This window comes from Nannobrachium achirus, assembly GCF_963921795.1.
Source record: "Nannobrachium achirus genome assembly, chromosome: 4".
Taxonomy (NCBI): domain Eukaryota; kingdom Metazoa; phylum Chordata; class Actinopteri; order Myctophiformes; family Myctophidae; genus Nannobrachium; species Nannobrachium achirus.
Genome location: NC_137813.1, coordinates 55613389 through 55685477, shown reverse-complemented (window position 1 = coordinate 55685477; position 72089 = coordinate 55613389). Strand labels below are relative to the sequence as shown.

Genomic DNA, 72089 nt, shown 5'->3' with positions numbered 1-72089 from the left:
ATTTTGTAGAATCAGCATTAGGTATGCAATGAGATAATAGAGACTTTTACCAAACTATACCAAACTATACCAACTTCACCAGAATGTTGTGATTAACTTTTAAACTGTGTGTGTCTTTGCAGGACTACAGTGCTAGCAGCTGGGAGGACGTGAGAGTCACTCTCCTCACACACCTCCTGAGACTGGACCTGTTCGCTGCTACCATCTGATCTGACACACCACACCCTAGATGTGTGTGTGTGTGTGTGTGTGTGTGTGTGTGTGTGTGTGTGTGTGTGTGTGTGTGTGTGCGTGCGTGCGTGCGTGCGTGCATGCGTGTGCGCACACGTGGGTGCGTGATTGTGTGAGAGAGATTGACAGATAATTTATTTATGCTTTATTTATTGGTCAAGTTTATTTATTGAGGATCACATTGTTGCCTTATTTTTTCATACAGCAGCTACTGTAATATTGCATGTGTATCTTTTTTATAAGTCTATTTATTGTGTATTGTTACATATTTGTAAATCTATTTATTATGGATTCTAATATATTTGTAAGTCTCTTTATTCTATTTATCATGGATTCTAATATATTTTAAGTCTATTTATTATGGAATTTGTATACATTTTCTTATTTCGTTATTTGTATTGCCTTGTAAAATAAACAGTGCAAATTATTATATATTTTATTTTTGATGGATCTGTCATTTTTAAACACATGTCTTTAAAATGTGAACTTACTCTTACACATATCAAATTAATAGATAAATATGTCATCTGCAAAAGTTTTTAAATTATTAGTTTTCTTTTTCTTCAAGAAGAAAAACAAAATGATATATTCAAATGGGCAAGGCTTCTTTGTCCATTTGAGAAGCTTCCAAGAAGTGTTGGTGTATCGTAGCTGTTAGCTACACCATCTCTCAACATGCCTCCCCCATGTGTATTTGAAACAGTGCAACATGTCCTGGAGTTGTCCACGTGTGTTCGTTGCATGGTGGTATACCCTACATGTGTTCATAACAAGCCCAATCTGCTGGACTTATTGCGATGCTCTGAGAAGATTGAGGTAAAGGGAGGACTGTTATCAGTTAGTACAGGTTCTCAACCTTTTCAGGCAGTGATCCTCCAGAATAATCTTAATTTGTAGTGAACTGGGGACGCCCCCACCCTGAAAAGCACATGGAATGTAGGAGTTTAGGCATTCAATTTAGTTTGACTCGGTTCCACAAAATAGTTTTTTTTTTGTTATTATTTGCCAATTTGGCCAATGTTTGACCATATTGAGCTATTACAAATGTGGTTAAAATTAAATGGTCACTTCACTGTCATCATGTGGGGTCCCGACCCACAGGTTGAGAACCACTGAGTTAGAAGTTCAAAGGTGCAATCAACAGTCAGATCCCATGGTGACCCTTGAACTTCACACAGTGGAGAGTCTTTTTAAATGTCTTCACCAAGCTGTGTATTGTAATGAAAGAGGTGTTTCTTATTCTGCATCTTTATGCGGGTGTCTGCGCGCGCGTGTGTGTGTGTGTGCGTGTGCGTGTGCGTGTGTGTGTGCGTGTGTGTGTGTGTGTGTGTGTGTGTACGTTCACATTTAGTGTCCTGTGTTTGGTGTTTGTGTGATTAACTGAATTTGTGGTTCACTTGCAGCCATGAGAGATGTGACATATTATGTGTTGGTCAAAGCACACATTCTGATTGGTTGATGTTTGATATAATTACCATTTGGGCCGAACAACCATACAGAACGTGTAATGAATGTCATACAGTATCAGAGTTGCACAAGTGACTAAATGTGACTTGGCCTTCTCTTCATTCATAAACTGATACAACAGCGCCCTCCTGTGTTTGAAGTCAATATCATGGTCAGTATCATGGTCAGTATCATGTCAGCATCATGTCAGTCATGGTCAGTGTCATGTCAGTATCATGGTTAGTATCATGGTTAGTATCATGTCAGTAAACATGGTCAGTATCATGTCAGTATTATGGTTAGTATCATGTCAGTATCATGGTTAGTATTATGTCAATATCATGTCAGTATCATGATTAGTATCATGTCAGTATCATGTCAGTATCATGGTCAGTATCATGGTTAGTATCATGTCAGTATCATGTCAGTATCATGGTCAGTATCATGGTCAGTAGCATGGTCAGTATCATGTCAGTATCATGGTCAGTATCATGTCAGTATCATGGTCAGTATCATGTCAGTATCATGGTCAGTATCATGGTCAGTATCATGTCAGTATCATGTCAGTATCATGGTTAGTATTATGTCAGTATCATGGTCAGTATCATGTCAGTATTGTGGTCAGTATCATGTCAGTATCATGGTCAGTATCATGTCAGTATCATGGTCAGTATCATGTCAGTATAATGGTTAGTATCATGTCAGTATCATGGTCAGTATCATGGTCAGTATCATGTCAGTATCATGGTCAGTATCATGTCAGTATCATGGTCAGTATAATGGTCAGTATCATGTCAGTATCATGTCAGTATCATGGTTAGTATTATGTCAGTATCATGGTCAGTATCATGTCAGTATTGTGGTCAGTATCATGTCAGTATCATGGTCATTATCATGTCAGTATCATGTCAGTATTGTGGTCAGTATCATGTCAGTATCATGTCAGTTTCATGGTTAGTATTATGTCAGTATCATGGTCAGTATCATGTCAGTATCGTGGTCAGTATCATGGGGACTGCCCCATAGGTCGAACTCCCGTTGGGTCGACCAGCGTCGGCAGGTTAGATAATCACCCGCGAGCGTAAGTGTCCCTGAGCAAGAAAACTGAAGTTCCCTGTGGGATGTAGCCTCGCGTAGCCAGGCTTACTCATCTGCGAAGAGAAAAGCCTGGTCAAGACCATAGGCTGAAACGGCATGAAACGGTGCTACTTCCGCCGGGAGAATTTCACCGGATGTTATTGTTTTTTCATATTCGCCGCTGACGAAAAAAACTGTCCTACTTCTCCCGACCCATTCGGTTGCGCTCGTAATAAACAATATCCAAACAAAGACATGGATTCTGACCAAAGGACACCTATTAAGAGTGAGTTAATAGCTACAATCTTTATGTAAATGGACTGCAACGCATGACGTAACTTCCGTTAACCGCAGCACTTCCGCCACTTCCGGTGTCTGTAGGTTCATGCCGTTTTCATCGGCTATTCTGACCAGGGTGTGTGGGATGTAGCCTGATTTCAGACTCAGCTGAAGCTTGAGTCTGACATTGTGCCCTGTTTGAGCGATTTCTGGAGGGGAGGGACTTTGACGGCACCGATTGGTTATTTGTTAAACACCCCCACCCCCTGCGCTAATTGGAGGAGCCGTCATTTCGGCTCCAGAAATCACTTATTATGAACAAAATTCCAGACCAGAGAAACAGTCCACTCTGAGAGTGGGCGTGTCTATGGGCTGGAACCAGGCCATGTGGGATGTGATAGGTATCTGAAAGAATCATGCTCAGTATCATCGTGATACTGACATGATAAAGGCCACCATGCTACGGCATTACTTTGGATGATTGGATCAGTCATTACAGGCATTCCCTTTTTTCTAATATGCCAGATTCTTCTCAAATGTGAGGAGTTGTGAGCTTGTAGATTGGCTACTTTCACAATATGTATCTGTGGAACTGAGTAAAGCAAAATGTGATGTTGTTTTATGCGCTCGTAATAAACAATATCCAAACAAAGACATGGATTCTGACCAAAGGACACCTATTAAGAGTGAGTTAATAGCTACAATCTTTATGTAAATGGACTGCAACGCATGACGTAACTTCCGTTAACCGCAGCACTTCCGCCACTTCCGGTGTCTGTAGGTTCATGCCGTTTTCATCGGCTATTCTGACCAGGGTGTGTGGGATGTAGCCTGATTTCAGACTCAGCTGAAGCTTGAGTCTGACATTGTGCCCTGTTTGAGCGATTTCTGGAGGGGAGGGACTTTGACGGCACCGATTGGTTATTTGTTAAACACCCCCACCCCCTGCGCTAATTGGAGGAGCTGTCATTTCGGCTCCAGAAATCACTTATTATGAACAAAATTCCAGACCAGAGAAACAGTCCACTCTGAGAGTGGGCGTGTCTATGGGCTGGAACCAGGCCATGTGGGATGTGATAGGTATCTGAAAGAATCATGCTCAGTATCATCGTGATACTGACATGATAAAGGCCACCATGCTACGGCATTACTTTGGATGATTGGATCAGTCATTACAGGCATTCCCTTTTTTCTAATATGCCAGATTCTTCTCAAATGTGAGGAGTTGTGAGCTTGTAGATTGGCTACTTTCACAATATGTATCTGTGGAACTGAGTAAAGCAAAATGTGATGTTGTTTTATGCTTTGAACCAGTGATCTTTGCCGTCTTTTTTATCTGTTGCTTTATTTTGAAAATAAATACTTAATATTTGAAACAAATATGATTATTTGGGGAGTCATGGCCTGAAAAGGTTGAGAACCACTGCTGTACTGTACTGTATATTGTTGCTTATGTAGCTGTTGGTGTTGTAAAACAATCTGATGATGACATATCGATAGAGGGACATTATGATGCAATTTACAACCCACCCTGGGAAAGCATGAAGGAGAGAGAGAAAGTGAATGCGGGGGAGGATAAGACATTAAGATAAGATGTTTTAAACATGCTTGGAAACACCAAACTATAACACTTCTGATTTGTTTGTATGAATGTAAATGCTTAAAAAAAATGACTTTAAACTGCAAATTCTCAATAAAGTTTATTTAAAAAGCAACATGACTGGGGTCAAGACACCAGTCATGTTGCCATACCTTAGCTTTTGCCGAACTGACGCCACTGCTCTCAAGTGGAAATGGCACTGTGGTTCAGACCATAGATCTGAAATGGTAATGTCATGTGGTCTGCTCTGCCACTGCATAGTCCTGTGCAGTGACCACACCAGGCCTGTTTCTTCAGAAGAGGAAAGCTGAAATGTCAACCTGTGTGAGAAATGTGTAGAATACAATTAATTCCAAATAGCTAAATCGTGAACCAAAAGAAAGTAAGAAAAAGAAAAAGAAAAAGAAAGAAAAACTCAAACGATTCAATTAATTAATTAAAATAAATAATTAAATAGGCTATGATCTGCCAAATAACATATAACAGTAAAACAATTACATTTTGTAGTTTTGTTTATCAATAGTAATGTCTTAGTTGTTTGTCTAGGACAAATCAAATGGGAAGATCACACATGTATAGCCTATTTCTGGCCTATGTTTTTTTTTTAGAGATGAGAGACAGAGTAGCCTTGTGAAGAAAATAAATATATTAACCAATGATTGGTTATATTTTCCAAAAATGTTAAATAAATGTATATTTTGAAAATGCTCAAGAATACATGAAGCTTGAACATTAATGTTTCTACAATTGCTACAAATTGCTATACAAAACCTATAATATTTTTGGGCATGAACAAGGAGATGAAGGATAGGCCTGATAGGTCTGAAAATGATGTAATGCATGGTCAAATAAATCATGCAGCTCTACTTTACATATAGGCTATAACCTATAGGTAGGTGTTTATTTTATTTTTTATATTTTAAAAAATGTAATAAAAAAACATGATTCTGTCTCTTTTGAATAGCTTCTATACATTATTATTGTGCAATTGGCAGATTGTTAGTGATAGATTGATAGTATTGACAAATGGTTCTCAGTTATTTAAGGTATGTTAATAAATGGAGGAGGTACGGCCACTTGTACATGCTTAAAATAAAAGCATAAATATATGAATCTAAATAGCATAGTATTGAATGCACAAAAACATGGTATGTTTATACACATGAAACACAATTTTATACACAATATGTAGCCCCACCCCCACCCTACGAGGTAGGGGGGCACTGCTCCATTTCCACATCAGTTTGAGGGTCCCTGGCCTGAAAACGTTGAAGACCCCTGGCCTACTGTATTATTTTAGGAAATAAATAACCAATTGTTATGGCCACTCTTCTTGTATCGCTCAGTCTACATTTCTGTATATTTTGATTATGATGAACATTATCTGAATACACAGGACCACAATGGAAACAAACCCTGGACTTTTTAATCATTTGAGCATTACGTCTGTGCTATTTTGCAAACTGTTAACAAAGTAATCAATCAATCAATCAATCAATCAATCAATCAATCAATCAATCAATCTAGTAATAAAGGCCAGAAGTTAAATGTAACCACGGCTGTGTAGAAACAATGTAATTCTCCTTTACTGTAATATCCTACAAACGTTTGATTCCAAGACATGTGATTCATTAATTTTAAATCATAGGCCCTACACACAGCTGCATTCAATTATCAAAATGGCACAGTAAAATGTGGCTGTGTATGTAATAGTCTTACATATACTCAATAGGATTAATTAAATAGGTCTACACTTGTATTTTCACTAGCCTACACCAATGTATTAACCAAATCTATCAATATTTTGACATTGAAATCCTGAACTGTTGTGAATTTAACCAGTTTGGGCTTGTCTTTGTGTTTTAAAATGTAGCCTAGGCCTAGTAAAGTCTCGTGTTTTGTTCATGTTTTAAATTAGTCATAGCCTAACCTATTGCATGTGTGTTTTTGCGTTCATTTTACTCTCACCTGTCCATCCATCCATCATGCCCACTCGGCCACTTTCTTACCTGCGGCTTCATCCAGGTAAATGAAAAGCAGCGGGGCTTTCCCTATTTCACTTTTCAACTCGCTTTAGTTTTCTCCATCTATTTAAACTCGGGTTTACAGGTGATAATGGCACACAACGAATCGGCACTTAACCGAACAAGAGCCTTGTTGCAACTCTTCATACCTTCGCCAGAAAAACGAAGAACTGCTGAAAAAAGGACTATTAACATATTTATACACTTACTTGCTTCACTGGGATACCTTAGCCTACTGGTAAAACAGCGATCTCAGTGGTCATTTAGAGGTATTGCAATTGAATTTAAAACATGTCTAAGCCCATGATGATGATGATGATGATGATGATGATGATGATGATGATGATGATGATGATGCTCGTGGCCGTGGTCGAGGCTGAGAGCGCGTGCAAGTGGCTGAGGAAGCAGGAGGATCACACTGGGTTCAAAAGCTCCAAGTTCCAGGAGTATAACAACTATACTATCTCCATGCTCAGGAAGATGGTAAGTTTGTTTGACTATGTATTTACCTTTACTATTTTAATAATATTTGAAGGCATACTTTTTTCGCCATTTATTAAGTGCTATATTTAAGTATAAAAAAAGTACAAGTGTGCTGAAATTATCATCTGAGGAGGATTCAAACCCATCATGATATTATTATACCATGTCCATAAAGTCATTAGGTTTCTGCAAACTGATTGAAACATGGGACACCATTTAATGTATGTAACATTATAAACTATTTGCAGAAAGGAAGCCGATCTGCAAGTTCACAACTTGTTGCATTGTGATTTGTGAACTTAGATTCATTGCTATTTTCAGGCAAATGCCCCTCCCTAATAATAATATCTCTCTCTCTCTCTCTCTCTCTCTCTCTCTCTCTCTCTCTCTCTCTCTCTCCAGGGTAACAGTAACAACAGTTCAGGTGAACTCCTCCACTTCCCTGAGAAACAGTACAGCCACGCCTCCAAGCTCACGGTAGGCCTATTGCATTAATATGTTGTTCTATTCTATTCTATTCTTATTGTGTCATTATTATGTTTCATACAAGCAGTAGGCTATAGAAGTAGGCTATAGTTCTACAAGTAAGTAGAGGTAGTAACAATTTAGAACTAGCATACAACACATCTATTTTTGCCTAATTTCTTCTTGGAATTTAGATAGGCCTACATATTATATAATAAGCATCAGTAATGTTGGTCTTTGATAGATTGATTGAATACTTTATTAACAGTTGCAAATAGTACAGTGGTACGATATTACAATGAAAAAACTAAAAAACAAAACAAAAACAAAAACAAAAGAGAGGCTTGTTTCCATTGTGTTCCTGTGTTGTCCTGTCTAATATCCATCTCTCTCTCTCTCTCTCTCTCTCTCTCTCTCTCTCAGGTTGATGAGAAGCTGGTGTTCCTGGTGGACACCCTGGAGGAGGTGTCGCGAGTGTTGGACAGCGAGAGCCTCAACGACACCGACTGGGACCAGAAGGACGTGGACACGTTCAGCAGCCAGCTGTTCCGTCAGACCACCGAACTGCAGCACTGTGTACGAATTAACCATAACATGGCAATGAGAGGGAGAGAGGGTGTGTGTGTGTGTGTGTGTGTGTGTGTGTGTGTGTGTGTGTGTGCGTGTGTGCGTGTGTGCGTGTGTGCGTGCGTGCGTGAGTGCGTGCGTGTGTGCCTGTGTGGCTGTGTCTGTGTGTCCATGCGTGCAGGAGGGGAGAGAGAGAGACTCTAATGTGTTCTAATCTGTCTCTTCCAGGTGGAGGTAATGGGAGTGGCTCCATCTCACCATGTCACCAAACTGACACACAGGACCAAACTCCACTTCAAAGCCCTGGAGAGAACTCTGAAAGAGAAGGTCAGTCAGCATGTCACTATTGTTTTGTTTTTTTACTCTGAGGAAGATGTGTTAAGCATCGGAACGTCAGTCACCCCTGCAAATAAAGTAACGTGCACTGCAGACCAGTCGAGTGCTCCATTATTTTATTTGGGTAGTCATTTATAAAGTGCCCAGATATTATTCTCTTTGATTATTGAAACCTGTCTGTCAAAAATGGCAGAAATAAGGTCGCAGCACATACGTTTTTGTGCAGGGCTGCAAGCAGGTATAGATCTGCTATATACATTTTTGAAAAATCTTGAATAATTTTGAATTACGGAAACGTTTGAAAAACATTTTTTGGGGGGAATTTTGTAGAATCAGCATTAGGTATGCAATGAGATAATAGAGACTTTTACCAAACTATACCAACTTCACCAGAATGTTGTGATTAACTTTTAAACTGTGTGTGTCTTTGCAGGACTACAGTGCTAGCAGCTGGGAGGACGTGAGAGTCACTCTCCTCACACACCTCCTGAGACTGGACCTGTTCGCTGCTACCATCTGATCTGACACACCACACACCCTAGATGTGTGTGTGTGTGTGTGTGTGTGTGTGTGTGTGTGTGTGCGTGCGTGCGTGCGTGCGTGCATGCGTGTGCGCACACGTGGGTGCGTGATTGTGTGAGAGAGATTGACAGATAATTTATTTATGCTTTATTTATTGGTCAAGTTTATTTATTGAGGATCACATTGTTGCCTTATTTTTTTCATACAGCAGCTACTGTAATATTGTATGTGTACATCTATTTATTGTGTATTGTTACATATTTGTAAATCTATTTATTATGGATTCTAATATATTTGTAAGTCTCTTTATTCTATTTATCATGGATTCTAATATATATTTAAGTCTATTTATTATGGAATTTGTATACATTTTCTTATTTCGTTATTTGTATTGCCTTGTAAAATAAACAGTGCAAATTATTATATATTTTATTTTTGATGGATCTGTCATTTTTAAACACATGTCTTTAAAATGTGAACTTACTCTTACACATATCAAATTAATAGATGCAAATATGTCATCTGCAAAAGTTTTTAAATTATTAGTTTTCTTTTTCTTCAAGAAGAAAAAAAAAAAGATATATTCAAATGGGCAAGGCTTCTTTGTCCATTTGAGAAGCTTCCAAGAAGTGTTGGTGTATCGTAGCTGTTAGCTACACCATCTCTCAACATGCCTCCCCATATTTGAAACAGTGCAACATACATGTCCTGGAGTTGTCCACGTGTGTTCGTTGCATGGTGGTATACCGTACGTGTGTTCATAACAAGCCCAATCTGCTGGACTTATTGCGATGCTCTGAGAAGATTGAGGTAAAGGGAGGACTGTTATCAGTTAGTACAGGTTCTCAACCTTTTCAGGCAGTGATCCTCCAGAATAATCTTAATTTGTAGTGAACTGGGGACGCCCCCACCCTGAAAAGCACATGGAATGTAGGAGTTTAGGCATTCAATTTAGTTTGACTCGGTTCCACAAAATAGTTTTTTTTTTTGTTATTATTTGCCAATTTGGCCAATGTTTGACCATATTGAGGTATTACAAATGTGATTAAAGGCCTTAAATGTTCACTTCACTGTCATCATGTGGGGTCCCGACCCACAGGTTGAGAACCACTGAGTTAGAAGTTCAAAGGTGCAATCAACAGTCAGATCCCATGGTGACCCTTGACCTTCACACAGTGGAGAGTCTTTTTAAATGTCTTCACCAAGCTGTGTATTGTAATGAAAGAGGTGTTTCTTATTCTGCATCTGTATGCGGGTGTCTGTGTGTGTGTGTGTGTGTGTGTGTGTGTGTGTGTGTGTGTGTGTGTGTGTGTGTGTGCTTGTGCGTGTGCGTGTGTGTGTGTGTTTCGTGTGTGTGTGTGTGTGTGTGTGTGTGTGTGTGTGTGTGTGTGTGTGGGTGTGTGTGTGTGTGTGTGTGTGTGTGTGTGTGTGTGTGTGTGTGCGCGCGTGCGCGCGTGTGGTGTGTGTGCGTGCGTGTGTGTGTGTGTATGTGTGTGTGTGTGTGTGTGATACCCTCACAAATGTGAAGTAAACTTTTATTTTGTCATAAAATGGTTGTGCACTTTATTTGTTAAAAGATTGTCCAGTACATTTATTTTGTATTATTCTAATGGTCACAAACCAAATAATATCAGTAGTGATCCACTATTAGTGCACTTAGATGGAGAGCCGGAACCTTTGTCTGTAGCAGGTGTTTCCTTGAGTTCCTCCTTTAAGGTGTAGGTGCGTTCCCCTCCCCCTTCAGATCAGCTTTGGGAAACACCAAGAGATGCTTCAGTGTCTTCATCCCTGTGTACATTTCCTCTGTTTTTCAGAGACCACGACCATTGAGGCATTGAACCCAATACTTTCAATATTGTAGTGTGGTACCCGGCCCAGCTTGGGACCCGTTACAAGTGCGTGCGTGTGTGTACGTTCACATTTAGTGTCCTGTGTTTGGTGTTCGTGTGATTAACTGAATTTATGGTTTACTTGCAGCGATGAGAGATGTGACATATTATGTGTTGTTCAAAGCACACATTCTGATTGGTTGATGCTTGATATAATTACCATATGGGCCAAACAACCATACAGAACGTGCAATGAATGTCCTACAGTATCAGAGTTGCACAAGTGGTTAAATGTGACTTGGCATTCTCTTCATTCGTAAACTGATACAACAGCGCCCTCCTGTGTTTGAAGTCAGTATCATGGTCAGTATCATGGTCAGTATCATGGTCAGTATCATGTCAGCATCATGCCAGTAGCATGGCCAGTATCAAGGTCAGTATCATGTCAGTATCATGGTCAGTATCATGTCAGTATCATGTCAGTATCATGGTTAGTATCATGTCAGTATCATGGTCAGATCATATCAATATCATGTAAGTATCATGGTCAGTATCATGTCAGTATCTTGGTCAGTATCATGTCAGTATCATGGTCAGTATCATATCAGTATCATGTCAGTATCATGGTTAGTATTATGTCAGTATCATGGTCAGTATCATGTCAGTATTGTGGTCAGTATCATGTCAGTTTCATGGTTAGTATTATGTCAGTGTCAAGGTCAGTATCATGTCAGTATCGTGGTCAGTATCATGGGGACTGCCCCGGCCATAGGTCGAACTCCTGTTGGGTCGAACAGCGTCGGCAGGTTAGATAATCACTCGCGAGCGTCGGCAGGTTAAATAACCTGGGCTGGAACCAGGCCATGTGGGATGTGATAGGTATCTGAAAGTATCATGCTCAGTATCATCGTGATACTGACATGATAAAGGCCACCATGCTACGGCATTACTTTGGATGATTGGATCAGTCATTACAGGCATTCCCTTTTTTCCAATATGCCAGATCTCTTCTCAAATGTGAGGAGTTGTGAACTTATAGATTGGCTACTTTCACAATATGTATCTGTGGAACTGAGTAAAGCAAAATGTGATGTTGTTTTATGCTTTGAACCAGTGATCTTTGCCGTCTTTTGTATCTGTGCTTTATTTTGAAAATAAATACTTAATATTTGAAACAAATATGATTATTTGGGGAGTGCCCAGTTCAAATATTATTATCTTTTGGGCGTCATGGCCTGAAAAGGTTGAGAACCACTGCTGTACTGTACTGTATATTGTTGCGTATACGTAGCTGTTGGTGTTGTAAAACAATCTGATGATGACATATCGATAGAGGGACATTATGATGCAATTTACAACCCACACTGGGAAAGCATGAAGGAGAGAGAGAAAGTGAATGCGGGGGAGGATAAGACATTAAAGGAGTAGTTCATCCCCAAAATGACTTTTTTTCTATTGATTAGTCATGCCATGGAGACTAGAGTTCAATAATATTTTTTGTTTTTTGTCACATTCCTAAGACAAAAATTTGATCCGAGTAAATTTACCCCCATTGATTCCGGATGGTGACCCGTTTCGAAACGGGTCACCATCCGGAATGAATGGGGGTAAATTTATTGTTATCACATTTTTGTCTTAGGAATGTGACAAAAAACAAAAAAAATTATTGAACTCTAGTCTCCATGGCATGACTAATCAATAGAAAAAAAGTCATTTTGGGGGTGAACTACTCCTTTAAGATAAGATGTTTTAAACATGCTTGGAAACACCAAACTATGACATGAAACCAGTCTAACCTGTCTGAAGAGAGATATGGGTCACAGACATGAAAGAGACTGGAGGAAACCCAAATAGCAAATACAGATCTTTTTTTTAAACATCACAAACATTATTATTATTATTATTATTATTACCCATATTATTATTACCCATATTAGTATTATTAATATTATTATTACCCTATTACTTGATAGATTATGAAGAGATATACAAGTACAAAGCATCCACTGACATAACATATAGGCTAAATACAATAAAGTCAGAGACCTACAGTATTTCCATTGTGATGTTTGGTCTTGGTCTAAAAAAACTAAGAAATTCCATATGAAACAAATGTTTAAGAAGCAGTGAAAATAGCAGATCTACAAGCTCACAACGCGTCTATTTTCACTATGGCTTAGATCCTGGGGAGTCACCAAACTTTTTGTTCTCAAGTTAAAAAGGATTGGGAACCATACGGGTTAGACAGCTCTTGCTGTAATGACAGTAGCCTATACTACTTTCTCTGCGTCAATCAAACCACAGACAGACAGACAGAGCTGCTTCCTCTTCCTCTTCCTCTCAAGTGGAAATGGCACTGTGGTCTTGTCAGACCACAGATCTGACATGGTAATGTCATGGTCTGCATGCTCTCCCTCTGCACTAGTCAAGTAAAGAGCCCATGACCACAGCAGGCCTGTTTCTTCAGAAGAGGAAAGACGAAATCACAATGGAAGCTGTGGTGGTGACTGGTGGTGACCCATCAAGAAAACGTGTGTGAACAATCTGTAGGCTACAATTAATTCCAAATAGCTAAATCCTGAAGGAAACAAAATAAAAACTTAAATGGTTAAATGAATGAATGAATTAAAAATAAACAACTAAATAGGCTATGATCTGCCAAAAAATAAATAACAGTAAAACAATTAAATTATGTCATTTCTTTGTTATTTGTACTAGGACAAATCAAATGGGCAAATACGAAATCTGTAGCCTATTGCTGGCCTAAAGAAATTGAGAGAAGAGGGACAGAGTAACCTTGCGAAGAAAATAAATATATCAATCATTATATATGTTTTAATCTGTTCTATAAAATTGCTTTGTTGATCAGTTCATCCAGAATAGATAAAGTTAAGTGTAGGTAACATACAGGAATGTAGTGGGCATCTCCATGTTAAATTGGCTATATTTTCCAAAAATGAAATTTATATTTTGAAAATGGTTTTAAGTAAAGATGAAGGCCAGCTGATGGCCGAAACGTCGTCTAACATTATGTTTTAAATAAACACTGTGGAGCATTGAGCTGTGTGCGGACCTCTATTCTTTTTAATCTCACGTCGACCTGAGCCCAGCACCAGCACTTGGAAAGGATGTGCGCATCATCTTGTTCTTTTAAGTAAAGAATACACAAAGCTTGAACATTAGACAATTATGGTGTAATATTTCTACAATTTCTACAAATTGCTACACACCTAATAATTTTGGGCATACAAGAAGATGAAGGATAGGCCTACATTTAGGTCTGATAATGATGTAATGCATCGTCAAATAAACCTTGGGCTCTACTTTACACAGGCTATATAGCCTACTGTATTATTTTAGGAAATAAATAACGAATTCTTTATCGAGGTAGCCACTCTTGTCTTATTGCTCAGTCTACATTTCTGTATATTTTGATTATGATGAACATTATCTGAATACACAGGACCAACAATGTAATCAAACCCTTTAATAGGACTTTTTTTTTATTAATCATTTGAGCATTTCTTCTGTGCTATTTTGCAAACGGTTAGCAAAGTAATCAATCAATCAATCAATCAATCAATCAATCAATCAATCAATCAATCAATCAATCAATCTAGTAATAAAGGCAGAAGTTAAATGTAGCCATGACTGTGTTTTCTCCTTTACTGCCTACACGTGTTTGATTACAGGATATGTGATTAATTCCTTTTAAATCAGACACACAGCTGCATTCAATTGTCAAAAAATGGCACATTAAAATGCATTAACAGTGTGGCTTATTAGCCTAATTATAGGCCGCTGTGTATGTATTACATGGGCCTAGTCAATTGGGATGAATTAAATACACTTGTATTAATTTTGGAAATGCTTGATGAAATCCTGAACTGTTGTGAATTTAAGCAGTTTGAGTTTGTCTTTGTGTTTTAAGATTGACTTTTGTTGTTTTGTTCATGTTTTAAATAGCCTAACCTATTGTGTGTTTTGCGTTCATTTCACTCTCAACTGTCCATGATCCATCGATGCCCACGTTCTTACCTGCGGCTTCATCCAGGTAAATGAAAAGCAGCGGGGCTTTCCCTATTTCACTTTTCAACTCGCTTTAGTTTTCTCCATCTATTTAAACTCGGGTTTACAGGTGAGAATGGCACACAACGAATCAGCACTCAACCGAACAAGAGCCTTGTTGCAACTCTTCATACCTTCGCCAGAAAAACAAAGAACTGCTGAAAAAGTACTACATTTAAATATACTTGCTTCACTGGGATATACTGTAGCCTACTGCATTTGGTAAAACAGCGATCTTTGTGGTCATTTAGAGCTATTGCAACTGAATAAAAAAAATGTCTAAGCCCATGATGATGATGATGATGATGATGATGATGCTCGTGGCTGTGGTCGAGGCTGAGAGCGCGTGCAAGTGGCTGAGGAAGCAGGAGGATCACACTGGGTTCAAAAGCTCCAAGTTCCAGGAGTATAACAACTATACTATCTCCATGCTCAGGAAGATGGTAAGTTTGTTTAACTATGTATTTACCTTTACTATTTTAATATTATTTGAAGGCATACTTTTTTCGCCATTTATTAGCCTAGTAGGCTATTGTATAAGTGCCATATTTAAGTATGAGATTAAAAAAGTACAAGTGTGCTGAAAATAAACAAACATTTTGATGATTAAATGATTTGACATGCAGGTCATCTGAGGAGTATTCAAACCCATCATGATATTATTATACCATGCATGTGTCCATAAAGTCATTAGGTTTCTGCTAACTGATTGAAACACCGGGACACCATTTAATTTGTAACTCTCTCTCTCTCTCTCTCTCTCTCTCTCTCTCTCTCTCTCTCTCTCTCTCTCTCTCTCTCTCTCTCTCCAGGGTAACAGTAACAACAGTTCAGGTGAACTCCTCCACTTCCCTGAGAAACAGTACAGCCACGCCTCCAAGCTCACGGTAGGCCTATTGTATTAATATGTTGTTCTATTCTATTCTATTCTATTCTTCTTATTGTATCATTATTATGATTCATAGTAGGCTAATAGAAGTAGGCTATATTCTAAGTAAGCATTAGCAGAGGTAGTAACAATTTGGAACTAACTGATCTACACCAAATCTATTTTTGTCTAATGTTCTCCTCGGAATTTAGATATGCCTACATATTATATAATAAGCAGCAGTAAAGTTGGTTGAATACTTCATTAACAGTTGCAAATAGTACAGTGCGATTACAATGACTGCAAAAAAAAGAAAAAAAGAAAAAACGAACAAAAAAGATTGTGTTCCGTCTAATATCTCTCTCTCTCTCTCTCTCTCTCTCTCTCTCTCTCTCTCTCTCTCTCAGGTTGATGAGAAGCTGGTGTTCCTGGTGGACACCCTGGAGGAGGTGTCGCGAGTGTTGGACAGCGAGAGCCTCAACGACACCGACTGGGACCAGAAGGACGTGGACACGTTCAGCAGCCAGCTGTTCCGTCAGACCACCGAACTGCAGCACTGTGTACGAAGTATAACCATAACATGGCAATGAGAGAGAGAGAGGGTGTGTGTGTGTGTGTGTGTGTGTGTGTGTGTGTGTGTGTGTGTGTGTGTGTGTGTGTGTGTGTGTGCGCGCGTGCGTGCGTGCGTGCGTGCGTGTGTGTGTCCGTGCGTGCAGGAGGGGAGAGAGAGAGACACTAATTTGTTCTAATGTCTCTTCCAGGTGGAGGTAATGGGAGTGGCTCCATCTCACCATGTCACCAAACTGACACACAGGACCAAACTCCACTTCAAAGCCCTGGAGAGAACTCTGAAAGAGAAGGTCAGTCTGCATGTCACTATAGTTTTTTTTTTCCTTTTTACTCTGAGGAAGATGTGTTAAGCATCGAAACATCAGTCTGCAATAAAGTAACATGCAGACCAGTCGAGTGCTCCATTATTTTATAGTATTCTTTTGATTATTGAAACCTGTCTGTCAAAAATGGCAGATATATAAGCTCGCAGCACATATTTTTTTATTTTGCCGCGCTGCAAGCATGTACAGTATAGATCTGCTATCTGTAAACATTTTCAAAAAATCTTGAATAATTTTTAATTGGGCCTACGGAAAGGTTTTTGAGGAATTTTGTAGAATCAGCATTAGGTATGCAATGAGATAATAGAGACTTTTACCAAACTATACCAAACTATTAGACTTCACCAGAATGTTGTGATTAACTTTTAAACTGTGTGTGTCTTTGCAGGACTACAGTGCTAGCAGCTGGGAGGACGTGAGAGTCACTCTCCTCACACACCTCCTGAGACTGGACCTGTTCGCTGCTACCATCTGATCTGACACACCACACCCCCTAGATGTGTGTGTGTGTGTGTTTGTGTGTGCGTGCGTGCGTGCGTGCGTGCGTGCATACGTGCGTGCGTGCGCGCGCGCCTGCGTGCGTGCGTGCATGATTGTGTGAGAGACAGATTGACAGATAATGTATTTATGCTTTATTTATTGGTCAAGTTTATTTATTGAGGATTACATTGTTGCCTTATTTTTTCATACAGCAGCTACTGTAATAGTGTATGTGTATCTTTTTTATATTATTAAGTCTATTTAATGTGTATTATTATATATTTGTAAATATATTTATTATGGATTCTAATACATTTTTAAGTCTATTTATTATGGATTCTAGTATATTTGTAAGTCTATTTATTCTATTTATTATGGATTCTAATATATTTGTTAAGTCTATTTATTATGGATTCTAATACATTTAAATTCTATATATTATGACATTTTTATATATTTTCTTATTTGTATTGCATAATAAACTGAGCAATTCATCCGCATCAACTTTTGTTCCGGCGGCTCTCTTTCAGGGGAAAATGTTGGAGGCTTTTCAAAGAGCATTTTGAAATGTTGATTTTGGCACTGTTGAATGGAAGAAAACAGAGAGAGAAAATAGCTTGTGCTTCAATGGATCTAACGTAGTTACAAGCTTTTGTAGATACTTTTCATTGGTTACAATACCCACACACAGACGTAAGGTTATTTATTCTAGTGGGGGGAAATACTTATTATACTCCTGACTTTTATTCACTTTTATTGATACTCTGCCTTCAATAACTCTGCGAAGGTGTACCCTGTTAGAAAGAAATACCCTGCTTAGTAAAAGTCTGGAATTCAACATACAAAAGTATTCACATTAAAGTTTTGGCTACTGAAAGTAAAAGTAGGCCTACTCATTATGCAGAATGTCCTATTTCAAGTTTCCAAATGTATAAAAGTGCTTTGAACATAACCAAAGTATATAGGGCTGAAGTCGTTAATATATTGTAATAACTAATTAATTCAAGTTTTGTCTCTGAAATGTAGTGGAATAGAAAACTAAAAAAGAACTTTACTTAAATCAACACAGTGTTCCTATTTTGGGCATGATGACATGACATTATCAGGCAAAACCATTCAGTTATTCAGAATGGTTGGAAAACAAGCATAAACGCACTGCAGTGACCAATACAGCCCAGTAGAGGGCGGAATCATTCCACAACAAAAAGAAAAGAAAGAAGAGGATAAAAACAAACACATTAACATAATGGGTGAAATGATAGTGCTTCGTGACAAAAATAATTTCCATCTTTTGAAATATAAATTTTATTTGTTGTAGGAAAAGAAAATTGGTATTTTAATCGAGTCGTGAACCCATAAAAATGTGTCTGTGACTGTGACCTACAAATGGGTCGCGAGCCAGTGTTTGGGAAACAGTGCTCTACAAAGTACGGTCTCCTATCGCCTTTTGAGTTTTGAGCCAGCAGAGTTGCCGTTCCGTCAACACATTCGACCTTAGCAACCAGGAAGCAGCAGCATGCTGTATGGCTGCAGCAGCTGCAACCTGGCTGCAACACAACCACAGCCGACTTCAACATTTTATAGTTCATAAACAGCGGTGAGTTTGTTATTCATAATTTCAACACACCACACATTCATATTTGGCTCAGACGTGGACGAAAGCTAAAACGGAGAAGATGACTGCGTAATTCCTTACGAATACGCTTAGTAAATTACTATTCCCACTGAAGGATGTGCCGTTAAATGGAGATTCAAGCCAGGCCAACTTGACTAACTAAAGACGGTTAAGTCGCCTACTAGTTAGTTTTCAACCCTTGTCATATCAAGGTCTATTATTTATTTGGCATTTGAGCCACGGACCATCGTATGATGAAATCTAGCCTCTCAGACTATCCCAAACTTTAGAACAGGGGTCTTCAACGTTTTTAGGCCAAGGACACCTTAGTTGAGAGAGAGATGAAGCAGAGACCCCATAACTTGTTCATAGATTCCATATAGTTTCATTTGACAGCACAATCATCAGTGTATTTTGGTTTTATGTCAATTTGTGTTATCAGACATTGGTTTAACCACTTGAACCGTCAATACTTAATAAACTTGACCTTTCATTCTGTACTTAATCTGCTCTTTTCCCCCTCTACACCAAACATCTTTAGCTGAAAATAGCTGATCTGCGAGTGCGAGGCATTGTGAGCTTGTAGATCTGCTATTTTTGGCTAAAGTTATCAGAATATGGATGCTAGGGTTTAAGTGGTTAATATAAAAATCACTCAAAGATTTGGAGGACCCCCTGTAGTAGCTCTGAGGACTCCCTAGCCTAGGGGTCCCGGACCCCCTGTTGAAGACCCCTGCATTAAAACATTTTGTTGTCGTTGGATAGGATTTTGTCCACAATTCCATGCTGTATTGATGTGGTGCCATAGGAGAGATAACAGGCAACAATTCTTCTGCATTCTCTTTTGTAAATTGAATAATGCAGATGTTTGTCAATAATGTAACATTCATTTACAAGGGTCCATTTGGTTAACAATACTCCATCATTTAGCTGGGGACCACCATGAACCCCCCCCCCCCCCCCTCCCAAGGACCGCTGGTGGTCCCCTGGACCACTGGTTTTGAACCAGTTAACTATACCTCAAGCAAATGCAATAGTATCTGACAAGGTTTTTTTGTTCACTTTAAAACACACGCATGACTAAACTGGTCATTTTGACCTATTTTGAGATTTAGACATTTAACAATTCTGCTCAGGAAACACTCAACAATATTTATTTCATATTTACAAAACGTCTCAGATAGTAGGAAAAAAAACAAGACTGGCTTGTATGTTTAGGAAAAGTCACGAAAGGGCACATTTCTGAGAGTTTCCCGAGCACACCCATTCCAGCTCCAAATCTCAAAATCAGGCTCAGTCATGCGACTTTTAAAAGGGTGATGGTTGTCTGGTTTGAAGTGTCTTGCACTAAACTGATATTTCTGCATAGATTCGGTCTTTATAGCAGAACGGCAGACAGAGGCCAGAACATTCACTCAGCCATGGACTCCAGGCTAATTCAGCATATACAGAATATACATTTATTTACTGTAAATGTGGCACCAGTACGCTTGCTGCTAATATTAAACTCTCTGAGAGCATTAAGCTAGGCTACTTGCTGCTGTTTCTTTGCTACTATGAATGGAGTTTGCCTGGTGTTGTATTCTTTACATGTTTGTGTTCATCAACATCACCACATGCCCTTTGTAAAGAGGAAAGTACTTTGCAATTCGTAAAGTTGCAAAAGTGGCATTTGTTTTTATCTATTTGTTTATGAAAAGGTTGACAACCAGAGTAGAACGATGGAGACTCGACAAGTCCTGTCTGCTGTATAGCCATTTGGAATCAGCACTAAACAAATGTTAATGTTTCCCTACATAACATTACCATCTGTTGGTGCAGTTTGGGAAAGCATGAAAACCTTTCTGCATGGCTCTGATAATTCACAAGCTTGGTGGTGACTGAGACGAGTGATGATGGGTTTGTAGTTAGTTTCAAATAATGTAAGACTTTAGTCATAATGTATGCTATGGCTAATATACCGATAACTTAAATCGGTTCATTGGTCTGCTTAAGCTACCTGCGTGTGACCAATAACCCCGTCACAATTATTACATAACCGCATAATCACAATTATTTGTGATAATCACAATATTCTTTCGCATAATTGTCATACTAATCATCATACTCATTTCCATGTTGAAAAATGTTAATATATTTTTAAACATTTTCAAAAATAGTGGAAATGGCTTGTAGATCAGCTATTTCCACTATTCACATACACACAATATGAAGTAAAGTTATCAAATGATGATGTGTCATATCTGCCCTGTGCACCATTTTTACGAAGCCAAACATGTTCAATGACATGGAGATTTCTGCTGTATCTGTCCCGTCTTTGCCCACTCTCTTTTGTGGCCATATTATATGGAGATCCCTGATGTCATCCGTATATATGGATGCCCATATATAGGGGTAATGCGTATGTTACAATATGTTGTATGCCAAATCATATATGATCATTTTGCTGGTTCTCTACATGTAGGATCTCCATATATGCCTGTGATTGAAGTTGATCGGTCTGTAGGGCTGTCACAATTATTACATTATTATAATCTTCTAGTCGCAATTATTTGACATAATCGAGAATATTTTTCATAATCTTCATAATCATTTCCATGTTGAAAAATGTTCATATATATATTTTCATTCCACTGTTTGACCTTTTTAAAGTCAAATAGATTTACAAGATCTACAAGCTCACAACGCATCGCATCGCGACGCGTTGTGAGCTTGTAGGTCGGCTATTTGATCCAGCTTGTAGATCCGGCTATCGACAGATCAGATAGGCACACAAACGTGCACGCAGGCAGAGATTTGTGTAATTATGTGCGCCAGCAGAGTGTGCAAGTACTGCGTTCGGCTGCATATGCACGTATGTACGTATGTATGTATGTATGTATGTCTGTGTCTGCCCGTTGCCCAATCAGGGACCAGCATTTCTGGCAACGTCATCATTAACAGCCAGTGAGGGACCAACATTCCTGGTGATGTCAGTGGTGATGTCACTGGCATCGCCAGTGGTGATGCTAGTGGTGAGCGCCGCTCTGCTGGCGCACAAGTAGGCCATATATGGCCTACTGGTGCACAAGTGGCAAGTTGGCACCTCGACAGAGTGCGCTTCTAGTTTATGCTTAGATTCTTTGTTGTTAATCATATACTATGAATTATGAAATACTGAAAAAGGACATACAGCTTGCGATTCTGAACCAGAAATTAATACATTAACGGAAGCACAGACATGCCATAATTCTTCATAATATAATGTGATTATATTCTTTGCTCAAATGAAATAGACCTTTTTAAAACCCTTCTCGTTTGCCTTTTTTAGACGGAGCCCTATGTCTGCCTGGGAGCCCTGTCGACGCGTGGCCAGGCTGCGGCGTCTCTTCCCGCTGGGCAAAGATCTCCTCCGGGCGCGACCTCTGCACCGGCTGCATGGCAGAGCCGAGGCCCTGGGCCGTGAGCAGCAGCAGGAGGACGACGAGGAGGAGAGGGAGGAGGCAGCCGTCCCAGGTAGCTACAGGCTGCAGTACAACCCCCTGTCCTACCCTCAGCTCACACGGGAGAGCAGATCGTCCAGGAGCAAGAGCCGGCGGTCGTCCAGGAGCGAGGCGGAGAGTGAGGACGACGCGCGGTCTCTGTCCACCCTGGCCGGCGCCTTCAGGCAGCAGAGCAACCACTACAGCGTGAGCTCCTCGCGGTGGCTTTCCAGCACCAAAAACACCTTGGTGGACCTGGCCTTCGGTAAGGCCTCCGAGGAAGAGCCGCCGCCGCCGTCGTCGTACTCGTCCGACGCCCCGGAGCCGGACGTCAAGTTTGACCCGCGTGCCTTCCAGCGGTGCCGGCCAGAGTACGCCCCCATGACCCTCGACCTGAGCTGCCGCCCGCACCCCATCGCTGCCAAAGAGGCCTTCCTCCTCCTCCACAAAGTGTCCGTTCTGAAGGGCGGCATGGACGCGGCGACGGTCACCGAGATCCTCCAGGAGCTCGGCCACCTGCACACCGTCCAGACACCTCTGGTCAGGGGAGACACGCGCTTCATCATGCTCCTCCGCTACGCCGTGGAGAACCTGCAGCACTTCACACACACCCAGCTCCTGCAGGTGCTGCGGGCGTTCGTGTGGCTGGGGCTGCCCTCCACACACAGCATGCTGGGGCTCTACGAGGCAGAGCTGAGCTCCAGGGCCAGGCGGATGGGCCTCCACGAGCTGCTGCTGGCTGCGGACCTGTGGCGTTGCCTGGGGAGACAAGTGCCCGAGTTCCTCAAGAGCCTGTATGACTCTGTTAGCTTGCATTTGGGACAGGTTGGCATCCCAGAGCTGATCCAGTTGCTATATGTCATAGGAGAAGGTAGGCAGTGCCCAGCACACTTGGTCCGTCCCATAGAGGAGCTCCTGTTGCAGCACCTGGATGCATTACAGCCTGAGGAGGTTGGCACTGTGTGCCTAGGGCTCTTTAAATCCCAGATATCACTCTCCGAAGCGGCAGTGCACCGCCTCGTGGACAAGGCCCATTCTGTGGTGGCGGACATGAGTGACTTTGCCATGGTCAATGTGATGAAACTGCTGCGTTTTAGCTGGCTTGATCACATGCCGTGGCTAGAGGCCATGGCACAAGAAGTGCCCCGGCGGGCCCCCGAGATGGGCGTCCAAGGGCTGATGCACGTGGCGCTGGCCTCCTCTGCGCTGCACTACCACGATGACCGGGTTCTGAACGCCGTGGCGCAGAGGTTGCCCTCGCTAGCGTCGCACTGCAGGAGCAAAGACTCTGGGAAGCTGCTGTGGGCCTTTGGCACGATGGGAGTCCCCCCCAGCCAACACCCAGCCCTCTACTCCAGCCTCACACAGGCCATGAGGCAGAGGAAAGCCGAGTTCCAGCGTCACCCAGAGCATCTTCTCACCGGACTCCTTGGCCTGGCCTTCGTCTCTGAGCTCCCAGAGGACCTGCTGGCGTTGGCCCTGAGCCCTGAATTCATCACTCTGGCGACGCAATTCTCAAAGCTGGACCTGAGGAAAGACCTGTTCACTTTGGATGGAACTGTGGGTCTGGAGCTCCCTCACTGGACGGGCCCTCGGCTCGGCCACCAGCTGAGGGAAGAGGTGGCGGCGACGCTGTGGAAGTTCGCCCAGTCTGACGTGTGCCTGAAGCCAGAGGTCCAAGAGGCCGAATGTGCGCTGCAGGATCTCCTGGGAGGCGCGGAGTTTGTGTCTAAACGGATGATCCTCCCGCACACCCGCTCCATCGACCTGGAAGTTCATCTGGACCCTGCCGGACGGCCCGTGCCAATGACGACTCCGTCCCCGGACAAGAGCTTCCGGTCGCCTGGTCCTTCTCATCGGGGCTGGGAGAAAACCAACGCGGGCGTTGTGCTCACCGAGGAGCTACTGACACAGCTGACAAAATCCAGAAATGGCACCCACCGGTCAGGCAACCCTCCCGCCGTTCAACGACCTCCGCCTCCACCTCTTTGCAGGATAGACCCTGCGGAGGGAGGAGGGGGGCTAGTCGGGGTGGGAGCGGCGGACTTGGCCGAAAGCCCTTTCCCGGGGAAGCTGGCCATTCAGGTGTCCAACCGGACCCATTACTGCTACCGCTCCCACCAGCTTCTGGGCCTCCATGCTATGAAGAGGAGACAGCTGCAGCTGGCCGGCTACAGGGTGGTGGAGCTGCACCACTGGGAGTGGTTCCCCCTCCTGAAGAAAACCCGGGCCAAGAGACTAGCGTACCTGAACTGTAAGATCTACGGCGGTCTGGGGTGACGGCCGTAACTGTGTGTGCCTCTTATTGTCGCTGTTGCTGATTGTCGTCAGTGACGCGTAACATCATGAATGGGAATGGTGACTCGCAAACATATTGAATCGTAAACTCTGTATCAGATTTGGGTTTATCGGAGTCGTATGTGATTTCTGTTGAAATCCTGTTTATTTTATGTGCGGCAAACTATCCCAAATTAACGGAAAGCCTGTCATCTGTTTATACACTAGTAAATGTTTCACCGCTATTCATGTTGTCTCACTTACAGTTACAATACACTTTGTAAGCCTAATGCCTCATTCACATACAGAAAAGCCAAGCTAATGGTTTGCTTGGTAATTCAATGTATTCTCTATGCAAACAGCTTTTAAAATTTCCAAGCTGGAAAAAAAGCTTTTTTTAAGCTGGTTTGCATAGAGAATACATTGAATTACCAAGCAAACCATTAGCTTGGCTTCTCTCAGTGTGAATGCAGCATCACACCTGGAATTTAGTTCGCTGTGGGGTTCCTTGATGCATTTTCAATGCTTTATTGCCGTTTTGGTTTATGTTTAAAGCAACACAAAACATCTGTAGTTAGAACTACCTTAGTTTCCACATAGGGAATCATATCCCCGGATGCTGTAGTCATGATCATTAAGTAAAACAATTTACACCTCATGAATCATCATGTTGTTTTGATATTTGGTAAACAACACAGCATAGATCACATTTATTTCAATGCATGTAGCAGGAGAAACGCAACCCACTGGACTAAAGTGTTATGATTCTGCCGTCGTCTGTATTGTGACGACTTTAGATAAAAACCTGTTGAGAAAGGATTAATAAGTTCCCTTCCAGTGCCAGTATCAGATAGAAGCACTAGGAATGGATTATGGGCAAATCAAATGTTTTTGTATTTATCCTGTTTGTTTTGAGACCGTAGGAAAAGGTTGGGGGGCAAAACTGGTGGGATTCAGTTGGGGTTGGGATCCGGAATAGGCGGAATCGGATCCAATTGAGGAACCGTTAATTATTATTTTATTATCACATAGTTGGAGCTGTTATGTGGACATCACATGTCTGCTATACAATTTCAATACAGATGGTTCTGTCTATGGTTATGCTTTTAATTTCAAGGACCACCATACCTCTTGAGAGTGTACAAATGTAACCAAATGGACCCACAAGGGCCCATTTGTTTCGGTGTGTACATTTAGGGCTGTCACGATATGACATTTTACATGACGATTAATTGTCACTCAAATAATTGTCGATTAACGATTTAATTGTGTTTTTGTCGTTGATAATTACATTTCTGTTTGGCTTTTAGGCTTTGAAGTTGTACACGGTAGATATGACACATAACCTAAATATACAAAGAAATTACTGACATATTTGACAACTTACTACTTAAAAAATAACTTTGATAGTGGAAACAGCCGATCTACAAGCTCACAACGCGCGTTGTGAGCTTGTAGATCTGCTATTTCCACTATTTCGGACATTTTTCAACATTCACGATTATGACGATTATGACAAAATAATTGCGATAAGGTCAAATAATCACGATTAGACGATTATGTAATAATTGTGACAGCCCGATGTACATTCTTCAAGAGTTTGCAGTCCTTTATTCCCTTCTTTATTCCCTATAGGAATCGTTAAAGGGAACCGTTAAGGAATGGGACCATTAAGATGGAATCTTTAAAATCCTGAAGGATCCCAACCCTAGATTCAGTCCTAGACCAGTGTGGGTACAGTACTTGCGCTAGAGATACACAATCTCTGCTTACCTGAGAAGGATGTGCCTTGTGCCATCTCACTGCTCGACATACCAAGTATGTTTGTATTTTACCAAGTTGTCCAATAAATGTGTCATAACTTTCATGGTCGTTTCCTCATAATATTCGTAAGGACTGTAATGCATTCACAGAAAAGAAGTAATTTTTAACTTTCAATGACAAACCTCTGGTGTGCAAGGCAAGCAAATGGTTTTCCTTGACCTGGGTTTAAGTGACATTTCAATTCAAGTCAAACTAAAATTAAATGATACAGCAAAATTACATGTATTATTACATTTAAGTAAAGCTATGCTTCATACCAGTGGTTAGAGTTTTCTCCCTGAGACTGGGAGGTGGGGGTTCGATCCACGGCAGGGTCATAAAATACTCATAATTGGGCTCTCCCGGCTTGGCACTCAGCAAGGGTTGGATTGAGGGTAAATCCCTGTGCTGAGACATACCCTTGTCATGTCCAGGGGGTGCAGTACATCAAGCTGCCTCACCCTACAGAAACATGAGATGGGCTCCTGCTCTATTAGTGGGAGAAATATGTAACAAAAAAAGGCAAATGTGTTCACTTCCGGCAGAAAGCGTGAAAATTTGCACCTAGGGGTATTTTTGTGCGCTGAATCCAAAAATTGACGGTCCCAAGCACTTTTCCCATGGGATCTGGTGGCTCTCATTCACTTACCATACTAGGGGAAAAAGACCCCCCAAAAAATCTTCTTCAAGTAGCATGTGAGGGGTCAAACTAGGTGTTTTTCGGGATTCTGAATCCATTGCAAGCATTTGTTTTGCACGAAAAACATTCCTTTCCGAGAAATGGACACAACAAAACTTTGAAAAGTGATGACTCATCACTAAACCATAGTTTGTGGGGTCCATTTCTTGCCCAAGGAATGTTTTTTGTGCAAAACAAATGCTTGGAATGGATTCAGAATCATGAAAACCCCCTAGATAGACCCCTCACATGCTACATATAGAAGATTTTTGGGGGGTCATTTTTTCCTAACCCTAACCCTATGGTAAGTGAATGAGAGAAAAGTTAATTTGAGAAAAGTGCTTGGGACCGTCAATTTTTGAATTCAGCGCACAAAAATACCCCTAGGTGCAAATTTTCACGCTTTCTGCCGGAAGTGAACACCTTTTTCACATATTTCTCCCACTATATGGGCCTCACGGCAAGGCCTACTGTACTTAAACATATGCTTCTATGAGCTGGCAGCAATATAACACTGGGTAATTCATTGTGATTAGTTAGCCTATATGCAAGGGTCCTCCTTATTTACTCAAACTAGCTCCTTATTCTGGGGGCGAACATACACCATGAATAGATCTAGAAGATCTTGTGTCTCGAGTTTGATAAGAAGTGAGCTTGTAGATTGGCTATTTTTTGTTAAGGATCCTGTATAGAGGGAAATACTATCAGACCTAGTATAGAGCCCTGGGCGAGACTGATCAATGAAGTGTAAAGGGTTTAAGTGATTAATTATATCACCCCTTCTACAACCTCTCAAGTGTTTCTCTTTTATTGTATAACAAAGCATGCATCCTTTAGAAATAATGGTGTTCAATTAAAATGTATTCAGAATGGGCAGAGTTCTCTGTAAATTCTCCATACCATTTAAAATTAATTTGATGTTCTCTTCCTGGAGGTGCTAATGTCCGGAACCACAAAGCTGCTATGAAAGAGGTCCCATGAATCAGATGGATGTAGTGAATCATAGAGAGAATCATGTTTTCAGACAAGAAGGGGCTTAAACACCTGTTGGACTCCAGCCACTGTCGGCATAAAGTCCAGTGAATGGCCACTCAAATGCATCAGTATGCTTATCTCAAAGCACAGTAGCACACTTTAATTTTCCTAATGATCCATTCCAGATGGTACTTTCATTTGACACACCAACACCTGTCCTCTTAAGCTGCACTACAGCTGTCTTCCATGTCCCTTGGCCATGAGAGATCTGATAAATGCATCCCAAATGCCAAACCATAATCCATAAGGCTTCCATAAGGCTCCACTTGTCTGATGTTCTTAAGAGGCTTTTCTACGTCACACACTGTTGCATTGTCAGCTACTCTTAATAAAACATGAATGCTAACTTTGCTAATATGGGAAGTAAGTCTTGCCGCCACAATACTTAGCTTCACCACACTGAGGATCAGGGCTAACTGGAAACAGGAGTGAGCAGCAGGGCCAGGGACAGACACAGTTGTCATAGATCTAACATAATATAAATCTAAAATAAGTATAACATTTGATTAATATGATTCCAATTGTATATAAACAACTGCACAATTCACCATCTTTGGCATTTCAGTCTTTTATACTATACATGCACGTCATCTACCCCCGTTATTAATATGAGATTGTGCACATCTATGTGAACGTGTGGCCCCTTAAAGACACTGGGATTACAGTACACTGTGGGAGGAATGATATATGATATACAGTTAACAACTTAAACCCTATATTTAATCATATGACAAATAGCAAACATAGCCAATCAAACATTTCTGTTATCACAATTGTTGGTGGGAAAAAAAGTATAAAATATTGTTTTGGAAATGTTCACCTACATGCCTGAAACGGGGCCCCCAGGGTTAATTTTGTTAAAGTTGTATCAAATCATTCACTGCTGACTTGCACTAACAGTCTAGCGGAGCCCTGTCTTGATTCCAGCACAGCGAGGGTGTTCTGCTGTGTGCCAGAACATAAAGACCCAGATGCTCAGCCAGGCTGTTCCCTGCCCTCATCCAGCTAATCAGCTTTACAGAGGAGGAGGTGTGACTATGAGCAACCAGGTGGACTTGAGCTGCCTGAGGGGAAGGCAAGTAGATCTCGTACACACTTCACAGAGGAAGGAGATAACGGATTCTGGAAGAAAGAAAATGACAATAATAATGCCTGTTGGACACTGATGCTTTTCTTATTCTGTCAGCAGATACACTCCATTCAGTTGCATTCACCTGACAATCTTCACCTGAGCGACCTTTGATGGAAGAGCTGCGGAAGGGTCAGTGTCGTGCTCAAGGACACCTCGGTGGGACGCGAGGAACCAAGAGGAAACGACTGCACAAATCTTTTAGGTAGGACGTCACACTGCTTGGCTGTGTCATTATATTGTCGTCGTTGTCGGGTGGAAACCTTGTATGTCCTAAACCGTTTATTTTGTATTTATCATTTAAAAAATGAACTAAACTAGTGACTACAGCCGATCTCCAAGTGCGAGGCGTTGTGTGCTTGTAGATCTGGTGTTTTCACTACTTTTGTGCAACAGCCTTGTATGATGAAGCAGGGCTTTACTTTGCGAGAAGAAAAAAAACATACAAATTTGAAACTTGGCGATACGAGGTTTCTGCCTGACAGTGACGATGCACAAGCTCACAACGTGTCATGGTGTGATTCGTTGTGATCTTGTAGAACTTTTCTTTTAATTTTCAAAATAAGGCATGGGTGTCTCAATGAGTCTTTCTTTCTTCTGTTTCTCGCCACTGCATATCTTTTCTGATCCACATTGAGCACATGAACTTCAACTGAGCCAAGCGGCTCCAAAACAATCACCGCAGTAACATCTGTTTAACGTTAGTCGTCTTGTTGTTTTGGTGTGCAGCTTTTTAAAAGTGGCGTGGAAGTGAAGTGCATAGATAATGAATTAATGGTTTATTTTGGTGCTTTACCATAACTTATAGATCTTTAACTCTTTAGAATACAGAGGTGGCTCTGGAAAGATGTAACCGGGGGCTTATTATGCCTACCCTATTAAGTTTGACAAAACTGAAAGCAATTATTACATCAACAAAGAAATACACAATCATACATACACAAAGCAATCTTGCATGCATTTAAAATGTAATACTGTATGGCAGTGACTATTCACGCACGCACGCACACACGCACGCACGCACACACGCACACGCACGCACACACACACACACACATACACATTTCAACTTGCATACATACATACACACCACTGGGCCATTCACACGGAGCACTATAACTATAGCCTATAACTATAAAAGTATAGTTTTAAAAGTCAAGTGGATGGCAGTGTTCACACCGACTATAAAACAATACAACGGTGAATGAAGAATGGCCTCTGGGATGTCTCAACTCGCTGGCTGGATGTTTGAAATATTTCCTACCTGGGCAGTGTTGGTTTTGTCGACTAAACTTTGACGAAAAATGTCTTGTCGACTACCATTTTTCTCTCACGAAAACGAAATTAAAACCAAGCTTGACTAAAATGTTTTGGAGGGACAAGTGGAGAAGAGATCCAGTAGAACTAAGATGAGTCATCATGGGTGTGCGCGAGTGTCGCATACCGAAAATAGACGATCTACAAGCTCACAACGTGTCAACGTGTTGTGAGCTTGTAGAGCAGCTATTTTCGCCATTACGGCCTGCCAAACAAATCTTTGAGTGTACTAAATCAATTGTAGATTTATTTGACTAAGATCTTATGATATTTAGTCAACTAAAACTAGATTAAAAGTAAAACATTTCAGGTGATTAAATATGACTAAAACTAAACATAATTTCATTCAAAACACAGGTGGAGAGGGCAGCAGTGGGTCCCCCCGACATAAAACTTTTAAGATGCATTTGTTGCAACTGGTCATTAGCATTGTGCAGATTTAAGCATAAGTCAGTGTAGTAGGCCTACTATGTTTACCATTCTCTCCTTGTCTCACAAAGATGGAATGTAAAGAGGCTGTTTATCTAGACATGGGAGCCTTTGAAGCACTACATTGTTTTCATTGTTGTACTTGTGACCATTTACGCTGTTCTTTGTTGACTAGGGTTCAAGCCATTCACTCTGATTTAAGTCCCACTGGATAAGAGTGTCAGCGAAAATGCTTTCTAAATACCTACAGTAAATTGAAACCATTACACATGTGCTTGTCTGTGATAGGTATTCTATAGTCTTTCTTCCTTTCAGTCCCATATCTAGAAGCTTATTTAAACAATGATAACATTAATGTATTATTGCCCAGTTAAACAGAAACTTTACGATACTTCCTTTCACAGCAAACTTTTATTTCAGTCGGACAGTGAGTTCACACGCTTCGAAGAACCTGCTAAAACCAGACTACTTGTACTACTACTACTACTATCATTATAATTATGGATTTTTTTTATGCTAGCTAGTTTGATATCAAAACAGCTGTTTCACTGATAGTGTGGTGTTGTTGCTTACAGCCTGAAACTATACCAAATTATAAGCAGCTTAAGCAGTGTTATTTTATTTTATGTATTTATTTGTAATTTGTATTATTTCATAAAAAATAAGCAGATGTACAAGCTCACCGCGCTGCAAGCTTGAAAGTTAGAGATCTACTGATTTAGAAGGCATTTTCTTTAATCAGTCTCAGTTGTGAAAGGAGTACTTCACCCCCAACATTTGTATTGAACTCAACTCTCCATGGCGTGAGTAATCAATAGGAGAAAAAAACTACTCATTCATTTTGGGGATGAATGGGTTGAATCAGTGGTTTTCAACCAGTGGTCCATGGGGAGGTTCCAGTTGGTCCCCAGCTAAATGATGGTTGGTAACCAAATGGAACCTTATAGATCTTTAACTCTTGAGAATGTAAAATGAATCCAAATGGACCCATTTTACGCTCTCAAGAGTACAATTATTGTTAAACATCTGCATTACTCAATTCACAAGAACAAGAAGTACACACAAGTAGAGCATGTAGAAGAATTGTTCTTTTTTATCAAGGTTTGTTATCTCTCCTATGGTACCACATCCATACAGCACAGAACTGAGGACAAAATCTTATCCAATGACTACAGACTATTCTAAGTTTGGGGTCTGAGAGGCAGAGGCTAAATCTCGTCAAATGGCTTAAATGCTGAATAAATAAGGGGCCTTGACATGATTGAAAACTACTGGGTTAAATGGAAACCGGGAGTGGTCTCTATGACTAGGAACCACAGCTACAGATTGTTGCATCTGAAGGTGGGTGTAGTGTAGTAGCCTATGTACGCCCCCATACACACACATACTGTACACAGTACACACGCGTTGGCACTAATCTTTTAAGGACCCTCATTGATTACAACCATTCCCTAAGCCCTGCCTCGGACTGACGCAGGTGAAGGTGAAATCCCTTCTTACAAACGGGACAGGACAGATAACACAGGAGATTATAACACTCTACTGATGTCAGTTGTAATATGACCCAACGATTACGCTGTCACTGTGGTAGAATGGGATAGATTAGAATAGAGGCCACACACACATGTAAATTATCCATTCATTGAAAATAAATACATGTAGCTTAGGACTATTTGTTTCTAACAAATGTCGTTCTCTCATCATCAATATTTCCCTTAGTTTGTTTGTTAGTTAGTTTCTAGACATTGATGTTACATTCTAGTACAAAACTTGAATTTATAGTTTTTCTAAACGTGTATATTTTGCAATAAATCAAGGTATACATTGGGCACTTATTTAAGGGGACACATTTCTTTTTTCAACAGAATGTACCAATTTCACACCACCTTCTACACTTCCCATCCTCTCTGGTGTCTCTCTCTAGCTTAGATGTGGGCAGCAGCAGCAGCAGGCCATCTCCACGTCCTCCTCCGCCCCTCCTGGGAGCCTCAGGCCTGGCCGTGCAGGCCAGCCTCCACCACAGCCAGCGGAGGGAGTCCTTCCTCTACCGCTCACACAGCGAGTATGACCTCTCACCCATGATCAGGACAAGGAACACCTCTACTGGCAGTGACATGTAAGTTAACTAGCGCCGTCTTCTAGGGCAGCAGGGGTTGACACTAAGGTCTCAGAGGCACTTGCCCATCGGGCAAGTACAGGTCATGTTCTACTTGCCCGAAGGTCTTGCCCACTTGCCTGAAAAGTAAATCGTCCATTATAAAATGATAGGTACAATTTTAATTACCGCTCAATTTAACACTTATTTCTTTACTTTCTGGGGCTGTGCGATAAAATGTCATACCTCAATACCTCCAAATCCAAATACCAAATACTTTAGCTATAATTGAATATGTCTATGGTTTCACACTTGTTATTTTATATTTTTAAATGTAGCAACAGTAAAAACAGCACATTATAGGTAAATAGTGCTCTTATTTTACATTCCACAGACCAGAAGACACAGCGCACTGGCCACGTTCAGGTGTTTAGACAGATATCTGGTGTTGTGTTTATAGACATTTGTGTTCCCTCTCAAATGAGCACTTGCCCGGTCGGGCAACCTGAAAGCCAACTTCACCTGCCCTGACGTTTTATTTACCTGCCGGGGGCAGGTGGGCAAGCCTTAGTGTCAATGCCTGCGCAGTGTTTCTCAAACTTTCACATTTCAAGGTCTCCTCTTAACTCTGACAGTGTACAAATGGAACCAAATGAACCCATTAGGGTTCATTTGGTTCCATTTGTACACTGCCAGAGTTACAGAGTTGTATGGGTCAATTTAGACCCCCTAAAGCAGTGGAAGGCAATGTTAGGCACAGGTGCCAACTAGGGATGGACATCGGTATCGGCCAATATCAGAAATCGGCAGGTATCATATCAAACCGGCCAAATCGGTGATCGGCAGGTCACTGACATAAATATGCCAAAATCGGCCAATTGTATCTCTTGCACTGCACAGCATGATGCTCGGTCCTGTGACGTAAACATTAGCAAGTAGCAGCCAGTCTACTTAGTGGCAGCCTACAGAATACAGATGGTGCTGATTACCTTTGCAATGTAAGGATATATTCCATAATCCTGTGTCAATGTCGTCTCCAAAAAGAAGGGGGGAAAAAAGCATGCGTCACCTGCTTTCCTCCTGCCTAGTCCAGACGGTCATATTAGACTGGATATTGTCTGTGATTTTGGATATTGTACTATTGTGATTGATTTGGCATTAGTGTTCTTCTAGCTTATTGGTACTCAAATTGAAGTATGTCTTGTAGGCCTACTTGGCCTGAAACAAAAGGGTATTGGAGCAACCCTATTTCCTAGTTCTTAGCTAAAGAAATCGGTATCGGAAAAATCGGTTTTGGCAGGTCAGACCTTCATAAAACCGGTGGATCGGTATCGGCCAAGAATTTTGCAATCGGTCCATCTCTAGTGCCAACATCGACACAGGGGATGTTGATCAGCTGTGTGAAAGAGAGGAATTTTATTTTAAAATCTAAGTCAATTAAATGAAGTCACCTAATTTACAGCAAACATACATCCTGCACTTAAGTCTAATGATCATTATAACAATGTCCTGCCAATTTAAAATATGTCAGAATGTTTGATGGGATGTCATTATTAAATGTAAGTTGACATGGCACACTGAAAATTTGAAAATAAAAGCATGGCACGAGTCCATTGAGAACCACTGTTCTAGGGTTCAGGTACGTAGTTTTTTTTGGGTCACACTCGATCACAGAGTTAAAGTAATATAAATAATACAAATAAAAAATAAATGATTGAGCCCGAGGCCCGGCCCGGCCCAACCAATTAGCATAAATTTTAGGCCCTTCCCTACCCTAAATGTCGGGACGGGTCAGGTATGGGCTCGGGCTCGGACACACACACACACACACACACACACACACACACACACACACACACACACACACACACACACACACACACGGTTGATTAACTAAGTACTTTTTAATTAAAGAGTCCTTTTATTTAAATGACAGCCACATTCTGAAGAAGAAAAAAAAAAGAAGAAAAAAAAGGAAAATAACTGTTGTTGACCACCAAATACAATAACACAAATCTACATGTATATTGTATAATGCAAAGGTCACATGTTATCTCAGGTCTGTGATCCAGACCGGGAAATGAGTCTTGTGATATTTTGCTAGGCCAGGTCTGCTGTCAAGAAGGTGTGAAGGTGGAAGGTGAGTGATGATGATGATGATGATGATGAAGCTGCAAGGCTGGCTAGTCTATTTAGATTGACATTCAAGCACATCCTTTACCCGCAATGCAACACATTGTGTCAGGTTTCATCAGCCAAGTGCCCCCCAAAAAGCTGACAGCTAAACAGTGAAATAAAACTGATGGTCATAGTAGAGGACGTGTGCATTGGGCCATTGGCACTAACCACACAGGTTAAATTCACCTAATCTGTGTTCCCGGAACATTTTGGCCTCTCGCATACGATTCACCAGGAAACGATTCTGTTCGATGATGAATCTAATAGAAACATATTTTTCTATATTACTGTACGACATGGCACATTTTTTATCAGTCAATACAACAAGCAGCCAGATATACTGAACAACATATTTTATTTCTGCAGTGTAATCACTCTACTGTCTCTCCTGACATAAGTCAATGTTTTAATGAAACATTAAATTAAATTAAATTGGAAATTAAAATACATAAATGTTACAGGCTATTTAGGATAAGACATTTTTCAAATCTCCACAAATTGGGTAATTGAAACTTCACAACTTTATTGTCCACCCGAGGCCCGAAAATAAAGAATAAATAAAAACGTCTGTTGCATCAATTCAGAATTGTGCACGGCCGAATCGCGATGCGTCGCCGAATCGATTATTTTTTACACCAAAAAGGTCATAGTAGGCTGTAAGCTTAGTAGACTGGTTTAATGCGTATTTTGATGCATGGCAGCTAGTTTACTAGTGTGTAAATAGCGCTGGCTAAAACATGCTTTAGTAAATAAGGACAATTGACATGATATACTCTACACAAGAACAAACACATACTGTATTTAAACATCATTTGGTTTAAGAACAAACATCTCACGGAACATCATAGAAATCATGACATGGGGGCTTTTAAGCCGTGACATCATTTTGTAGGCAGAGGAGAACTCTGCCCCCAGAGCATTTTCTGTCCCTCGCTATTTCAACAGATCCGAGACAAAAATAACGACTAAAGTATAATTCTAACACTTTCCTTTCAACAACAAAGAGAAGAAAAATGTGTAAATAGTAAAAATAGTAAAAAGATTCACGGAAACTGGGGGCAGAAATTCTCCTCTGCCTACAAAATGATGTCATACTTAACAGCCCCTATGGTTGAAATCTAACATTCTACATGTTTTAGTTGGACATTGCAAAGGCCATCGCACAAGGGTCAATCTATTGTGACATCTGCAGTGCACATGTTACAAGACATGTTTTTCTTCAAAGCTTGGTGTTTGGTAAAAGTCAGTATGTGTTTCAAAATATAAAATATACCGTACATATTATTGGAAGGTTAATACTCTCTCCTGTGTTTTACAGCTACACGGGGGATCTAATAGTTACACCATTTGCACAGGTGAGTTTTGCTGCATGCACGGCTGGGGCTTATAGGTATGTGTAATAATTCAGTTCTGCAGGCTCTACAGGAAGAATGCAGTACATGCACACATAGGCACTGATTGATGTACACTTTTTGGTACAAATCTGTAATGAAAAGTGTTTGCAGCACCCCACACCATTTTCAGTAGCAGCAGCTCTAGCAGTTATCAGAACTGCCATTTGGCTGTCCTTTCTTTTAGTTTTTTTGTTTTCGTTGGCCCCCCTATTTAAGGTACGTAGTTACGGGTCAAAATTTCGCTCCTTTTTTTCTCTTGTTTTAATACGCAGATTGATATTTCATATAGTCTCGCGTGGCCAGACTGTTGACTCTGCGATTTGCAAACGCTCCCGTCATACAGTCTGGGAGACGGAAGTTCTTATGATGAGTGCCCGGTTAAAGCGGAAATGAAGCCTCCTCCCCACTTCCGTTTCATGTTTAACATTGCGCACATTTATCCTAATATAAATACAAATCATCTAAGCATATTTAGCTTGCTGCTTAGCTGAAATTACATTTTAAAATATATTTTCTTGAACGGAAATGCCAGCTTCCATTACTCGCCGTTCAGGAGTTGTAGTTTCAGACTCTATATAGCATTCGGAGATTGTGGAATAATTGTCTGGCTACGCGAGACTATATTTCATATGACAACAGCACAGTACAAAGCCCCACTTTGTCAGTACCATATTATTACACACAACCAAAAATAGCAGCCAGTTGCACAAATCTTTTATTTTTTCATGTGAAGTAGTATTGCGGAATCACAGCTTATGGCATGCCCACAAATACCACAAAAATACCACAATTCCTTTTTTTTTATTAAAATAAACTAAAACCTAAACTAAAATACAGATAAACCATGTTTGCCAAGTTGATAGATATAGCCTATTTAAATTAATAACGCTTTAAGCTCCTTGGTATAAGAAGGCCCTGCATGGTCACAAATACAAATACAGTGTTGCATCTCTCTGTACAGGTACTTGCTAGCCTGAGAACAGCTCGCAGCAGTTTTGCTGCATTGGCCAACTTACAACAAGACAGAGGCTCAAACAAGTATGTATCTCTCTACTCTCTCATGCTAGGATGCCTCTCTGAAGCCATTAAATTCATCAAAAACTAAAGTCGTACTGTGAACCGCTTAAACCATATATTGTATACAGTACTTAGTTGACCAGTGCCCCCACAGCGTTATACTAGATCTTCTAGAATTTCTAGTAACGAAGGTGATCCGGGCACGCAGGATTAAAAGGAGGAACACGTTTTGATTTATTTAAAAAGGCAACCTTTTTTTTACCTCTTGCGAGCACCTGTTTTTCTTTCTTTCTTTTTCTTTTTTTCCCCCATGAAAACTTACAGTTCACCACAGAATTGGGACGCTAGGGTTCAAGTGGTTAACCCAGTGGTTCCCAAACATTTCATCTCGTGAGCCAAAAGACACATTTGATGTCTCCCTGGGACCCAAACTAGTGAAGATAGCCGTTCTACAAGCTCACAACAAACGATTGTATTTTTCACTACTTCTTAATAATTATTTTTCCTCCTAATAATTAAAAACAAACTATAGTAAACAAAAAAATATATATAGGAGGTGTTTTCGTACCACCCATAAAGATTGGTCTGCGACCCACATATGGGTCACCACCCACTGTTTGGGAAACAGTGGGTTAAACTATGATTAGATATTTTCAGATCCTTTCTCTCGGTCTGAACCACATCTCATTTTCTTTGCTCACAGACGGACCCCCATGTCTCACCAACCGTCTGCCATCAAGGCTCCTGTCCCAGGTGAGACAAAACAGACACAATGACCCGACATAACATGTCATCACACTGGATGCAAATGGTTGACCCCCCACACCCACACATTTTCAGATTAAATGTTTCGATGAATTGAGTACAAAGGACCCCATATGGAAACAAACCATAGGCTGTACTATTCTGGGCTTTCTTTTTGCAAACTGCTAATGAAATAATAATGACCTAAGCAGGCATGGTTTGTGATTATAGCATTACAACTTAACCCTAGTGTCCCTATTCTGGGTCTGGAGTGAACATTTGGTGAAAATGGATCTACAAGCTTGGCTATTTTCTGCAAATATATGTGGTGTGCAGAGGGGAAAGGGTGGGCCTAGTATAGACCCCTTGGGGACTCGGGACACTGACTTAACCTCTGTACACGTATACTTATAGTGACGGTGCCATGGCATTGGCTGAAGGTTCATTAGTCCGAAGGTTCATTAGTCCGAATTTGTTAAGAATACTATGCCTAACTCTAACCCTAAACCTAACCTTAACTTCAGTAACCCTAACTAAATTCGGACTAATGAACCTTCGGACTTATGGGCAGTCCCCATAGTGACACCAAATAGTGACATGTAAGTTTAAAAACATTTAAGTGGTTACGTTTCAGATTATGTGACTTGGACTCACAAAGAAAGTGTTTTAATTGCCAAAACGTCACAGAGTTCCATGAAAAGGGTAAAAAAATCAACACATCAGGTTCACACCCAATCTGCTCTGGCTGCAGAACTCTGATTGCTTCTCTGCGTCCCTCTCTCTCTCTCCCTGTGCTCTGTGTTTCAGAGGAGTCCCAGCAGAAGCTGGCCCTGGAGACGCTGGAGGAGCTGGACTGGTGTCTGGACCAGCTGGAGACTCTACAGACCAGGCACTCTGTCAGTGAGATGGCCTCCAATAAGGTACCGTTGTCATTTTACACCTTTAAGTCCAGCCCCCATTCCTAAACTGCACAATGCATATCCAGTAGAAGAGTAGGAGGATGTTTAAATACCAATAGTATAAAGATGGGGGCATGTAGAACTGTCAACAAGATCACAACAAGCTTGCAACGCACCACGTTGCGACGTGTTATGAGCTTGTCGATCTGCTATTTTCAGCATTTTAAGTTTTCCCCAGAATATGGATGCTGGGGATTAAGTGGTTAGTACCTTACTGCAAATAGGATTTAAAGGACAACTTTGTTTTTTTACAACAAGGGTTCATATTTTAGATTGTAATTAGAGAAAAGAAAAAGTGAGTGTTAAAATGTTTTCATTTGCTTCGCTCTATTGTTTTATCGCGTTTACCGTGCTAACATATGGGGCATGCATACATATGGGGGCATGCGTACAAGTGGCTAAATATGTCTTTTTAGACACAATAAGCCAGCAGTTTCTTGCTATTTACAGTAACACTTCTAGCCCCCATAAGTCACATCCAACCATGAAAGGTTGCGTTGTATCTTGGGAATGGGCTTATTCTGTGTAAAATGACATATTTAGCCACTTGTACGCATGCCCCCAACCACTGAAATAAGAATCTCTAAAACAATAGAAAGAAGTAAATGAAATCAATGTAACACTCATCTTTTATATCCTTTAATTACAATCTAAAATATGAACTTTTGTTGTAAATATCTGTGCTGCTCCAGTGTCCTCTTCTTCTTCTTCGGAGCTGCCTTGTCCTGTCTGAGGCAGGGTGGTATTCCTCTTCTTAACAAATAGGACTTGTCTTTGTGTTTGTCTGCGCAGTTCAAGAGGATGCTGAACAGGGAACTGTCTCACCTTTCAGGTCGCTCAGGGATGCAGGTCTCTGAGTTCATATCCAACACATTCTTAGGTAATAAATGAAACAAAATAAGTTCTTACAGTTTTCTGCCCCGACAGAGACAATATCTAACAAGTTTATTTCAACTAGGGATGGGACTATACGCAATATTATCGTTTATCGTGATAAAAAACACTCATGGTAATTGTATCGTGGAGATTTAATTTATCGTCCTCCATCATGCTCTAGGATCAATTCACCTTTTATTTGCCGAGATGCATATCCGGCACCACTTAAACCCTCTATTGGTAAAAGGTACTTATAATATAGGTACTTGATACAGTCTTTTTTTCACTCTCTATCAAATGTCAAAAAATAGCCGATCTACAAGCTCACAGCGCGTTGTGACGCGTTGTGAGCTTGTAGATCTGCAATTTTTTTGGCAAATGTTCCACCACCAAGATAATGGATTTTGATTATTGTGATAATATCGTAAATCGCGATTTCTTTTGTGACAATAAACCCTAATTTCAACAGATGATTACCCCTCTCTCTCCTCTGTATCTTTGGCGTCCCCACTCCCCAGACAGTATTGAACCTCTCTCTCTCTCTCTCTCTCTCTCTCTCTCTCTCTCTCTCTCTCTCTCTTGCTCTCTCTCTCTCTCTCTCTCTCTCTCTCTGTCGTTCCCATGGCTCCCCAGACAGGCAGCAGGATGTGGAGATGCCCGGTCTCCTCTTGGAGGAGGAGGAGAGGAGGAACAGGCGTATGTGTGAGATCAGTGGCGTCATGAAGTCCTGCCACAGCGCCGACCTCACCGACCCCAACATCCTCCGCTTCGGGGTCAAGGCCCACACGGAGGACGCTCTCGCCAAGGTGAAGCCTACCGTTTTAATTTCCCCTTGAACTAAGGCCTATATAGTTTGGATATAATTAGGGCTGTCACAATTATTACATAATCGTCTAATCGCTATTATTTGACATGATCACGATTATTTTTCATAATCGTCATAATCGTTTCCATGTTGAAATGTTTCATAAATGTAAAAAAAAGAGTCAAAAATAGTGGAAATAGCAGATCTACAAGCTCACAACGCGTCGCGATGCGACGCGTTGTGAGCTTGTAGATCGGCTATTTCCACTATCAATGTTCTTTTTTAAGAATAAAGTTGTCAAATATGTCAGTAATTTCTTTGTATATTTAGGTCATGTGGCATATGTACCATGTGCAGCTTCAAAGCCTAAAAGCCAAACAGAAATGTAATTGTCAACGACAAAAACGCAATTAAATCGTTGATCGCAATTATTTGCGTGACGTTTAATCGTCATGTAAAATGTCATAATCGTGACAGCCCTAGATATAATATGTATCAAAGACAATCAAAAATGTCCAAGAAATGTAGTTCAGGACTATGGTACTTGTCCGACTTTATTCTTTCCACCCGCGTCAGATAAACTTAATTTTGCCCTTTTCACTTGGGTCAGAGGTCAAATCAACCGGCTTCAGCAGGACATGCAGGGGTACATGCTAATTAAACTATAATACGTTATATATTTTAATTTATATACATTTATTTGTGACTTAATTTTCTCCATTGTCTTGAATGGGAAAAGCAAAAGATTAACTTTTCCCAAATATGGAGATGACTGACGTCTGACATTATAGATGTCTGACGTCATAGACCACATGAGATTGACACAGTTTGTCCATATTTGGGCTTAATATTAACTCAGTTAGCGCCGGGCGACTTTACGAGCGACTAGTTCACTATGGCGTTTGGTGCCGAGCGACTCGGAGCGACTTTTATATAAAAGCATTGTTTAAGCTTTTAATATGTGTTTATAGACGGAGCGAAATGGTTAGCTTACCTCAGCTAATGTCCACACGTAAACCGTGAAAAAAAAGGATACGATTATGACGTCACCTTTAAACCAGGGCTTCCTGTTGACAACAGGCCTCTGCTAGCGTTAGCCTCAATGCAACCATCCGACCCTCACGTAGCTTCACTAGGTCGGATTTTGATTCTGAAACTTTCTGTGTGGCATCTATATACGTCCCGATGCCCATACCAATGGTGGTTTGAGACGATCAAGCACGAATTGAACAGTATTGAGCTGAAATGGTGACCGGCGGCCCGTCCATGTTAAGTCAATGAGGACCAAGTCAGCGTCTCATCCTGTTATGTGGATTTAAACAGGCTTAACATGGGACCATGTCAGTGTATGGTGTATGGTGGTCTCTAGTGGTCATCTGGTGGTATGGTATGCTGAACGTGCATTCGTTAAGGTGGTCTGGTTAAGGTGGTCTGGGGGGATACAAAATAGCTATTTCCTGGCGTTATAAGCGCACATTCATATTCATATTTTGGAAATCTGGCCCTGTATGGGTTAATGAGGTCAGGGATCTCCATATTTGGGCATAAAAGGGACAAACACAATTGTGATGAAAAATATTTATGGATAAATAAATGAAATATATATGAATATGTGAAAGACAACTGACTGACTTCTATGTAAAACATACTATATGGACAGTTAGTTCTGCATGTCACTATGCTGGAAAGCATCTTCGGTCTCACAAAAACCCTATCCGATCACCTACAGTCCACAGATTTGGAGCTGGCATCTGCCAATGATCTGGTCTGTTCTCTCATCAATACCCTATGCGAGAGAATCACAGTTGTCGTATTAGTATTAATTCATTATGTTTTATTGCCAAAATTCATTAGCCCCCGCTCTAAAAAAGCCAGTCCCCCCATAGCCCCCCCAGTCAGAATTCTCAGGAGCCGTCGCTGTCATTGGGGTATTTGAAGAAAAGTATTCCATATCGCCCTGCCCAGCCTTGACCAAAAGCAAACCCTGTATTCCAAAACTCCAAACAGCCCAAAATAAACTAATTAGGGTTCTGCTTAACCTTCCCTATCAGACTCACCTCACCGCTACTCACCAGTTAAGAGTGGGGTGGCTCAGAGTAGATGACAGAGTACAGCAACTTGCAATGGGCCTGGTGTACAAGATACACTACACCACTATGATACCCAAGTACCTGTCAAAATACTTTATAAACATTAAGGATGTCCATAATTATAACACCAGAGGCAGCGCCACAGATCACTTCCAACCCAGAGTAAAAACCAACAAAGGGTCAAACTCGTTTTTCTGCTATACCACCAAAATGTGGAAAGCCTTACCGAAGGCCATAAAGGAGTGTGGATCACTAGCATCCTTTAAAATTGCCCTGAAAAACCACTTACAGGCAGCAGCCGTTCGCAACTGGTAAAAAAAATGAACCTAGCCCAACCCTACCCTCCCCTGCCCCTTCTTTGTATATACTGTTTGTTCAGACTTACTGTTTTCTTTTTTCTTTTTCTTTACATATCTACTGCATAGTACTGTGTTCTATTTGTCTGTCATTCAATGTTATATGAGATACTTCAATGGCTTCCAGTGGAAATAAGCTTAGTCTTTTCATGGATCTCCTTTTAGTAGACCTTGTACCAGTGAACTGTACCGTCATGAAACTGTACCTTTTCCTATGCAAACTTCTAATAAAGTCTTCAATCAATCAATCAAGGTTGTAACAGTACAGTCTGCCATTAACTGGTATTACTACTGCAATGCCAAATAGTGCCACAAGGTGGTGCAGGTGGTGCTTCCCTTTGTTTTCTTGTGACCAAGAAAGAGACTAGAGTTTTGGACATGGTGCTGCTGCTATCTCTCCACCTACACTCACCCATGTTATCATGTTCTACATACTGCCAATGAAGGGATTCTGAGTTTAAAGCCATTTCTACAGTGCAGTGTTCAACAAAAACATAACCCCACACTAGCTGTTGAACAGAACACAAAGCTTGAGTTCACTTCTTCATATGATGCCGAAAAGGACATTGAATAATGGCCATGTGTTCAGCACAAATGTGGGTCTAACAAGTGAATGTGGGGCCCATGTCATTTCAGGAGTTGGAGGACATCAACAGATGGGGCCTTAATATTTTCAGAGTGACTGAGTTTTCAGGAGACCGGCCCTTGACAGTCATGATGTACGCAGTGTTTCAGGTAAACACGTGAGCACATCACACAGACACATGTGTATGATGAACTTACATGAATGTCAACGTTAGTACAGTGCAGGGGCGTCAATTGGGTATGGCAGGGGTATGCAGCTGCCATGCCCTGGGTCCAGGGGGGAAAATAAAAGTTACTTTTAAATATAAATCCATGAATGTCTCTTTGTCTATCTGTGCTGGTTATGTTGTTAAATTACAGTAAAATAACTACAAATGTAAAATTTAACAAAATGGTCACTTAAACAAGGTAGTATGATTATATTCTCCAGACTTGTAGGCTATTCTTCCCAGCTTGACAAAATGGTATATTCCCAGGTTCCGCAGGTCAGCTGCACAGGTGCAATGCATTATTGTTAATTGTGGCACGTTTACTAACATGCCAAGTTTAGCTGCACTTGAACAACTGTTCCAGGCTGCCATATCCAGCCCAAGAAACCGTAGAAACCTGTGTAAAAAACTGAAAAAAATAAAATAAAAAATCAGACATTGTGAAAATAGCCGATCTACATAAAGTCACAACACCTCACGCTGCGAGGCTTTGTGAGCATGTAGATCTGCTATTTTCACAATAGAACCGTGTTATACAAAATGTAATGCCTCTTTTCCATGAGGACTCCCATCTTTGCCATACCCTAGCTTTTGTTGAACTGACGCCACTGGTACAGTGTATGTGTTTAGGTCCACATCAATCAACACTTGAGCGGAACAGCTGCCTTGGTGTCGGTGTTGCCAAGCCTGCTTATTATAAGCGACTCTGAGCTTGCTTTCCTAATGTTGTTTATAAACCAGTGGTTCTCAAACATTTTCATGTCAAGGACCCGCCATCTCTAAGTATTTTGTGAGCCCTGTGCCAGATTCGTGTTGTTAAAATGTTTAAAATAGCTGATCTACAAGGTGATCAGCTGATCCACGACACGTTGTGAGCTTGTAGATTGCCTATTTTCAAAATGTGGCAATTTGGTCAACACTGCTTAGTGTCCGTGGCTTCATAATGTCTCTCTCAGGTCATTGTTGACCTGGCATCCTACAGTATAGCGTGTATAGTTTCAATGTACAGATTTTAGATTATTATTATTTTTTTGGTTATTCTACTGTTTTGTTTTGGATTGATGATAGGTTCTTGTTTTACCTACGATCCTAGATTACCATCGATTGATTGATATACTACTTTATTAAGCCATTTAGGCCTGAACACAAGTCTGTGTCACTTTAGATTTGAACCATTAGCAGATATACAAGCTGCGAGCTTGTAGACCTGCTATTTTTGAAAAATCGTGAACATTTGTGCATTTGACCCGATGCTATACAGGGGTTGACACTAAGGTCTCAGAGGCACTTGCCCGTTGGGCAAGTATAGGTCATGTTTTACTTGCCCAAAGGTTATGCCCACTTGCTCGAAAAGTAAATTGTCCATTATAAAATGATAGGTAAGATTTTAATTACCGCTCAATTTAACACTTATTTCTTTACTTTCTGGGGCTGTGCAATACAAATGTCATACTGTACCTCAGTACTTACAAATCCAAATACCTACATAGCTATGATTGATTATATGTCTATGGTTTCACACTTATTATTTTATATTTTTAAGTGTAGCAACAGTAAAAACAGCACATTATAGGTAAATAGTGCTCTTATTTTACCTTCCGCAGACCAGAAGACAGAGCACGCTGGCCACGTTCAGGTGTTTAGACAGTTATCTCTTGTTGTGTTTATAGTTGTGTTTATAGACAGTTGCGTCGGCCTCTCAAAAGAGCACTTGCCCTGTCGGGCAACCTGAAAGCAAACTTCACCTGCCCCCAGATTTTATTTACCTGCCGGGGGCAGGTGGGCAAGCCTTAGTGTCAATGCCTGCTATAAATGTCTTCTAAATCCTTCTAATTCAGTGGTTCTCAAACTTTTTCACGTCAAGGACCCCCAGAATGACATGCATTTGGCCGCGGACCCCTGATCTCAAAATGTGTTGTTCCAGGGACCCCCCAGAAGCAAATATTTGAATATTTGTTCGCTTTTAAAAAAAGATACATTCAAAGACAAAAGAAATCACGATCGATCAAAAATAGAAGATCTACAACCTCGCAGCGCGGCACTTGGTGCCGCACTGTGAGCTTGTATATCTGCTATTTTTCAATTGTTAAAGCATTCAATATTTCTAGGCATACATGGGATTATTAAGAGTGTCTGTTAATTATGTCTCCCTTCCCTTTATCTCCTCCTCTGGAGCAGGAGAGGGATTTGTTGAAGACGTTCAAGATCCCTTCAGACACGTTGATCACGTACCTGATGACCTTGGAGGACCACTACCACGCGGACGTGGCCTACCACAGCAACGTGCACGCCGCCGACGTCCTCCAGTCCGCGCACGTGCTGCTCTCCTCGCCCGCTCTGGAGGTATTCAGCACTTAGACCTGGAAATTATCTGTATTATCTGGATTTGACCCATTTAGGCCTAGAATTATTGAATGGTTTAGCTTTTGAAAAATAGCAGATATACAAGCTCACAGGGCGGCACCAAGTGCCGTGCTGCGAGCTTGTAGATCTGCTATTTTTTGAAAAAGTCGTGAAAATGTGTGCAAATCTTTGAATATATGTATTTTTAAAGCAAGCGTTTGTAACTCAAATCTTTCTTCTGGGGGGGTCCCTGGAACTAAATATTTTGAGATGGGGGTCCGTGGCCAAATACATATCCTTTTGGGGGTCCTTCACATGAAAAGGTTTGAGAACCACTGACATAATAGTCTCTCAGAACAGACTAACTGAGCTCCATTTAAGTGAAAAGGGCCTTTTCTTTGACGATGGCTGGCCAGATTGCCGACATAGAAACATAGGTTTTTCAAAAAAGAATTAGAAGGATTCAAAAGACACTTATAGAATCGGGTAAAAAATTAAATTTTCACGATTTTTCAATAGTTAAAGCATAAAATAATGATACACAATAATGTGTACCTGTTCTAAATGGGTTAACCATTATTGCGACTGAAGGTCACTGTTTACTATGGGAAACGTCACAGCTTGTCCGCGTCCGTGTAGACGTGTAGACATTTTTTTACGGTCTAAGGGTTTGCCGTGCTCTGATGATGTCACTGTGATGTCAGGGGAACCACTCTACCAGAATGGGTTTGCCGCTCTGCCATCACACTCTGGCTTCACTGTGACGTCACACTAACATATATGGAGTTGCCCATATATGGAGTTCCCTGATGTCATCAATATTAATTATGCCCAGTTGGAGAGATCCCTGTGATGCCAGGGGAACAAATCCCTTTTATGCTCATATATGGAGATCACTGATGTCCACATCCCTGATGTCCACATCACTGTGTCGCCCTGAGGCGTCTTACTAGTTTTATACTTTAGCTATTCATTTTTCTAAAATAAAAATGAAATAAAAATTCAATACTTGCTGATATACAAGCTCACAGCGTGGCATACAGTGACATTGTAGATCTGCTATTTTCTAATAGCCAACCTCCTTTATACAAGGATAACGTGTTTAAATTGGCTGTGATGCTGTTCAAAACGTGTCGCTTCACCCCTTGTTTCGAGCTTGCAGATCTGCTACTTTTGATACATTTGTGTGACACTGTAGTATCAAGTAGCGCTTTCATTTGATAAAAACAAAAAGACAAAAAAAAAAAAGTTAGAACATGGAGATATCAACTATATGATAATCTTTATAGCAGCCTTTTTCTTCTTCTCAGGCTGTGTTCACAGACCTGGAGATATTAGCTGCTATCTTTGCCAGTGCCATTCATGACGTGGATCACCCAGGATTCAACAACCAGTTCCTCATCAACACCAGTGAGTGTTTCCCATGTCCTCCATTTCAACATTGTAGTTGGATTCATATCAGTATAGAGGACAGGGTGTGTGTGCGTGCGTGCGTGTGAGACAGGCATATGGTAAATGTGTCCTTTATCTGTCAATACAATATGTTTTTGTGATTTTAGTGCTGACAGATCCTCAATGTATATACAGCATATTGCAGGATCTGTCTTGAGAGGGAGTAAAATATAATTAGAGTTTGAGCTTAGTGTGAAGATATGAAATCATGTTTTAACCACCTATACCTTTGTATACTTTGTTGGCCGTGTTTATCCCCTACTTGTTTCCCCCTCTACACCAGATAGCTAAATATGTTTGCCTATTTTAAAACTGCAATGAATCAGTAAATAATTCAGATATTCTTGGTAAATAAACCCCTATCTGGGCTCTTTTTTTAACCCTTGTATCTGACCAAGTGCTAGTGGACCTTCTTCTTTCAGAAAAAACAAACAAACAAACAAACAAACAAACATATAATAAAGTAGACAGAAATTTATTATATTAACACATAACTAGTTATAGGGCACATTATGTTTTGTATTAATAAAGGAAATCTGCATTTTAACGATTAGCGGGAGGTTTCTACTTGTCAGAAACTATACCTTTGCACTTATGTAACCCAGTACCAACATTAGGTTGGTTAATATAGAAAGATATACCATCCCAATTGGAGCCACTAGATATAGTACACACACACACACACACACACACACACACACACACACACACACACACACACACACACACACACACACACACACACACACACACACACACGCATCCTTAATCCTACAAATGGTCTCCTGAGTGGGCAGCGTCCTATGTTTACTTTGTTTGCTGGGACAGAGACATTTGGATAATAAAGTAGATTTTCTCCCTATTTGGCTCTCTGTAAAAGGTCATTTTATTATGAACATCTAGTATGTTCACGTTCACTCTTCTATTGGAAACAATAGACTCCCAACCTGCTTCCGGTCTCCTAAAAAGGCGCCCACCTACTTCACACAGTTGCAGGAAGTAAGCCGGAAATGGCTCGTCTTTCTTTTTCCTTTTGTCTTGGATTAGACTCTGAGCTGGCCCTCATGTACAACGACTGCTCGGTGCTGGAGAACCACCACCTGGCGGTGGGCTTCAAACTGCTGCAGGGAGACAACTGTGACATCTTCCAGAACCTGACCAAGAAACAACGGCAGTCCATCAGGAAGATGGTCATAGACATTGTGAGTTGGGCCTGAGCTAGAGGAGGGATTTCTCTGGACCTCGATGCAGTAAATGGGAGTCCCAGGAGGGGTTCCAGGGGGTCCCCAGCAAAACGTGTTACCGTGGCTATTTAGAAATAGCAGATATACAAGCTCACTGTGCATCTGCTATTTTAGATTTCCTTTTTTTAAATGAAAAGTGTTTGGAAAATGTTGAATAGCCTATATAAATGTCTTTTACATTTTTGTCATAAATCTTCTCTTCTGGGGGGGTCCCTGGCACAAAACCTTTTCAGATGGGGGTCTGTGGGCAAATACATGTATCAATTTGGAGGTCCTCGACATGTCCACCTCATCGCTTTTCCTCCGCATGTAAACATTGGTAACTTTGTTACCATGGCTATATTTAAATACAAGCTCACAGTGCGTCACTTGAAACTTCTTGAGTGTTTACACATACTTGAACGTGAGAAGCTATTCACACTCAACTTAACCTGTGTGTGTGTGCACGCGTGCACGTGTTCACGTGTGCGTATTCAGGTTCTAGCTACGGACATGTCGAAGCACATGAACCTGCTGGCCGACTTGAAGACCATGGTGGAGGCCAAAAAAGTGACCAGCTCTGGGATGTTACTGCTGAACAACTACTCAGACAGGATACAGGTATGTTACTGCTGAATAGCTACTCCTTCTATATACCTTGTATATCCAAAACCGTTCGTTTTGTATTTATCATTTTATCCACCTCTTTCCGCGGTAATTTACTGGAGATTCTTTTGCACCACACTTCCGGTTAACAGCAGACATACAAGCTCACGTCGCGTCGCAGATGCAACCGTTGTGAGCTTGTAAATCACACTCGGCTGCAGCGCCGGAAGCTCTGTACAACTTCTGCGCAATGCACGATGGGATGTTGGAAAGTTGTGGATAAAATGATTTAAACTAGTGAAAATAGCTGATCTACAAGCACACAACTCCTCTCGGTGCGAGGCGTTGTGTGCTTGTAGATCAGCTATTTTCACTAGCTTTGTGCGACAGTCTTGTATGGTGAAGCGTGGGGCTTTACTTTGAAACTTGGAGATATGAGGTTTCTGCCCGACAGTTACGATATGGTGTTATTTATGTTACTACTGCTGAACAACTACTCAGACAGCATACAGGTAGCTTCTGAATCAGACATAAAGTCTGCACACTGGATGGATCATCAGGACATCAGGACCAGAAGTCCCGATGAAGATCTATTAAGATTGAAATGTTGACCAGCAATAAACTTACGGAACTTACTATCCATCCAGTGTGCAGACCTCTATACAGTAAGTCCTTAATGATGATTCTGCTTGTCTAGCGCCTGGGCCACGGATGTGCGTGCACTACTTTCTTCATTCAGCTTCTGAATCCGAGCCTTGTTGATTCTTTCATCTTCGGTTGTCCCTTTAGATCGGTGGTTCCCAAACTTTTCAGTCAAGACCCAAAAGAGAAATTTGTCTTCCCGGGACCAAAACTAATGACTTCTTAATTTTAATTTATTTGCATTTTTTAATGGAATTTATTTTACAAGAGCTTGTTAATATGCTATTTTCACTACTTAATTATCATTTATTAGCATTATTATTTTAAAATAATCATTATTAGCGCATGAAGGTTGTTTGTATATTTGACATACCGTAGCAGGGTCCCTATGTTCCCCTCAGGTTCTCCAGAACATAGTGCACTGTGCTGACCTGAGCAACCCCACCAAGCCACTGCAGCTGTACCGCCAGTGGACCGACCGTATCACGGAAGAGCTATTCAGCCAGGGAGACCGAGAGCGGGACATGGGCATCGAGATCAGCCCAATGTGTGACAAATACAACGCGTCTGTGGAAAAGAACCAGGTGAAGCTCTCACTCTGACCCATATACCACTCTTTCCCAAAGTGGGTCGGGTACCCATGTTTGGGTTGCGGACAAAATATATATATATATATATGTCACAGTTTGTTAGAGAAACAGTCCGATCGAGAAACGGAGCACTCGTCGTGCGGCACGGGGCGGAACAAGCGGTCGCTTTGAGCCACAACAACGTAGCGTCACCCCACGGAGGTTCGGGTTAGGGTTAGGCATAGTTTTACTGAGGTTAAGGTTAGGGTTAGGGTTAGAGTAAGGCATAGTAAGCTAATGGCTAAACACTGCCGAGCTAGTCTAGTAAATAAAGAAAGAGAGTCGCAAACGAGTGACGTCAGCGCCTACACTAGTGAATGGCTGTCGTCGCCATCTGGTGGTGATTGGTGTGTGGTGAACGACAAAACAAGCGCTCTTACCATGAACGTACTGAGTTACCCAAACGAACTATATATATATATATATATATATATATATATATATATATATATATAATTTTTTTTAAAGGTTTTTATTTAAACCTTGATTTAAATAGGGTTAAGACCCAAAAGAGAAATCCAAAGTTTGCTCCGGACCCAAACTAATGAAAATAGCAGGTCCACATACAAGCTTGAGCTTGCAGATCTTCTATTTTTATTGTATTCGTGAAATTCTTTTTGAAAAATCTTTGAATTTGTTTTCAACAAAAGAATAAAGGGATATTCACTCACGAGTCACGACCCACAAAAATGGATCCGCGGCCCACAAATGGGTCCCGCTGTTTGGAAGCGGGTGATTCAAACTAGCTGTCTGAATTGATCTTCTGAATTATCTATCCGCCTGTCCTCGCTGCAGGTGGGCTTCATCGACTACATCGTCCATCCTCTGTGGGAGACGTGGGCCGACCTGGTTCACCCTGATGCTCAGGACATCCTGGACGCCCTCGAGGACAACAGGGAGTGGTACCAGAGCAACACCCCCCACAGCCCCACAACCCCAGCAGATGCCCGCTACCTACCCCCGGGTGAAGGGGCGTTCCAGTTTGAGCTCAGCCCAAGAGAGGAGTTGGAGGAGGTGGACAGGGAGTTCGACATCGAGGAGACAGACGACACCACCAGCCGTGGCAAAACCATGCCTGTGCAGGACTGCGAGTGGAGGGCGTTCTTCTCCTCCGACGAGGACTTTGAGGTAGAAGAAGGCGGCAAAGAGAGGGAAGGAGGAGGACATGTGGGACTTTGCAGAGATCCTAGCATGGCGGACTTGGCAGAGGATGAGCAGGAGGGCCAGGTGGAGCAGGAGGGCCAGGTGGAGCAGGAGGGCCAGGTGGAGCAGGAGGGCCAGGTGGTTTGATGACACTGGTTCTCAAAGTGGGTTTCGGGGGCCCTCAGGGGTCCCAGCAAAATGAGGAACAGTTTAAACCATGGGTCTTTAACGGGGGGTCAGTGTTAATACAGGGGGGCCACCAAATCTTTGTGTGATAGGATCTTTTTCGCCAGTTTCTACATGAACAGGTACAGTTGCAACTGATATCTGTATTTTCTGTCTAGAGTCAGACCAATCTCTTTGCCAAACATAGCCAATCTACAAGCTCACAACACGTCATGGCGCGACATATTGTGAGATTTTTAATACAGTATGCTTATTGCTTACCCTGACATTCCTGTAACAGAAAATAACGTTGTATACTTAACTGTCAAATAAATTGTTTGTTTTCTATTTCACCCTTTCTTCAGTACAATCCTGCATATTTTCCTTGTCTTTTCCTTGGAGAAGTTGCAAAAGGGAGTTTATTTTGTTATTAATTCAGTCTCTTCATTGACACAAGAAGAAGTCATACTATAAACTACAAATGAAGTCATGCAATACTTAAGTTGCAGTAATTGTTAACAGCACAGTTATCAGTTTTTGTATGTAATTCATCATTGGTGTTTGTTGCAATAAATACATGGATTGGAAGTGGTTGGATTCAATGTACGTAATTTGTTATCCCTATGTCACTAGAATAGCTCAAAACAAAATAGCATGAAGTTCGCTAGCTTAGAAGATGCAAGTGAGAACAAACTACTTAACCTTTTGGAATATAGACTCCATTTGTTTTGTTTGTCTGTTGTCACATGTGCTCTTCAGTGAGAGATTAGAGCAAGGTACAAACTTGGGGAAAAATACATTATAGCATGATTAATTTCTCCTGGATTTGGTATCAGCAACATGTGTGTGGTGGTGTCGTGGTGAGTTCTGACTTCGCCTTTGTTGCAATACACCTCAAGGCGCAGCTCACTCGTCATATTGCGACGTTGGTTGTGTGTCCTCTAGTGGGCACACAGAGGTCAGTTGAAAAGACTAACAGGACCAGAAGGCCCGATGAAGATCAACTAACTAACGTGTAATGTTGAGTTGAATTATGGATTTTTCCCAACCTATAGCCCAAGTAACTCATTAAAGGATGGTTATTGTGGGCTCGCCTGGAAGGCGAGCACACGTATGTTATCTTCATTATTTATTTATCTATCAATCAGTATCTCCTCAAAACTTTGGCGCGATTCATCTCTTAAACGCTTACACCTTTCAACACCATTCAAATTTTTATGTGTTCAGCTTACTGAGGACACGTGTGCTTGTATTCTTGGTTTTGAAATGTTTTGTAGTTTAAATATAAAAAATAAAAATGTTTAAATTAAGCACCCAATGCATTTCCAATGGGTTTAGTGAGTGGGGACAGAGTGGATAGAAGGATAATAGACCCATGTTTATGTTAAGGCGCTGTGGCTGCAGTGTTCACACTTCAGATATGCTATCTATATCATTGCGTTCACACAGGTCTGCTCTCTGATTTGATCCAAATATCTAAGCTTTGTGATGTATATATTCTGAGTTAAAACTACAAATATCTATACATGTCCCTCTCCACTCTACTGATTGAGACAGCTGTGATTAAAGGCCTGTCTGTCATTGGATGTTCTGTGGTGCTGCAAAGTAACCAAGTACATTTACTCAAGTATATACAAGTACTTGTACCTACAGTACAATTTTGAGGTACTTTTACTCTACTTTCCATTTTTGTTACATATACTCTACTATAAATACAGCATTTGACAGCCTCAGTTACTTGTTACTTTGCAGATTTTATTATTAATAAAAAACATAGATGGACCACTTAATACTGCTATGAAGTTGATCTACAATGTACGCACGCACGCGCGCACACACACACAAACACACACACACACACACACACACACACACACACACACACACACACACACACACACACACACACACACACACACACACACACACACACAACTGTTACTGTGTTACTGTGGAGACGTTTGCTTGTATTTGTCTTTGAGACATGTTTTGTAGTGTTTTAGAAATTTTACTTAAAAAGAATAAGGTTTTAGGATCCCGGGCAATGGGATTTACAGTATATATCCTAGAACCCGCAGGGACAATCAGCCGTATTAGTGGTTGTTGTTGGTTTTCAGGGAGATATCACAACCAATGCATTTTCAAATCAGATCCACAAACACAATAAAAGTCATGCTCCACTCCTCAGTCTGGAGTGGCCACATAGAAGAACGCCTTGGTTATAGACATAGTGGAGGACAGATGTGATCTGGGATTGTTAACCTACAGTATATGCACTCAATATACACCTCTAGAACACATAGAATATGTACAGTAAGGTTCAGTAGAGTACAGTAAAAGTACAGTAAGGTTCAGTAGAGTACAGTAAAGTACAGTAAGGTACAGTAAAGTACAATAAAGTAGAGTAAAGTACAATAAAGTACAGTAACGTACAGTGGAGTACAGTAAAGTACAGTAGAGTAAAGTACAGTATAGTAAGGTACAGTAGAATACAGTACAGTAAGGTACAGTACGGTACAGTAGAGTACAGTATAGTATAGTACAGTAAGGTACAGTACAGTAAGGTACAATAGAGTACAGTAAAGTACAGTACAGTAAGGTACAGTAGAGTACAGTAAAGTACAGTAAGGTACAGTACAGTAAAGTACAGTAAGTTACAGTAGAGTACAGTAAAGTACAGTAAGGTACAGTAAAGTACAAAACAATACAGTAAGGTACAGTAGAGTACAATAAAGTACAGTAGAGTACAGTAAAGTACAATAAAGTACAGTAAAGTATAATAAAGTACAGTAAGGTACAGTGGAGTACAGTAAAGTACAGTAGAGTACAGTAAAGTACAGTAGAGTACAGTAAAGTACAGTATAGTAAGGTACAGTACAGTACAGTAAGGTACAGTAGAGTACAGTAAAGTACAGTAAGTTACAGTAGAGTACAGTAAAGTACAGTAAGGTACAGTACAGTAGAGTACAGTAAAGTACAGTAAGTTATAGTACAGTACAGTACAGTACAGTAAGGTGCAGTATAGTATAGTAAGGTACAGTACAATACTGTAAGGTACTGTACCTTACAGTACCTTAAAGTATCCTATTTGTTGGGTTGGAAGCGAGCCCACACTGTTTCGAAGGAACAGTATTTGTGGGCTCGCCTGGAAGGCGAGCACACGTATGTTATCTTCATTATTTATTTATCTATCAGTCAGTATCTCCTCAAAACTTTGGCGCGATTCATCTCTTAAACACTTACACCTTTCAACACCATTCAACTTTTTATGTGTTCAGCTTACTGAGGACAAGTGTGCTTGTATTCTTGGTTTTGAAATGTTTTGTAGTATAAATATAAAAAATAAAAATGTTTAACTTTAAGCACCCAATGCATTTCCAATGGGTTTAGTGAGTGGGGACAGAGTGGAGAGAAGGATAATAGACCCATGTTTATGTTAAGGCGCTGTGGCTGCAGTGTTCACACTTCAGATATGCTATCTATATCATTGCGTTCACACAGGTCTGCTCTCTGATTTGATCCAAATATCTAAGCTTTGTGATGTATATATTCTGAGTTAAAACTACAAATATCTATAAATGTCCCTCTCCACTCTACTGATTGAGACAGCTGTGATTAAAGGCCTGTCTGTCATTGGCTGTTCTGTGGTGCTGCAAAGTAACCAAGAACATTTACTCAAGTATATACAAGTACTTGTACCTACAGTACAATTTTGAGGTACTTTTACTCTACTTTCCATTTTTGTTACATATACTCTACTATAAATACAGCATTTGACAGCCTCAGTTACTTGTTACTTTGCAGATTTTATTATTAATAAAAAACATAGATGGACCACTTAATACTGCTATGAAGTTGATCTACAATGTGCACACGCACGCACGCACGCACGCACACACACACACACACACACACACACACACACACACACACACACACACACACACACACACACACACACACACACACACACACAACTGTTACTGTGTTACTGTGGAGACGTTTGCTTGTATTTGTCTTTGAGACATGTTTTGTAGTGTTTTAGAAATTTTACTTAAAAAGAATAAGGTTTTAGGATCCCGGGCAATGGGATTTACAGTATATCCTAGAACCCGCAGGGACAATCAGCCGTATTAGTGGTTGTTGTTGGTTTTCAGGGAGATATGCATTTTCAAATCAGATCCACAAACACAATAAAAGTCATGCTCCACTCCTCAGTCTGGAGTGGCCACATAGAAGAACGCCTTGGTTATAGACATAGTGGAGGACAGATGTGATCTGGGATTGTTAACCTACAGTATATGCACTCAATATACACCTCTAGAACACATAGAATATGTACAGTAAGGTTCAGTAGAGTACAGTAAAGTACAGTAAGGTACAGTAAAGTACAATAAAGTACAGTAAAGTACAATAAAGTACAGTAAGGTACAGTGGAGTACAGTAGAGTACAGTAAAGTACAGTATAGTAAGGTACAGTAGAGTACAGTACAGTAAGGTACAGTACGGTACAGTAGAGTACAGTATAGTATAGTACAGTAAGGTACAGTACAGTAAGGTACAATAGAGTACAGTAAAGTACAGTACAGTAAGGTACAGTAGAGTACAGTAAAGTACAGTAAGGTACAGTACAGTAGAGTACAGTAAAGTACAGTAAGTTACAGTAGAGTACAGTAAAGTACAGTAAGGTACAGTAAAGTACAAAACAATACAGTAAGGTACAGTAGAGTACAGTAAAGTACAGTAGAGTACAGTAAAGTACAATAAAGTACAGTAAAGTAGAATAAAGTACAGTAAGGTACAGTGGAGTACAGTAAAGTACAGTAGAGTACAGTAAAGTACAGTAGAGTACAGTAAAGTACAGTATAGTAAGGTACAGTAGAGTACAGTACAGTAAGGTACAGTACGGTACAGTAGAGTACAGTATAGTATAGTACAGTAAGGTACAGTACAGTACAGTAAGGTACAGTAGAGTACAGTAAAGTACAGTACAGTAAGGTACAGTAGAGTACAGTAAAGTACAGTAAGTTACAGTAGAGTACAGTAAAGTACAGTAAGGTACAGTACAGTAAAGTACAGTAAGTTACAGTACAGTACAGTACAGTAAGGTGCAGTACAGTATAGTAAGGTACAGTACAATACTGTAAGGTACTGTACCTTACAGTATACCTTAAAGTATCCTATTTGTTGGGTTGGAAGCGAGTCCACACTGTTTCGAAGGAACAGTATTTCTAGTTAATGGTTACAATCATCAAACCCATTTCTGTATGCCTACTTGTTGCATTTTAATGGCTGAAATTGTACGGTAATCTACTGGATTCTTGCAGCCCAATGTTGGCAGCCCTACCCTAGGGTGCCATAGCACCCACTTTGATAAGCCCTGTCATACAGGCAACTCAAGTTGCTGCCCTTCCAGTATGTCTCTGTTCAACGTGGAATTAACTGACACAGAAATGGCCAAATATCATTCTGGGTCTTAGCACACCCCATAATGAAGTATAGCCTATTAGTTTAACCCTTATAATAATAGCAAAAATGGAAATGGCCCATCTTCAAAACATGAATGATATTCAAAGATGACCAACAAAAGTTGTATAATATTCAAATTGTAATTTGTATTGTAAATATATTGTGGTTGCTGAATTAAAGCACCCACATGAATTGTGTGTTTTAATGAAGACTTTCCTCTTCATATGCACTTTATATATTTGTACTATGCAATGTATAACAAAATATGTTAGGTGTAAGAAACCTCTTCTCTCATGAGATACATGTGCCATTATAATAAAAATACAAATAAATGCACAAGGATACATAACGTGTTAATTTGACAAATATGTACTAATGTCTAAAATTGACTGTATTCATCATGTCAATGTGACAATTCATTCTCTCATTTGTTATTGATATCAAGGATATGATCAACTCTTTCTCGAAAATATGGGCGGCCCTTAAAAGGACCTTTGTTTTCTGAGCAAACGAAGTGGGTTACTTGGAGCTGGTGTACTAGGTTCAGCTGTGTCCAGCACTGCTCACGTGTTCCACAATGGGTGGGGTCTGTACACACACACACACACACACACACACACGCGCGCACACGCGCACACGCACTCCACAAGGGGTGGGGTATGTACACACACACACGCACGTGGCACGCATGCACACACACACACGCGCACACACACACACACACACACACACACACACACACACACACACACACACACACACACACACACACACACACACACACAAACACACACACACACACACACACACGCACACAGAGTGTTTCAATTGAGATTGTGTTTTCTTTCAATGTTTTTGAATACAAATGGCACAACATTCTTTAGCGTGGTGGCCCTGAATGGCAGACCTTCTGGGTAACATAATTTCACCCGTGGGATAATAAAGGTAGCCTATATATATCTATCTATCTATCTGTCTATCTATCAACTTTTAATGGCTATTGAAATGTGGTACTCTAAAGTCTAAACTGATCAGAGACATGCTGATTGATTTAATAACATTAACGTGTGTTACTACAGGTAGCACTAGGGGTTGTGCTAAACATAACAATACTTTGATCCAGGGGCTGTGTTTCCATTGTGGTCGGTTGCACTCAATTCATAAGCAACGCACACAACAAAATATTGGAAGAAAACTCAGTAGTCATAGCTATATATTTACGGATAAAAGAGGGGCCAGGAGGCACCTACATAATGTATTTTAAGGTCAGCCATTATTTTAGGTTAGTTTTGGGGTAGGGATAGGGATTGATTTAATATGTTCAAATATATGGGGGATCTATGCATTCAGTGCTTGGTTTCCCATGGGATAATTATTATACATAATGCTGAATAATAAGCGTCAATTATCATTTCAAACTATAATTACCTACCTATAATTATCATCATATTAGGCATACAACTTTCAGCTGAGCTCAACATGCATGCACAAAAAAAAAATCCAGATTCTAGCCGTTGGTGAGAACAAAGAAAGCAGAGCTGGTGCTGTGTGAATGGGGGAAGGGTCTGCAGTTTTGGCACCGCCCAGTGCCGAGCAGTCTGCCTGTCCTCCCTTACGTCCTCAGAACACAGATAAAAAGGCATGGCTTTGAGCTCTGCAGGCATTCGCTTCTGAATCTTCAACTGAACTGAAGCTTAAAAATGAGTGGGCGTGGTAAAGGCGGAAAAGGACTGGGAAAAGGAGGCGCCAAGCGTCATCGTAAGGTTCTTCGTGATAACATCCAGGGAATCACTAAGCCCGCTATCCGCCGTCTGGCTCGCCGTGGCGGTGTGAAGCGTATCTCCGGTCTGATCTACGAGGAGACCCGCGGTGTCCTCAAGGTCTTCCTGGAGAACGTGATCCGTGATGCCGTCACCTACACCGAGCACGCAAAAAGAAAGACCGTCACCGCCATGGATGTTGTCTATGCTCTGAAGAGGCAGGGACGCACTCTGTACGGCTTCGGAGGTTAATAATGCTGACTTGATCTACCAACAACTCAAAGGCTCTTTTAAGAGCCGCCCACACTGTTAATACAAGAGTTCATTCTATTATTGTAATGTGAGTAACTAGGTCATACTATTTCTTTAAGCAAACGGGCAGTCACGTATTTAACGAAAGTCGCTGCACATTAAAGTTTAAATGGCCTGCAACGAACATCATCTCGGATTAGTTAGCCTGATTTCAGACTCTGCGCTGGAGTTCAATCAGAGAGTGGGCGGGTCTATTGGCTGGAGCCAGGCTACGGATTAGTAGCAATAATGCATTTAGAATGTTTAGATATAAATATGCATTTAGTGTTACAATTTGACTCAATTTGCGTGGAATAGAACTAGTACAATTAATGTATAGATTTACTCTAATGGTTATACGTTATCCCTAGTCTATATTTTAGCGGCAGAAACAAAGACTCCCTTTGTGGGTGTGCACTGCTGTGCAGGGAGTCGCACACTATTGAGACCATTTGTGCTAAATTCTTTATTCTAAACTAGATGTACTATAGCAAGAGCTACAAGAGTTTATATAGCGCTTTTTATTATGCTGGCTGTGTGTCAATTTACTCAGCAATCTATTGGATACCTAGGCATACAGAGGGAAGGTTGGGATGAAACTAAAACGGAAGTGTTTTCTCCCATTTAATTATATGGCTTATTATTATTTAACTTGAATTAGTTTGGATTTCTTTTTAACTTATACATAATGGGTATTTTTGTCTAAATCTTTTATACATTTTTTTTAAATAAATAAAAACTATAGTTAACAAGAAAGTTATGATTGATTGATTGCTTAATTAGATTTTTTTTTAGGAAAAGCACATGGCAGTACAGTTTACTTTAATTCTACTAATAGGATTTAAACCCAAGAGAGCACAATGGCATTGTTCTTTTAGGTATCAATGTGGCCGATGTACAGTAATTTAACAAAATGATGATTCATTATTTGGTGTTTATTTGTGTCTGTTGTGCCTGTTCTCCTAAATGTGTTTTGTGAATGGCACCATTGGAAACGTGGAGCTTGCTCTTTACTGGCCGTCCTTGAATAAATATTAATCATAAATGTAAGTGTGAAATGAACTATAACGTGTCAGGTTTCTTATAATTATGAACAAAACAAGAGCTTAGCAGAGTCAGATAAATGTCCTCTGTGTTCATGCCACAGGGCAGGCCAACAGCAGTGCTGTGTTTGCCAACACTGGAAAGTTTCAATTTTAAAACAAAAACCTTTGGCACAGACGACCAGTTTTACTTTTATTTCAAAGCCAGCCATCAAAACTTGCCCTGCAGCAAATATGAAACTAGCTGTTCTATATTAAAAGTATTTTAAAAGCCAAGTGACGGGGAAAAGATGGCAAACTACTCTCCTTGTAATGGTGTATATGTGAGGTTTTTAACGTCTCCAAACAAAACACAGGAGTACCCGGCACTCCACGTGATTTGATTATGAAGTGAACCGTGTCTGCTATCGGCTCCATTTGTTATTTGACTTCAATATATTTCTCAGTCTGTATTTTATCTGTTTTTAGTTGTAGAGAAAACACAAGTGTCCCAGTATTCTGCAGCACACAGAGCACTGACCTAGTGGGTTGAGTCTGCATGGTTCTCACACATCCTTTAACTTCCACCCCCTCCTCCTCTCTCACCATCAGTCTCTCTAGACTTTAGTTCAGTGCATCTGAAATACGATACTGAAGAGAATGGCAGAAGTCGCCCCAGCTCCAGCTGCCGCCGCCCCGGCCAAAGCAGCAAAGAAGAAGGCTGCCGCTAAACCCAAGAAGGACGGTCTCAGCGTCCAGGATCTCATCGTCGATGCTGTGACAGCTTCCAAGGAGAGGAGCGGTGTGTCTCTGGCCGCCCTCAAGAAGGCTCTGGCCGCCGGTGGCGTCGACGTGGACAAGAAGAAGGTCATCGTTAAGAACACTGTGAAGAGGCTGGTAGCAAACGGCACCCTGCTTCAGACCAAGGGCACCGGTGCTTCTGGGTCCTTCAAGCTCAACAAGAAGACTGAAAAGAAAGCAGTCAAAGCCAAGAAGCCTGCAGTCAAGAAACCCGCAGCGGCAAAGAAATCCCCCAAGAAGGCGGCAGTCAAGAAGCCCGCAGCCGCTAAAAAATCTCCCAAGAAGGCAAAGAAGCCTGCCGCAGCCAAGAAAGCTGTAGCCAAGAGCCCCAAGAAGGCTGCTAAGAGTCCCAAGAAGGTGAAGCCAGCCACTAAGAAAGCACCAGCAAAGAAGGCAGCCAAACCCAAGGCAGCAAAGCCCAAGGCGGCGAAACCCAAGAAGGCAGCCGCAAAGAAGAAGTAAACAGCCTCACCAGTCACCACAACCAGTTTAACACAAAGGCTCTTTTAAGAGCCACCCACACCTTTATTCAAAAGAGTTCCTATTTATATTGTCTTGGCACTGTCATTCAGGATCGATCAATTATGTGATTAATTGTCATCGATGAGAACTTGTTTAACTGATGATTAAGATCCGTGTCTTAACAGAACTAAGCAAACTGGTCTATGGAGTTAAAGGTCACATGATCAAAACGTATACGTCTGTACCTTGTCATATGTGAGTAAATTAAGACAAAACAAATGGGGCTTACAGCCCAGCTAATTTAATTACATGTCAAATAATGGTAGTTTGGAAGTAAAAATGTATTTTCATAATAGGAATGTATATGTCAGTATATAATCTATAGCGATATCTGCTATGACAATGAATATATTTGCATTATATTTTACTCCACTCAGGTTAGGAATTATTGACATTTGATCTGATTCTTTAATCTCAACCGTTCACCTGCATGCCTTTAACACGGAGGTGGAAAGTCATTTTGCCCCCAATACGGAGATAAAGGACCACTTTTGCATATGCAAACGGTTAGTTTACAATGAACATCTTGATTCATATTTTGTTGAGAAATTATGCTGGTTATTAAATGTTTTGTTCGTGTAAATAACATAGATTTGCCTTGTGAGCGTGCTAGAAACACAATTCCTACGTAATATTGCACGTGTGTGAATGGACAGTGTTTAAGTCTACCCTAATAAGCAGGGAATTCTTACTCTTCAAATAATACATTTGGTGGCTCTTAAAAGAGCCGTTTTGGGGGTTTGACAGTGACGGAAAGATTAGGCACGTTCTCCACGGATACGACGGGCCAGCTGGATGTCTTTGGGCATGATGGTCACCCTCTTGGCGTGGATGGCGCACAGATTGGTGTCCTCGAACAGACCGACCAGATATGCCTCGGCCGACTCCTGCAGCGCCATGACGGCGGAGCTCTGGAAGCGCAGGTCGGTCTTGAAGTCCTGTGCGATCTCCCTCACCAGGCGCTGGAAGGGCAGCTTGCGGATCAGCAGCTCGGTGGATTTCTGGTAACGACGGATCTCCCTCAAAGCCACTGTGCCAGGGCGGTAACGGTGAGGCTTCTTCACTCCACCGGTTGCCGGCGCGCTCTTACGAGCCGCCTTGGTGGCGAGCTGCTTCCTGGGCGCTTTACCGCCGGTGGATTTGCGAGCGGTCTGCTTGGTTCTTGCCATGGCTCGTTCTGGCTTAGTTGAGTTCAGAATGTGAAAACAGCGCAAACGGCTGCCTTTTATTAATGTCTGCAAGACGCCGTCATTCTATGATTGGTCAGTCGTCAGGAACCTCCTTCTTTGGGGAGGTACCATAAGTCCCTTTCTACCGATTGGTGGGGAACACTTCACACTGGAGCTGCTGTAATAGATAAATACTATGGAATACCACTTTCCAGCAAACTGAAAATACATTGTGTGTCATATGAGATGAGAAGAAACAAACATGTCCACTTGAGTGACAAAACAACACTTGACACAAGGATGCTTTGTTGTATAAAGATTATGTATGCATAATAGTAAAATCATACTCTAATTAATTTTTCCAATTATATCAATGTGCTCAAAGATCATGGACCATGTATTATGCTTTTTTTTAATAGAAAGTCAATTAATCCTACAATTAAATACACCAAGATAAACCGTTATGCCCAGTTATATTGAATTGTTGACTAAGGCATCTTGTCTCAATATTTAACACGAATGTAATCAATTTGTTGGATAAATTATCAGCTTTCAATGCTGAATTAACTGAGGCTCGATCCATGCAACGTACATGTATTGCATTGCCTACAAATGCCTCATATGCTCATGACAAAATGAGTTTATATGAAATGTACATGTTTAAGTAATGGGGAAAATCTCTTTAAATTGAAACAGTGGGTGGCTCTTAAAAGAGCCTTTGTGGGGTTTGTCAAACGAATGAAGCAGGTTTATTTCTTGGCGGCTTTCTCGGTCTTCTTGGGCAGCAGAACAGCCTGGATGTTGGGCAGAACACCGCCCTGAGCGATGGTCACTCCACCCAGCAGCTTGTTGAGCTCCTCGTCGTTGCGGACGGCCAGCTGGAGGTGACGGGGGATGATACGAGTCTTTTTGTTGTCCCTTGCAGCGTTTCCAGCCAACTCCAGGATCTCAGCGGTCAGGTACTCGAGCACAGCCGCCAGATAGACGGGAGCGCCGGCACCGACACGCTGAGCATAGTTGCCTTTACGTAGCAGCCTATGGACACGACCCACGGGGAACTGGAGCCCAGCACGGGATGAGCGGGTCTTTGCCTTCGCCCTGGCCTTTCCGCCGGTCTTCCCTCGGCCTGACATAGGTTATTTCTGGAGTAGTACCTCGAAGAAATGTGCTGGTTGAGAGGCGCGCGAGACCTTTTATATCTTCGACTAAAGAAAGGAAAGTGGAGTCTGTGTGCGGGTTGAGTGTGTTTGAGCTCCCCTCCAATCAGCATCATCGTCCTCCCTATGGCTCCTCCCAGAGCCCTGCCCCCTGTCTAAAAACTTTGCGTTCATCCCCAAAGAAGGAGGTTCCTCTGAGTCTGAGGACGTAAGGGAGGACAGGCAGATCATCACCCCCCCCCCCCACCCCACACACACACACACACACACACACACACACACACAATTCAATCCCCTATTCGTTTTTGGTCACAGCAGTTTACAGTAATATTACTAGTCAACTCTTCTTATCGACATGATATGAGTCTTTCTCTGTGTTTTATTTATTTTCTTATACTATCTAAATTGTATTGAGGAAAAAATAGTGCCATTTTGTTTATACCCTGTATAAAATGACACAATGCAACATAAAGTAGCTCTGTTTATACCCTCTCCAGCAGTATTATGTTCCCCATTTTCATCTGTTTATATTTTATTTTTGACACTTGCTTTGGCAATATAAACGTATGTTTTCTCATGCCAATAAAGCTCATTTGAATTGATGTATATCCAATCCCTATTGCTATATGATGTGTAATGGTACTTACTATTCATGTCGTTTTCATGTTGAACCAAAAGGTTGTTAAGTTTAACACAATATCAGGGGTGGTGGGTTGGTTTGCAAGCATGTGAGGAAAAGGCAAGGAAAAAGTGATTTGAATTAGAACACAGGTCAGCTACGATGTTTAACGTTTAACCTTGTAATACATTAAATGTATTTTAGCAGGGGCCATTTGTCTCATCTCACATGTGACCGTGGTCTGTGGTGCATAAAGTACAATTGAGGATACTCTTATAAAATTCAGGTGGTTGGCTCTTAAAAGAGCCTCCTCACTAGAATGTGCTGACCATATAAGAACTTCCACCATGGCCTGTGTTGCGAGCATAGCTAGATTCCGTTTTCAGAGGTCGCCAGCCAGTCCTCGACCAATCAGGGTAGAGTATGGCCGTAGTTATGTTATGATGTTTAGTTATGATGGTCAAAATAAAAGTTTTGAGAACCACAGTCGCTCTGAATTAAGAACGTCTGCTAAATGCCTAGATTGTAAACTACTGCACTCATAAAATGCCACAGTCTCGTAGTAAATCAGTATCATACCTATCCTGAAGCTGGAGACGTAGGCCTACCAATATTCAGTGATTGGGTGTAATGATCAAAACGAGAACATTATAATGGTGTAGAAAATCTATAAAAAACAAAACATTTCCACACTGTGACAAGATGACCCCCGGGCCACTTTCATTATCACTGAATACACCTTTGGCTGCACTCAGACTGGAACGCACAAGTTGAGTGAGAGTTGTGTGGGGGAGGCGGGGGGCAGAGACAGCACAATGCATTGCGGATGGAAGTCGAGTGGTTTGAAGTCTAGTGCGAGTCGTGAGCAAGTTGGACGCAACCACACAACACCACACGACTCGCACTCGACTTCAAACCACTCGACTTCCATCCGGAATGCATTGTGCTGTGTCTGCCCCCCGCCTCCCCCCCACGAAACGCACTCGTTTTTGTGCCTTTAGGTCTGTAGCCGGCCTTTAAGGTTAGGGTTAGGGTTACTGAGGTTAGGGTTAGGGTTAGGCACTCACTACACTGAGCACACACCCAGTGCGCATTTCCGAACGCACCCTTTGATACACTCAGACTGAAACACCAGCAGAAAACACCATCCCTTTAAAGTCCTTAAATTATCACTTCACTCACTGTCATCACTCACTGTTAGGAGACATTCCACAACTTCCACAAGCAAAATGTTTAAACTGGAGTACAACTAATATTCTCACTTGTTTGGGTCCCGTGGAGACATCAAACTTCTCCTGGGTCACGGTATAAAAATTGGGGAACCACTGCAACCAGACTGTGTGAGGTTTACTTCCATCACACCAGGAGGGCCTCCTGGTTGTTGATTCTTGTCAGTTTTCTCTCTTCCTTTTGTTCCTTGGTCTGGGGTTTGTTCCCTGTTTTTGTCGCATGTTGTTGTTGTTGTTGTTGGTGGTTGTCATGGCTGCCAGTTCCCACCTGATGTTGTGTGGGAATTCGGACAGCTCCAGACCGTACTGAATAACTGCTAGTTTACATAACATCTTCAGACTAGGATTCAAGTCTAAGATGTAGAGTTCATTGTTGTTATTTTTATATATGAAGAGCAAAATACAATCTCCCACCACGCAACAGTGCAAGAGATGTCCCACCACGCAACAGTGCAAGAGATGTTTCTGTGCACACGGACTCGGACGTTTCCCCTTTATCAGGGTACCTCCGAAATTGCTACCAGCAAATCTGCACAGCATTCCATTGTAGACATATTGAGCGGGTGGGAATGTGCGAGGTATTTTCATCCAGAAGTTGGTTTCTGTGTCAAACCTATAGTCTCCAAATACAAGAATCTTTGTCTCGATGATCATGGCTGGGTAACATTTTTAAGCAGTTGGTGGGATTCCTCTGCTGTTAATTAAAGACCAAACCATTGTGCTGGTGTCCAACTTGTACATGTCTCTAGTGAATCCAGTCAACTTGGTAAATCCTCCAAAGACATACATGACCTTCCCCAAGACATTAGCTGAGTGTTTGTGCCTCCCCTCCGGAACAGTCCCAGAAACCTCACACTTCAACCATCCATGGGTATCGACATCAAGCGCATAAAGCAGGTTGCGGTAAGGGTGTCCTCCCCAGATGTAGATGACATCTTCTACAAGCACAGCCGTGTATCCCCAACGAATGGAGGGAACCTCAGGGGGACGTTCTCGTCCAGTTGCCACTGGAGGCAACTTTGTCCAGCAAAAATACACTGTGTTGAAGACACGGACGTTCATCTGGTACTTGTTGGCCCTGTCGGACAGGTCTCCAAAGCAGTACACCTGGTGCTCCACCACAACGGCAGCACGGGCTGCAATCAGCCCTCCTCTCTGATGAAATGTCCAGTACAACATTCTGTACAATGAAATGGATTCAGATCAATCGCTTCCATACGGCTCTACGATGTGGAGACAAAGGAATTCACGGTCCAGGGAATTCAATATAGTTGATATGTATGTCTGTTTAAATACAGCTTTTGTCTTCTTTTTTGTCTTCTTCTATTGCTTGCTTCCTGATACTGTAGGTGTGAGTGCTATTTTACCTTCGTTTTATAATGTTTATACTAGTGATGTAAATGTCCATATTTGGATGGGGGTAGGGGGAAGGGGGGTGGGGGTGTCACATGTCACAGATGTCCATATTTGGCCAGTGAAGTGCATAATTAAAGGCAGACAGAGAGCAGTTTGTTTCACCCGTGCAGTTATTTCCCCACATATGGGCCCAGTTTTTTTCCCCTTTTTTTCAAGTGCCCGGTTCTCCGCTTTTCTTCCCCTGATCCAGGATCATATAATAGATTTGGACACATTTGATGTGGCAGAATGTGGCTTAATTGCAACTGTGAGGCAAGTGCGTAGAGCACTTGACTTAAAAGCTAAGGGTCATGGGTTCATACCCAGGCTTGAGACAGTCCCATGGGACTGCCTCTCACACACATCTAAACATATCACGCACGCCTAATTAGCACAATGAAGCTTTTCCATCATTTTATAATACAATATCACACCTAATTTGAACCGGACAGATTTGGTCACTATAGGCTTTTTTCCACTGTTTAGTTTGAATGAATTGAATGCTCTGTCTCTCTCTCTGTCTCTCTCTCTCTCTCTCTCTCTCTCAGCAGTAATATACAAAGCTTACAACTTCATACAATATATAAACACAGGATAATACTTGCAACAGGGGCACACCAATCATACACTTAAATGATTCTTGGGGTTGTTTCTTACTCTTATAAGGAGCCTAACTAATTTTGTTTCGGGAGGGCTCCCCGACCCGAAATTAGTTAGGTTCGGGGGGAGTTCATCCATACTTTCTTAACGGCTAGTGCCGAAGTTGCATGTAAATATTGAAGGTCCGTGGCATGAAAACGTTTGTGGCCGAGAAATGAGCGTTGCAGGGCGAATGCATATCTGACTGGCCCTCACGCTGCACGCTGAATTGATGCATGCATGTCAAAACCTATCAACAACACGGAACACTAGCAAAGCTGTGGTTAAGCTTTTCTTTTCTCTTTAAAACGGTCGGTGACTAGCGAGACATGCACCAAAGCTCTGCGTGTGTGTGTGTGTGTGTGTGTGTGTGTGTGTGTGTGCGTGCACATGGGGGGGGGGTGCACATTTCTGAACTCTAATTCGGTGTTATGCTTTTCAGAAGTCGCGAGTGACATCATTTTGTAGTCGAACAGGACCTTTCTGCCAAAAAGTTCTGTTTCGGAGAAAGTATATGGACAGACCGAGTAGTTCACTCCAAAAATGACTTTTTCTCTATTGATTACTCATGTGATGGACACTTGAGTTCAATAATATTTTTAATTGTTTTGTCGCATTCCTAAGACAACATTTTGATTATATTGAATTTACCCCCATCGATTCCGGATGGGGACCCGAATGCATTTGGTAAACATCACATTTTTGTCTTAGGAATGCGACAAACACAAAAAAATATTATTGAACTCAAGTCTCCATGGCGTGGGTAATCGATAGAAAAAAAAGTCATTTTGGGGGTGAACTATTCCTTTAAGGGTTACGGTTAGGTTTAGGCATACTAGCATTCACCGGGTTAACATTCACCAGGATGGAACAAATGTGACGTCGAAATACCGCTACTCTCCCCAAAAAAAGATGGGCTGACAAGGATTTCCCCCAAGAGTACAATCTGTAACAATTCAGCCATTATAAAAAGGAACTTTATTGCATCAAAATAGTTTAAAATCAATTAACACATCGGGTGCCCACGTGGTGTCTACAAGCCAATCTCTTTGATGTCGCTGGAGGCCCACGACGCGTTTGACGCGTTTTACAGTAAACTATACTGTACTGTAGCTACTGCACTTGGCTGCCGCGGTGATGAAACAAACTCCATTTCCCAACATGCAGCGCGCAAATACGTCACCCGGACGCGCTGTGTGTCTCGTTGACTTCCTGTCTAACGGCTGCACAAAAACGTGGTTTTCTCCTAATCTAGCTTTTAAATCACTTTCATTTCAAAACGGCAGCCTCTTCTACCTGCCATAACACAAACAATGTGGCTTAGAAATGATAAAAAACGGTCCTGACTGAAAGAAAAGATTTTCGCGAAATAAACAGGACATACTCCGATTACATTTACTCGGATTACTTTTCTCGCCAGTACTCTCGCCGGTAGGTAGAATGACGCATTGCCATGGGTACCAGCAACACACACACGTCATACATCCGGGCACTCGATGTGTTAAAAAGAGAAGCTCTATATCAGGGGTCAGCAACCTTTTTGAAGTGCCATGTTTTTATTTTCTAATGACACCCGTCAAAATTCTGACATGTTTTGATTGCCAGGACATCTATCTATAAATGCGAGAAGTCTCTGCGTGTCTGTCTGTAATCCGCGTATCTCGAGAACCGTTCGTCCCACCGGCTTCAGATTCGGCACGCGCGTTCCCCGCCGCGGCGCGGAGTGCAGTGCCGGGCCTCGACCCGACCCGACGCGCGGTTTTCCCGAACCTGCGCGAAACGTTCGGAATCTCCTTATGCGGGGCTGATTGTTGACTTAAGGCTGTTCCGGAGGAAATCGGCGCAAGCGCTGACTCATTGTGACATCACATCATAAAAGGCTCTGAGATCACGTACGCCACATGAGTCAACAAAAAATGCCTTGGTTACGTATTCTGATGTTCCTATATGGGCATAAAAGGACACAGGCAACATATGGTCCAAACGGCTCTTATGACAACAGGTATAATGGGGTTTGCATTAAAGGGTGGGGCATTCATTCCCTATTTCAAATTCGGCACGCGCGTTCCCCGCCGCAGCAGGTAGTGCAGTGCCCGGCCTCGATCCGATACGCGATTTTCTGGAACCAGCACGAAAGGTTTGGATTCTGATGTCTGACATCAGGGTTTTCCGGCACTGTGTCTGCATAGATCTCCATTTATGGGCATAAAATGGATGCAGAAAAACAGATACGGATATCTCCATATATGAGCATAAATGGACACAGGCAAACAGAGGGTCAAAACAGGTCCTATGACAACAGGTATAATGGGGTTTGCATTAAAGGGGGAACCAGCACTGTGTCTGCAACACAGTCGGTGGCACAGACAGATACAGAGATCTCCATAATGGGCATAAAGGGACACAGACAAACAGATACAGAGATCTCCATATATGGGCATGAAATGGATGCAGACAGACAGATACAGATATCTCCATATATGAACATAAATGGACACAGGCAAACAGATGGTCAATACAGGTCCTACAGAGATCTCCATATATGGGCATAAATGGACGCAGACAGACAGATAACTCCATATATGGGCATATAATGGACACAGGCAAACAGATGGTCAAAACGGGTCCTACAGAGATCTCCATATATGGACATAAAATGGACGTAGACAGATAGATATCCCCATATATGGGCAGAAATGGACACACGCAAACAGATGGTCAAAACAGATCCTATGACAACAGGTATAATGGGGTTTGCATTAAAGGGCGGGGCATTCATCCCCTATTTACATTGTTCCCGAGTTGGCCAGGGCGATCTCCATATATGGGCATAAAATGGACGCAAAAAGACAGATACAGATATCTCCATATATGGGCATAAATGGACATAGGCAAACAGATGGTCAAAACGGGTTCTATGACAACATGCAGGTATAATGGGGTTTGCATTAAAGGGGGAACCAGCACTGTGTCTGCAACACAGTCGGAGGCACAGACAGATACAGAGATCTCCATAATGGGCATAAAGGGACACATACAAACAGATACAGAGATCTCCATATATGGGCATGAAATGGATGCAGACAGACAGATACAGATATCTCCATATATGAGCATAAATGGACACAGGCAAACAGATGGTCAATACAGGTCCTACAGAGATCTCCATATATGGGCATAAATGGACGCAGACAGACAGATAACTCCATATATGGGCATAAATGGACACAGGCAAACAGATGGTCAAAACGGGTCCTACAGAGATCTCCATATTTGGACATAAAATGGACGTAGACAGATAGATATCCCCATATATGGGCAGAAATGGACACACGCAAACAGATGGTCAAAACAGATCCTATGACAACAGGTATAATGGGGTTCGCATTAAAGGGCGGAGCATTCATCCCCTATTTACATTGTTCCCGAGTTGGCCAGTGCGCCGACTAGACGGGCGGCCGAGCTTCTAGTTGTTATAATGATCATTAGACTCAAAGCAATAACCCACCTATCTCCTCGACTCCCTCCCCAGTCATAGTTCAGAATGTTAATGAACGTAGAAGGATGTAATTTGCTGCAAAGTGGGTGACCT

The 72089-nt window shown here is 41.4% G+C and overlaps 6 protein-coding genes across 6 annotated transcripts; 4 read left to right on the top strand and 2 right to left on the bottom strand.

Moving 5' to 3' along the window:
• The first annotated feature begins 18676 nt into the window (after positions 1-18676).
• Positions 18677-24809, top strand: fastkd5 (FAST kinase domains 5). The gene is made up of 2 exons (XM_080724554.1): positions 18677-18765; positions 22094-24809. Exons 1-2 carry the CDS (start codon positions 18692-18694, stop codon positions 24522-24524), a joined length of 2505 nt encoding a protein of 834 aa, XP_080580680.1. The 5' UTR covers positions 18677-18691; the 3' UTR covers positions 24525-24809.
• A 4450-nt stretch (positions 24810-29259) lies between these two features.
• Positions 29260-52406, top strand: LOC308283011 (3',5'-cyclic-AMP phosphodiesterase 4C-like; the record flags this gene model as incomplete). The annotated part of the gene is made up of 15 exons (XM_080723397.1): positions 29260-29372; positions 32838-33029; positions 36379-36541; positions 37542-37618; positions 38301-38350; positions 39149-39261; positions 40093-40180; positions 40810-40982; positions 44064-44162; positions 46400-46564; positions 47875-47974; positions 49064-49218; positions 49738-49860; positions 50889-51071; positions 51912-52406. The coding sequence occupies exons 1-15, from the start codon at positions 29281-29283 to the stop codon at positions 52404-52406; spliced, it is 2268 nt and encodes a 755-aa protein (XP_080579523.1). The 5' UTR covers positions 29260-29280.
• Positions 52407-59593: 7187 nt separating this feature from the next.
• Positions 59594-59905, top strand: LOC308284072 (histone H4; the record flags this gene model as incomplete). The annotated part of the gene is made up of 1 exon (XM_080724610.1): positions 59594-59905. One exon carries the CDS (start codon positions 59594-59596, stop codon positions 59903-59905), a length of 312 nt encoding a protein of 103 aa, XP_080580736.1.
• Positions 59906-61626: 1721 nt separating this feature from the next.
• LOC308284042 (histone H1-like) lies at positions 61627-62229 on the top strand (the record flags this gene model as incomplete). Its single annotated transcript, XM_080724580.1, has 1 exon — positions 61627-62229. The coding sequence occupies one exon, from the start codon at positions 61627-61629 to the stop codon at positions 62227-62229; it is 603 nt and encodes a 200-aa protein (XP_080580706.1).
• An 818-nt stretch (positions 62230-63047) lies between these two features.
• LOC308284050 (histone H3.2) lies at positions 63048-63458 on the bottom strand (the record flags this gene model as incomplete). Its single annotated transcript, XM_080724588.1, has 1 exon — positions 63048-63458. One exon carries the CDS (start codon positions 63456-63458, stop codon positions 63048-63050), a length of 411 nt encoding a protein of 136 aa, XP_080580714.1.
• A 749-nt stretch (positions 63459-64207) lies between these two features.
• Positions 64208-64591, bottom strand: LOC308284053 (histone H2A-like; the record flags this gene model as incomplete). The annotated part of the gene is made up of 1 exon (XM_080724591.1): positions 64208-64591. The coding sequence occupies one exon, from the start codon at positions 64589-64591 to the stop codon at positions 64208-64210; it is 384 nt and encodes a 127-aa protein (XP_080580717.1).
• Positions 64592-72089: the final 7498 nt, after the last annotated feature.

Coding starts and splice junctions, on each gene's coding strand:
- fastkd5 (XM_080724554.1), top strand. CDS start 18,692: ATGGCTGCAGCAGCTGCAACCTGGCTGCAACACAACCACAGCCGACTT. Junction 18,766..22,093: donor TTTATAGTTCATAAACAGCG/GTGAGTTTGTTA, acceptor TGCCTTTTTTAG/ACGGAGCCCTATGTCTGCCT.